The 71624-nt window shown below is 40.8% G+C and overlaps 2 protein-coding genes and 1 long non-coding RNA gene across 4 annotated transcripts in view; 2 read left to right on the forward strand and 1 right to left on the reverse strand.

The window, feature by feature from the left end:
• Nucleotides 1–16947: 16947 nt before the first annotated feature.
• LOC118839997 lies at nt 16948–24794 on the forward strand. Its single transcript, XR_005009648.1, has 3 exons — nt 16948–17104; nt 22761–22858; nt 24651–24794. It is a non-coding gene; the product is annotated as an uncharacterized LOC118839997 (long non-coding RNA).
• A 1311-nt stretch (nt 24795–26105) lies between these two features.
• On the forward strand, nt 26106–46849 carry ACOT9 (acyl-CoA thioesterase 9). Its single transcript, XM_036747511.1, has 13 exons — nt 26106–26161; nt 28712–28882; nt 28983–29020; nt 31501–31584; nt 34154–34257; nt 37467–37540; nt 39895–39962; nt 41064–41175; nt 43950–44040; nt 44240–44325; nt 45077–45164; nt 45340–45490; nt 46421–46849. Exons 2-13 carry the CDS (start codon nt 28728–28730, stop codon nt 46501–46503), a joined length of 1134 nt encoding a protein of 377 aa, XP_036603406.1. The 5' UTR covers nt 26106–26161; nt 28712–28727; the 3' UTR covers nt 46504–46849.
• A 15635-nt stretch (nt 46850–62484) lies between these two features.
• Nucleotides 62485–71624, reverse strand: part of PRDX4 (peroxiredoxin 4) — a 14064-nt gene continuing 4924 nt past the window's right edge. Inside the window, exons 3-8 of one of the 2 annotated variants that reach the window (XM_036746233.1) lie at nt 70435–70551; nt 68668–68790; nt 66206–66336; nt 65100–65134; nt 63610–63656; nt 62485–62599 (exon numbers count right to left, since the gene is read on the reverse strand). In XM_036746233.1, coding sequence (XP_036602128.1) covers nt 62596–62599; nt 63610–63656; nt 65100–65134; nt 66206–66336; nt 68668–68790; nt 70435–70551 — 457 coding nt within the window. In that variant the 3' untranslated portion in view covers nt 62485–62595. The remainder of the gene's footprint in view (nt 62600–63609; nt 63657–65099; nt 65135–66205; nt 66337–68667; nt 68791–70434; nt 70552–71624) is intronic. The other variant, XM_036746232.1, reaches the window with a different exon arrangement.

Below are 71624 nucleotides of genomic sequence, written 5' to 3' on the forward strand. Positions count from 1 at the left end.
ATACTTGTGCTTAGGAATTAGTCTCTTTCTGTGTCACTAATAGTGATGAATTTAAATGATTGTATTTTAAAGTGAGGGCAAAGTCGGAGGGAAAGAAATCTGAAGAGCTCTGCCAGAGGCAAGAATTATTTAACACTTGCTTTTTCTCTAGAGCCAAGAAAAGTAGGGATGAGGAAAGGCATAGGAAGTGATAAAAATCAAAGCTTCTCATAAATCAGCTTCCCTTTGATGTTACCTACTGGAAAAATTATATAACGTCTTGCTCTATCATATCCATCTATATGTTTATATACAAACAAACGTGCATATATGTGCTAATGTGTCCATGTGTATATTCTTCCTAGATTTTTGAAAGACACAGAATAATATTTTTCCAAATGTTTACTGGCTTGTTCAGCACTTATTCACAAAAGTTTCCAAATGTCAGGAATTTATTGCTATTGAAAGGCAATCTACTGTAGATCCACGGGAGCTGTAGAATTTTTGTTTCCATCTGGAACCATCTGCAACAATTGACCCTTCACCTTTCTAATTGGTTACATAATATCCATAATCCGAGAAAGAGACGAATTAAAAAAAAGACTTCTCTTTTCTACTGTTAATAGAGCACATAGTGATTTGCTTTTAAATTGATGAAAGGGTTTTTCAAGTACATTTTCTATACAAATTGGGCATTTGGATAGAAACATTCCAATACTGGACCACCACATACAGTCCAACAGCACAAAAAAAGGGGGTTGCCAGATATTGGCTCATTTAGTGTTATCAGGCTACTTAATGTAATGACGTTTCTAATTGCTTATGCATCTGATTGGGCATATTAATTTTAATTATGTATTGGATACCATCTCTGTTACTATGATAATGTTACTATGGAGCTAATGGACTAGAACAAAAACCAGAAAGGTGTGGTAGAGAATTTACTCCTTACAGTAGTACTTCCTAAAATGCCGGAATTGCCATGTAGTATATAATTTACCCAACATTTCCTTCTGTTCCTGGCCATCTTTGTCTCTCTCCCCACAAGTGCCACGTAGCTTGTATATTTTTAAAGTTATGTTTTGCTTCTTTTATATACTTTTATAAATGTTATTTCCTTATCTGTCTGATGTCGAATACAAAGAAAAAGTTAAGCAAAAATGATTTGTTCAGTGTGCACAACATTTCATACCCATAGTGCCTCATCTTTATATTAAGAGGAGGAAAATCTCTTCCATCCTCAGTTCTCAGGGAGCAAGACTATTCATTTCAATAAATCTGACTTGAGGTGTCTTTCATTCTTCTTTTCATGTTGTTACTTTAGTCATTGCATAGATCAATTTCCTGGTTCTACTTACTTCAATCTGTGTCAGTTCATGCAAACCTTCCCAGGTTTCTCAAAATTCCTCATATTCCTTATTTCTTAAGGTAAAATAGTAAATTAGATTAATAGTCATAACTCGTTTCACCATTTCTTAGCCCATAAGTACCCACATTGTTTTCCAGCTTTTGGGTTAGTGCACATCTAATTTAATGTATAAAGACATTTAATGAACATATTTTGCAGCATAAAAACAGTGATCATTTCTTCTCTTCCTGCCAAAGAAAAAGGTCACAAAATATGAGAAAAGGATTTATTTTTATATTCTAGCTTGTGGGAAGCACATTCCCATTTTTTTATACCATACAGCAATTTATTTCATACTATTCAGCTATAGTATAGGTTACTTAGAATGATTTTTTGTTTAGTACCAGCAATAACTACTCTTTGTGAATACCTGGGAAGAAATCAAGATAGTTTGAGACATAAAGGGTTTGCATGAAATAGCCTCTCCAAGTAAAGTGCTTAGTACAGTGCCTGAAAATAGTAGATGCTATGTAAATATTAGTTATTATTATCATTATTGCTAATATGTACTCTTGAAACACTGCATCCCTATCCCTGGAATGTCCTGCCTCTTTATTTCTACCTCGTGGCTTCCTTCAAGTGCCAGCTAAAATCCCAACTTCTAGCAAAAATCTTTTCCATTTCCCTTTAATTCTAGCGCCTTCCCTCTATCGATTATCTTCAATGTATCCTGAATACTTGTGGTTTCTCCACAGCTGTTTGAAGGTTTTCTTCTGTGCTAGCATGTAAGCTCCTGGAGAACAGGGCTTGTCTTTTGCCTTTCTCTGTATCCTCAGGGTATACACAGTGCTTGGCACATAGCAGGCCTTTCATAAATGCTTCGTGTTTGACTCTTTGGATATCCTTTTGGGGATCATTAATTCCCAACCTATCAAAAAGATGCACAACTTGTTTTAAGAGAAGAACTTAAAATCAGGCTCCTTGAATAGCTCTTTATATCCATATTACTTATTTTGTGAACTCTGATTCAAGACCATAGAATGTAGAAAATATAGAAGAGACGGTCTCTGTGTTAAGAACAAATAGTCTTAGGTTGTACAAACTGAATGTCCCCCAAAATAAATATACTGGGAATAGTTTGGCTGGCCTTCTTTAAGGGTTTTCTTTTAATCTTCAGTGGGACAAATTTAGTGGCAAATAAATATGTAGGGAACTAAGACGAGATGAATAAAAGAAGATCAGAGAGTAACACTAATGTCACATTGATTAGAACTAGTCCAAAGACTTAAAGTTTGCAATAAAAGAGCTCAGCCTTAAAATAAAACTGTACACATGCATATTATATAGCATGCATATGTGTATGTCATATAGTATACAATTTTCTGTTATATAACATGCATTTTAAAAGCTAAAGTGAACTAAGGATTTCAGAATTATGTAAAGCATATTGGGGGAAACCCCCCAAAACTAACAAACCCGGGAGTCAAGAAGCCTGGAAGCTAGTCCCAACTTTACTGCTAACTCCCTACATGACCTCGGGCCAGTCACTGTGCCTCAGCTTCCCCATCTGTAAAAAAGAGGGGTGAACTAAGATGTTAAAGATTCCTTCCAACTCTGTAATTCCACAAATCTATCTGACAACTTATTTTTCCTTTCTATGTAGACAGTAGGTAGAATAAAAATGAAAAGAAAATAAAGTTATTCCTTGAGAACAGCAGCATGATGCAGTAGACAGATTGGACTGAGAATCAGGTGACTCGGGCTCCAGTATCAGTTCGGACACTTCTCTGGCCCCTGAGTCCTTGCTTTCTTGTACAATGAGGGGATTGGGACAAATGATCACAAAATCATAGGATCTCAGTTGGAAGGACCCAAAAAGTCATCTATTCCAATGAATCTCCAATCTTTTTTGACCACAAATTTCCATCAGCAAAAAAAAAAAAATAAAAAAAAATTCAGTGCATACCTTCAATATGTGAACATTAACTTATTTATAATTTTTTTTTACAATTTTTAAAGGGGGGAAGGCTGGACAATTGGGGTTAAGTGACTTGCCCAAGGTCACACAGCTAGTAAGTGTGTCAAGTGTCTGAGATCACATTTGAACTCAGGTCCTCCTGACTCCAGGGCTGGTGCTCTACTCACTGCGCCACCTAGCTGCCCCCAACTTATTTATAAATTACAATATATGAGAAAGAGGGGGACTGGATCTGTGATATAGGAAACTCCCAGATAAGAAGACTCCCTCTATCAATTTAGGCTGCCATCTGCTTAACAACTTATAGTGTTAGTGTTGTCTAGAGCACAGAGAAGATTTTAGTGATTTTCCTAGCAACAGCTTGTCAATATACGAACCCAGATCTTCCTGGTTCTGAGGCCATGATGCCGCACTGCCTTCATATAATAAATATAACATAGAACTATTACTAATAGTTATATGTGCATTATACAACTCTAAAATGTAGAAATTAAGAAAGGATGACGCGAAGTTGAAATAATATTTTATCTTAGAATATTGACAGTGTCAGACCTGTACTTTAGGAAAGTCATTTGGGCAGCTGTGTGGAAGATGGATTGGGAGAGACTTGAGGCAGGGAGACCTCCAGGCTAGAGGTGCTGAGGGTCTGAAATAGGGTGGTGACAGAGTGAGTGGAGAGGAGTCAGATGGGAGAGTGTAGTAGCAATTAGATTTGAAGATCTTTCCCACCTGTTAATAGACCATGTGACCTGCTTATGTCACAGGAAGCCTAAGTTACATGGTGGGAGGAGCTTCCTGACAGGAAAACCAAGTTATGACACAGAAAATGCTGAGAGAGAGGGAAGGAGGGAGGGAGGGAGGGAAGGAGGGAGAGAGAGAGAGAGAGAGAGAGAGAGAGAGAGAGAGAGAGAGAGAGAGAGAGATGTTATGGCTGCTAATGGCCACCCTTGTGATAGTTAGAGCTGAACAGACTGTGACTCAGCTGTACTGTGAGTTTGTTTTGGAGAAGACCCCAGCAGGGGGTCAGAGGGGTTTTGGGATGGTGAGGCTCCATGTTGTGATATTGTGTGTGGAATGCTTCTCTGCTGTGATAGATTGGATAAATGGCTTGTGGGATCTGGTTCTCTGGTGTCTGAATAAATGGTTTACTTCTACCTTCTATGTGGAGAGTCTCGTATACTTTGTGATACAGAACTTTTTTTTTTGACAATTATCATCTACATTGTGTTTATTGCCTTACTGTTTCAGAGAGATATCATGGAAGTAGAAAAGACAAGATTTGGCGTCTGAATGGATATATGGGGTAAGAATTAGAAACAGAAGGTGAACCTGAGGTTGTGACCCTAGGTGATGGTGGGGGCTTCAACAGAAACAGGGAATTTCAGAAGAAAGGTGGATTTTAGAGGGAAGATAATGGAATGAGATTTGAGATGTGCATCATCATCCATCCATTTCTGCTCATCCTGTGAGATTCACTTAGTTCTTTCCAAAATGAAAAAGGGAGTAGGGCTTTGTAGCCAGAATGGACTTTGTTTTATTTGAATGACTCAGCTTGCCTCGTTGAGCTTCCCTGGAAGCTGGGGCTTGCTCTTCTGGGGCAGGACCAGAGCTTCCTGTGTGATGAGTCGTGGCGCTGGCTGAGGGGAGGTGTGTTAACGTGGTCTATGCTGGGGGAGGGGCCAAGTCAAGAACCAATCGGCCTGGTCGTTCAGGCGGTGCTTGATGATGTCAAAAATTCTATAAGAGGGGAGAGGACAGCTTGAAGATCCTCCTTTCCTTTTCCGGTTGGAGCCAGAGACACCTACAGCCGAAGCTGAGCTGCCGGTAGCAGAGCTGACTAGAGGCTAGTGGGTAATCTTCTTACCGTAGAGGGGAAGCATGTATACGATTTTGCCTTATACCATCTCGCTTCTCTGTGGCCTTCTGATTACCCTTGTAAGGCGGACTTATTGGGCCTGGAAGCTTTTGATGAAAATATCAAAATGGGGACGCTGGTTTGTGGGCTTGTTATTGTGGAGTGTGAATACATGCTTTAGTTCTCCTGCCTTCTGCCTAGAGAATTCCTTATATCCTGTGGTTCCGGACCTTTTAGGCACATACGAGATTCTCTTTGAAATCATAAATTCTGCCTTCCTAATATAGGCTTTTACTCACCAGTCACTGCCCTGGATCACAGAAGACAGCCACCCTCCACGAATAGTAGATGTCATTTTCTGAGGGGTGTCTGCTATAATAATGAAGTAATTTGGAGTATAGAAGGTGGGTAAATAGGAGTAAGCATCTGCTTAACTGCTACTTTGGGTACTCTGGTGGGTTATGATTATGATTAGATTATGATTGCCTAAGGGACCAAATTCTTACGAGTTGTAAGCATGTACAGGGGAGGGATAGGACAGGAAAAAGGAACGTTGAGGGGAAAGGGTGGGTGTGATTGTGTTAGAGATAGGCTCCATAATTAGCTTTCATGGGAAGGGTGGGATGCAACTCATTCTTTCCATTCTCTGACTGGTTAATAACATACTTGTTGGGGTCAGGCCAAGGCTCCCCAGAAGTCCCCATCCCCAACTTTATAGACTGCTTATCTAGTCCAACCCATACCACCAGAGGGATCTTCTCTGCCATGTCCCTGACAAGTGGTCATTCAACCCCCATTTGAAACCCTCCAGTGATTGGGAGCCCATTACCTACTGAAGAAGTCCTTTCTACTTTAGGATAGCTGTAATTACAGGCTAGAAATCTACTTTTCCTCCACTCCCACTCATTGCTCCCAGTTCTGCCTTCTCAGGCTAAGCAGGACAAGTTTAATTCGTCTTTTCATAGGACAGCTCTTCAAGTACTCAAAGATAGCAATCATATTCTTGCTAAGTCTTCTCCCTAGGCTAAAGGTCCCCATTTTTCTACTAATTTTCATATGACACAGTTTCTAGGCTCCTTCTCTATATGTGCTTCAGATTTTCAATGATTTTCCTAAGGGGCACCCACAACTGAATACAATACTCCCTTTGTGGTCTGTCCAGGACACAGTACAGTGGGACTGTCACTTTCTTTATTCTGAACATTAGTCTTTTATTAGGGCAGCTAGGTAGCAGAGTGGATAGAGTGCCACCAGGCCTAGGGTCAGGGTGACATCTTCCTGAGTTCAAATCTGACCTCAGACACTTACTAGGGTGACCCTGGGCCACTTGCTTAACCCTGTTTGCCTCAGTTTCCTCATCTGCAAAATGAACTAGAAAAGGAAATGGCAAAGCCCTCCAGTATTTCTGCCAAGAAAATCCCAAATGGGGTCATGAAGAGTTGAACATGACTGAAAAATGAATGAACAATAATTTATTAATGCAGTTTTGAGATCATATTAGGAGTCCTAGTTTTTCTTATGTGACCTATTTGGAGTTTTCTTGGCAAAGATACTGGAGTGGTTTGCCGTTTTCCTCTCTGGTGGATTAAGGCAAACAGAGGTTAAGTGACTTGTCTAGGGTCTCAAAGCTAGTAACTATCTAAAGTTGAATTTGAAGTCAGGTCTTCCTGATTCTAGGCCCAATACTCCTTCCACCAATCCCCCTAGCTGCCCCACAGTCTTAATAGCTTCATAAAAAAAAAGGAAATGAAGTTAACTTTTGCTTTGCTTTTTCTTGATGAATCTATGCTAGCTCCTAGTGATCACTTTTCTTCTTTCTGTGTACTCATCTACCATACCTATGATAATTCATTTGAGAATCTTGCCAGAGGCCAATGTCAAATTCCTTGATCTGTATTTTGAGCAATCTGCCTTCTCTTTTTTTTTGAAAATTTTGTCCACTATTTGTCTATCTCTAGTCCTGTGGCACATTTCTTATTTTTCTTTAATGTTTCAAGAATCTATACAGGAAGCCCAATGAACACATTGGCTCATTTAGTATCTTGGTATGTATTTTCTTTTTTCAAATTTTTATTTTTCTAATTTTTAATTTATGAAATAAAACAAGCATTTCTACAATATAGCAGAAAAATAAAAAGGTGATTGCACATGAAACTGCAAATCTATTAAGTACAACTTACTGTTTGCTTTTTTGTTTGTCCTTTCTTTTCTTTTTTTCTTTTGAAAAATTTTATTTGTTTTCAGTTTTCAACATTCACTTCTATAAGATTTTGAGTTCTAAATTTTCTTCCCCTCCCTCCGCTTCTCCTTTCCAAGACAGCATGCAATCTAATATAGGCTATACATTTACAATCATATCAAACATATGTCCACGTTAGTCATGTTAGAAAGAAGAGTTAGAACCAAAAGGAAAAACCCTGACTCTAGGCCTGGTGGCACTCTATCCACTCTGCCACCTAGCTGCCCTAATAAAAGACTAATTTGTATTCAGACTCCATAGTTCTTTCTCTGGATGTGGATAGCATTTTCTATCATGAGTCTTTTGGAATTGCCTTAGCTCCTTTTATTGCAGAGAAGAGTTAAGTCTATCAAAGTTGGTCATTGCACAATGTTGCTGTTACTGTGTACAATGTTCTCCTTGTTCTGCTCACTTCACTCAGCATCAGCTCATGTGAGTCTTTCCGGGTTTTTCTTTTTTTTCTTAAGATTTTTTATTTTTTAGTTTACAACACTCAGTTCCACATGTTTTTGAACTCCAGATTTTCTTCCCCTCCTTCCCCTCTTCCCTCCCCTCTTCCTTCCCCCTCAAGATGGCATGAAATCTGATATAACTCCTACATATAGCTTCACATTAAACTTATTTACACAATAAAGAAGAATTATGACCAATGGAATGAATCATGAGAAAGAAGAAACAAAACCAAAATAAAAGAGAAAAAAAAGAGAGCAAATAGTTTGCCTCAATCTGCATTCAGACTCCATAGTTCTTTCTCTGGATGTAGCTAGCTGTCTCCATCACGAGTCCTTTGGAGTTGTCTTTGAACCTTATATTGCTAAAAAGAGCCAAGTCTATCAAAGTTAGTCATCACAGAATCAATATGTCTGTGGTTACATACAGTGTTTTCCTGATTCTGCTCTGCTCACTCAGCATCAGATCATGTAGATCTTTCCAGGTTATTATGAAGTCTGTATCTTCCCCATTTCTTATAGCACAATAGTATTCCATTACATTCATATACCACAACTTGTTTAGCCATTCCCCAATTGAAGGTCATCGCCTTGATTTCCAATTCTTTGGTACCACAAAAAGAGCTGCTATAAATATTTTTGTACATACTTGTCCATTTCCCACTTGTGATCTCTTTGGGATACAGCCCCAGAAGTGGTATTGCTGGGTCAAAGGGTATGAACATTTTTATAGCTCTTTGGGCATAATTCCAAATTGCTCTCCAGAAAGACTGGATCAGTTCAAAACTCCGCCAACAATGTAACAGTGTTCCAATTTTCCCACATCCTCTCCAGCATTCATCATTTTCCTGTTTTGTCATGTTAGCCAATCTGACAGGAGAGATGCGGTACCTAAGAGTTGTTTTGATTAGCATTTCTCTAATCAGTAGTGATTTTGAGCATTTTTTCATATGCCTATAGATATTTTTAATCTCTTCCTCTGAAAACTGCCTGTTCATATCCTTTGACCATTTCTCACTTGGGGAATGACTTGTATTCCTAGAAATTTGGCTCAGTTCCCTGTATATTTTAGAAATGAGGCCTTTATCAGAGACACCAGTTGTAAAGATTTTCTCCCAATTTTCTGCTTCCTTCCTAATCTTCATTGCATTGGCTTTTTTTACACAAAACTTTTCAACTTAACATAATCAAAATTATCCATTTTGCATTTTGTAATGCTCTCTATCTCTTGTTGAGTCATGAATTCTTTCTTTTCTCATAAATCTGGCAGGTAAACTATTCCTTGCTCTCCCAAATTGCTTATAGTATCAGCCTTTATTCCTAAATCATGAACCCATTTTGAGTTCATTTTGGTATATAGTGTAAGATATTGGTCTATGCCCAGTTTCTGCCCTACCATTTTCCAATTTTCCCAGCAGTTTTTGTGAATTAGTGAATTCTTAGCCCAGAAGCTGGCCTCTTTGGGTTTATCAAAGAGCAGATTGCTATAGTCATTGACTTCTCCATCTTGTGTACCTAACCTATTCCACCGATCCACCACTCTGCTTCTCAGCCAGTACCAAGTAGTTGGGATGACTGCTGCTTTATAGTACAGTTTAATATCTGGTATGGCTAGGCCACCTTCTCCAGTATTTCTTTTCATTAATTCCCTAGATATTCTGGACCTCTTGTTCTTCCAGATGAATTTTGTTATTATTTTATCCAGCTCTGTTTTCCAGATTTTTCTGAAGTCTGCCTGCTCATCATTTCTTATGTAACAATAGTATTCCATTACATTCCTATACCACAACTTTTTTAGCCATTCTCCAATTGATGGGCATCCCCTTAATTTCCAATTCTTGGCTACCACAAAAAGAGCTGCTATAAATATTTTTGTACATGTGGGTACTTTCCCCATTTTGTAACAACAATGCTACTTGCCACTACTGTGGTAAGGCCAATAACATCAGCACAGAGGAGGGCTGCTAGCACAACTTCTTTGATCTGCTTTTCTAAGTAAAGCAACTTTAAGGGGTTTACAATCTCACTTTAATTAAACATACATATATCATTCACTTAATTCAAGAGAAGTCAGCATCCTGAACTTCAGAGAAAACACAAACAGAAATTACAAGCAGAAATTATATAAACAGAGCAAATAACACAAATCAGCAGACAGGGCTTCTAATTGTCTGTCCATAGCAATACATACACAGCAACCAGAGAGAAAAACAACAACATCTGGGTTTTCAAAATGGGGGTGGGGGAAGGGCCTTAACAGCTATCCAGAGCCCCATCTGGTCAAATCATATGACATTCTTCCATTGAGTGAGCCCCCAAAGCAAAACCTCTCCTCCCACAGTTCTGAGAATTCTAGCTTAAGGGCTACCCTCAGAGTATATATACCCTTTTTCAGAGCCCAAGGGCTTCATATTTCTTGAGGACCTCTTGTGATTTAATTAGCAAAAGAATGTGGGCCTTCCTACAAACAAAGGCAAGACTTAATCAAAGGCACTTGATTGCCTTAGTGCTGACAAGCACTCCAAAAGAAAAAACAGTAAAAAGTCCCACTTTGTTTGCCTTTACGCATTTTTATGATCTTTTTGGGATACAGACCTAGAAGTGGTATTGCTGGGTCAAAGGACATGGACAGTTTTATAGCCTTTTGGGCATAGTTCTTGGTATGTATTTTCATTCAGGCTGGTTAACTTGAACTCACTGAGGACAATGAGGTGCTTTCTTATCTCCTTAGTTACCTCGGGATTCGATGAACTATTAATCATTTTTGCTTTATTTTTTCCCAGCCCCAAAATAGTTTTCTTTGGCAAAGGAATTGAAAGCAAAATAAGAATGAAGGATTTCTGCCTTCTACCTCTCATTGATGGTCATTATTCTGTGTTCCCAGAATAGTGGCTCTATCCCTTCTTTAATCTTTCACTTAATCCCAAACCGCAGTGAAAAGAGAAGTTTTTGTTACTCTTGGTGCGGTGAAATTGCATCTTGTTATGGTCCCCCACAAATACTGCGTGTATTAACAATCCAGCTAGCAGCTTCTGTGGGGGTGTAAGATCCCCCCACAGCCGGCACCCAGGAGGCTGCCGGGCACGCCAGAAAAGCACAGGTTCTTTTTAATTGCTTAAACAAGGAAAGCACGGTGAAGGGGTTGACCAGCTTTCTTTAATCCAGCATTCAGTTAGCATACAGACAACATTCATCTAGTTCAGGGGAAAACGCCAGCATTCAGTTAGCATTCAATTAGTTCAGGGGAGCAAAGAGACAAGCATCAACAGACAGGCCAAATACAGATTACAGTTAGCTAGTTCAGGGGAACAAACAACCACTACCCCGAACTTCAGAACTAAATACAAACAAATTACAAATATCAACAGACAGACCCAATACAATTCGTAGTTACCAACATCTGGGCTCAGCCCGAGAGCAAGGGCTGGCCCAGAGTCACGCTCCCCACCACTGATGCGCTAACCAGAAAAGGAAAGAGAACTCTTCAAGCTGTCCTCTCCCCTCTTATAGAGTTTTTGACATCATCAAGCGCTGCCTGAATGACCAGGGCGATTGGTTCTTGAGTTGGCCTCTCCTCCTAGTGTAGACTAGGTTAACACCCAATAGGGCATGGCTCTAGAGTCAACACCTCCCCTCAGCCAGCCCCATGACTCATCACACAGGAAGTTCTCTGCTTCCAGGCATGGCCCAGCAATGCTCAATGAGATAAACCGAGTCACTGAAAGAAAACAAGGCCACTCTGGCTACACTGTGTCACTTAGTATAGTAGGTAGGCATAAAAGTAGCCAGTATAAGGCAATAATAAATAGGAAATAGGAAGGAAGAGTGTAAAGGTATGAGCCAAACTGCCTCCTAAATCAATTAAGGTTAAGTTCAGAGACTACTGCTAAATTAAGAGGAACCAGTTAGACCCCAGCAAATGGCCCTTGGTCTGCAAACTGCAGATAAGCTCCAGATATATGCAGTAAAAACAGAAAAACATGATGCTAATAAGGGAACCCCAATCCCCTAGCCTTAATAACTTTGAGATGATATTGTTATGCTAATGATAACCACTCAGAACCTTATAAGAAAGGGACCCTAAAACATTGTCCCTTGATTACTTCTTCAACTGTTAAGGCTCCATACTGCCTGATTGCTCTTAATTTCAATCAGCAATTATGTGACTTGTGCCCTCCTCCCTACTCTATCTCTTTCCCTCACTGTCTACCTCTCTGTCCCACCCCTCCTCATGCAGTCCCCCAAATCTGCTTCTGTACTCTCTGTACCTTTTTTTTTCTGTACCTTATTAAAGTGACTGATGCATTTGTTCTCTGCTTGCTGCTATCACGATCTCTCCTTGGGAATGTCTAAAGAACCAGACTTGTTTACCCTGACCCAACTGGGGACCCCTTCTGGTCCTATTCTTTAAGGCATAAACCGGGTACCAGGGCTAGGACTTAATTTTTCTACAGCCACAGGTAACATGGGTAAGCTGGGAGATGTGAATCTACTGGTGGAAAGCAAGGACAGACAAAGGAACCCTGTGCCCCCTCCAGGTAGGGACCTCCCCTTAGACTTGGGCTTAATGGAACACTGTTTTTGTTCATTGGTGATCTCAGTTCATTTTTAAGCTTTAGTGGTTCTGACATGCTTATAGGGCTATGACCATAGCCAGATGAGTGGATCACTCCATCAAGGTATGAAGGACAAGAAGTCACCATAAAAAGATGGAAATTGAGGAAATAGATTGAGCCAGGCAAACAATCCTAAAACTTCCTGTATCTTGCTTCTTAACCTGGTACTCACCTCCTGGACTGAATTTTTGCTCCTACAATCAGTTTTCCCACTCGTCCTAAACTCCTAGATTTGGGGACTCTGGAGAGAGATCCTAACACCAACCCAGCTGGGTCTTTTGGTTTATACTTGTGCATTTCTTATATGAGACCTCACTGTTACAATCCCAAATAAGGAATCCCCTTCCTTTACCTTGGTGGACACCTATTTCCAGCATCTTTTGGTTTTTCCCCCAGTGATATTTAACAGTATTACTGATTTTCTAAAGCAGACAAGATGGCCGGTGGCCCACATCAGTTGCCAGTTGCTAGCTATTTGGCAAGTCAGCCAGCAGGGGGCTTCTGAGACCATCGAGCTTCAGTGACAGTCATCTAAGACCTCTGAGGGAAGCAAACTCTTGGCTTGGGCATTAGAGTCAATAGTCTTGGCCCCAGACAGTACCTGGAACTCTGCCAGATTCTTTTGCCAGTTGGGTATAGGATTTCCCAGGGTTCCTGGACCAATTCCAGTTGTGGCTGGATTTCCAGCTTCAGAGATTCCTCACAGAGTTGACCAAAGTGCTGTTTCGTGGTGTCTGGCCTTAGAGATGGGGTTCTCCCTGCCTCACTGAAAATAGCCCTCTATTGGACAGTGTAGCTTCTTTTGGAAACTCAAGGAGTTTTCTGATGCTCATTTTGGGGCTGAGATTGCTAATGGGCAAATTTATCAACTCGAGAAAGGGCAGTAGATCATCGAGGAATATGTCAGCATGAAAGTCTGGACCCTCAAGTCAAAAGCTACTATAAAATAACTTTCCTTGTTCTGGTAAATTTCTGGAAAATTTGGTCATGGCTATCCATCATGAATTAACCCTGGTAGATATGGCTACTAATGTATTCCCAACAAGATCGAGATAAATAGAAAGTATGTCTGACCTTGTTGAGATATTCAAGTTTCATTACTTTTTTTGATTAACAAAGTGCCTGGCACATAGTAGGCAATTAATAAACAACTGACTTAGCTTCAGGGTTGAAGCATATGACAAATGCATTAGCAGATGTGGGATTCTTAACAAGTTTGCTAGTAAGCACCAGTTGTTTGGTGGTGTCAGTCAACAAACATTTATTAAATGCCTACTATGTGCTAGATACTATGCTAAGCCCTGGGTATATCAGGTTAGGGGAGGAAATCACTCACCTCTCTTTTTCTACCAATATCACTGGCTGAATGATTAACCAGGCAGCTTTAACTGGCTATTATACAAGGTTATGCTAATTACTTAACTGACAAGAACAAAAGCAGGTCTTGAATTTGGGGACTCTGGAGAGAGATCCTAACACCAGTCAGTCTTCTGACTCCAAATCTAGTGTTCTTTTATTACATCACATTGAAGTTAAAAAAAGAAGCATGAGGGGCAGCTAGGTGGTGCAGTGAGTAGAGCACCAGCCTTGGAGTCAGGGGGACTGAGTCAGACATTTGACACATTTACTAGCTGTGTGACCTTGGGCAAGTCACCTAACCCCAATCCTGCCTTCCCTCATCCAAAAAAAGAAAAAAAAGAAAAGAGAAAAAAAAAAGAAGCATGAACCTTAATCTGTGTTATCTGAGGACACAAATCAGATAAGTCAGAGTTGACATTAACGTGTATTAACATCCGAATAGTCTAGATTTAAAGAAAGTTTGTACAAAATCCAAGAAGCTTTGTAGAGCTTTCACACTAAATACTCAAAACCCTTAGTCCAATCAACTACTTATCTCTTATTAACTATTAACTAGTTAACCCTTTATTGCCCAGAAAACAAAGAAAATCCCTTAGGTAGCCCATTTGTGGAGCTGCTAAGATGATTCTTTCTAAGTGTACTCTGGAGAAGGACCCTTTCTAGTCAAATGCTTTACTGATTCTTTCTTAAGGTAAAACCAAAAAGGTAAAAGCACCTCATGCTATGTTCTGTTTGGATCGATGAATTCTGGGAAGATCCCAACTCCACCGTGGGAGCATGTAGGATCAACTCTTCAGCCACTATGCTTACCCCAAATTATTTTGATCTGCATTAATGTCCAATCATATACTCTGCTAATATATGAGCACATTCCCCCCAAATTGGTTATAAATTCATCGTTTACTTGATTGCACAAAACTGCAAACTGTTTCAAGCCACTGTCCTCATGTAGTTAATGATAGCTCAACTTTAAATAGAACTTTATGGTTTACAAAGTGCTATCTTCACAATAACACTCTGAGGTAACATGTTATAGATGAGGAAACAGAGGCTCACAGAGGTTCTATGGCTGCATTTGGCTCTGTAATTTTTCTTTTGGAGGGGAGAAGGCAAGGCAATTGGGGTTAAGTGACTTGTCCAAGGTCACACAGCTAGTAAGTGTCAGTTGTCTGAGGCCAGATTTGAACTCAGGTGCTGCTGACTCCAGAGCCAGTGCTCTACTCCCTGCCACCTAGCTGCCCCTAGGGCCGCGTTTGGACACAGGGATATCTGGTATTGATAAGCAGTCATTTAGTGGCTTGAGACTCAGTTTCCTCATTTATAATGTGGGGATAATACAGGCTTGTTGTGACACTCCAATGAGACATGTTAAATCCTTTGCAAACTTCAAATGCTATGTTAATATTAGTATCATTATTGCTTGTGCTAGTACAAATTGTATCTAAGCCAGACTTCTGACTCCAAGTTCAAGGCTCACTCTAGTACATGGTTTCACATTACACCAACCTTTTCCTTTCCAAATTCATTCTCCCCAGAATCTCCCTAGGTTCAACACAAAAGTTAAGCCACAAAGAAAACCAAAATCAATCACAAGGCATTTGAGATCAAGGCCCTGTGTTAGCTGCCACGGAGAGATACAATGATACAAGTGTGTCAACAAGTGATACACTATTAACCATCAAACAAGTGAGCTTTGGAGATATTTCTAAGTGGGAGTAGGACGTCTAGGAAGATTTTAGTCAGCTAGTCAGGTAACAAGCACTTGTTACACATTTCCTTAATGTTTACTATGTTCCAGGACTGTGCTTTCAATGGGGATACAAAGAAAGGCAAAAACCAGGGTTCTTACCTTAGGGGCTTATATTGTAATGGGGGAGATCGTGAGCAAATAATTGTAGGAACAAGATATATACAGTGTAAATGGAAGGTAATCTCAGCTAAGGCTTGAAGAATGTAGGATTTAGTTGGGCTTTAAAAGATGGGGTAGGATTTGGACTGATGGTGGTGAAAAAGGAAGGCAAAGACTTGGCCTTAACCCCTCTTCCGGCAACCCAAATAAGGAGGGGCCAATTGAATCAATATCATTTATGCTGTGTTTTACTACTTAACTAGCCCTCTGCTCTTGGTGGCGGTGGTAAGCACATGATCAGATCCCTGTCCCCTAGGTGCTTACCATCTTTTGGAAGGGCAAGGACACACATTAAAGAATCATACAGCAGAAAGTACAATAAGGAGATAAACTGAATATAATCAGATTTCATAATAACTAATGCATAATTTCCTGTGTGTCTGGCAGCTGGATTGTGGAAAGGCAGTTTGGGGAAGGAAAGGATGGTACCTTAATTCTGTCCATGCTGGGTTCAGATTTTGCATTTGGTGGTATTGGTGTCGGGAGGCGAATAGTTGCGAACGAATCAATGTGCCAACTCCCCCCCCCCCCCAAAAAAAAAGCCAGACCAAAAACCAAATCCCAAAACCCACTGTTGGTTATCTCTAACATCCGGGATACATTGCTTTTATTTAGTTGTTGCTCTTCCGTTAGACTGGGAGCGCCTTGAGATCAAAGCCTGGTCTCTTTCCTTCCTTCCTTCCCTCCCTCCCCTCTCCCTCTTGTCTTTCTTTGCATCCCCGGCGCTTTGCCCATTGCCTGACCGATAGTAACTTAATGAGTGCTTGTGGACCAGAAGTCAAACAGAAGTTGCAAAGAAGTACGAGAACATCACTGTGACTACAGCGATGCATCCTGCATCGCAAGGCTTCTTAACCTTTGCTGTGGCCAGGACCCCTTTGCCATTCTAACCTGTGGACCACTTCCCAAGACTGCAGTTTTTAAATGCATAAAATGAAATGCGCTGGGTTACAAAGGAAATTGACCATAGTGAGTTACCGAAGTATACCAGGAACAAGGTCACTGAGCCCAAGTTAAGAAGCCGGTGCCTCAGCTGACACGGAAGGCCTACGAAAGCAGGGTCAGCATCTCTAATGCCACACAGAACCAGGGCACCGGTGGCGGCTGCAGTGACAGCTCCCCCCCCCCACTCCCCTCCCGCGCCAAGGTCCCGCCTACCTCGTCCCTGCCCCAGGCCCGCCCCGCGTCAGGGGGCGAGGGACCAACCGTAGAGGGCGCTCCTGGAAGAGGAGCTTGGCTCTGGGAGGTTTGAGGCGTTCTCCCTCCCCCGGCAGCACGGGGCTGGGCCGGCAGGGCCGCGTAGTCGCGTTTCTCTGGCAGCCGCTGTAGGGAGGCTGCGGGCGGGCGGCACGATGTGGCGGGCAGCGAGGCGGTAAGGCGCGCCCCCCTCCCCGGAGCATTAGAGAGCTGGGCTGGCATGGGGCTCCCGGCGAGGGTGGGAGGCCGGGGGGGCTCCTGATCTCTCCCCCGCCCTCCCCGTCCTCTCCCCTCTCCCAATTTCCTCCTCCTTTCTCCCTTCTGCTCCCCAACTTCTCTACCCCCACTATCCTCTTGTTTCTCTCCCCAATCCCCCCTCATTTTCTCCCCCCATCCTCTTGCCTCCCTCTCCCCACCCTCTTCTATCATTCTCCCCATCCACTTTCTCAATCTTCCCATCCTCTCCTGTCATCCTCCACTTCTCTTTTTTCATCCCCCCATCCTCTTCCTCCCCCCATCCTCCTCCTCCCTCCCATCCTGTTCTCCCCCATCTCCTCTTTGCACAGACTCTTTAAGTCCCGCCCCACCCCCACCCTCTCCTTGCCAATGCTCCACGTGTGCCCTTCCAAGTTGGTAAAGGTGATGGATTGGGGGGCTTTGCCCCTTTCCTGCGGGGGGGAGAGGAAGAGGAGGGTATTATCGCTGGTGGGCAGCGCCTGCCCAAGCCGCCTGTGTTTGCTTTCTGTTCCTGTTACTGAGCGGGGCCCGCATCGACAGACAGCTGGGCGAAGTCTTCACAGGCTTCCGGGCCTCCCGGGGCTCCGTTCCGTGGGCCCCCGGGGTGGGGGAGAGCTGTGACCCCGCCCCACCCAGGCTGGCATGCCGCTGGTGACTAATGCCTTGGCTATTTGTGCCACGCCCTCGCTTCTTCCCGGTGTTTTTGGAGCGGAGGGGAGCTGGAGGCCGGCAGATTGTGTCTCCCTGGGTGTGGTCTCGGTGGTAGTTTCTGCCCCCAGTAAGAAAACAGTGGCACGAGGCATGGGAATTTGATGATTAAAAACCAGAACGCCCTTTGAAGGGAGGAGGGCATTTCTTGGAATGGTTTTATCCTTGGGCACGGGGTGTGACTGGAAACTCTGTTGTAAACCTTTCTCAAAAAGTAAGGATTTGGGTTTGTGTTGTCCAAACAAAAGGCCTTTGTTGGGCTTTGGGGAACTTGCCAGGTGTCACACTAATTTGGGCTGAGCCTTATTCTTGGTACTGTAATCTAGTGAATGGCTCTAAAGTGCCAAGAGGAAACAGCTCAGCGTAATTGGAACACTTTTATGGAGAAGATTGATGACTAATATCTGACAGCTGTGGCTTTGTGTATATAAATACATGCAAGTGTGTGTGACCAAATTAAATTTTAAGGAGGGTTTTGCTTCCTGCTACAACTCTGAAAAGACTAATGACTGCCACTCACTGGAGCAGGGGGGCATCTCCGGTGGTCCTGATCTGTATCTCACCATTGGACCCAGATAGCTCTGGAGGAGAAAGTGAGGCTGGTGACTTTGCACAGTCCTCCCTCACTTCAATCCCATCCTCTTGCAAGTTGTGGCATGGCCTTCCTGATGTCATGGTCATCTTGGAGAATGAAGGACAAATGACAACAAAAAACAATGGTCACTCACCACCTCTGTACTCTAGCTCAATACCTCAGATTTGGACAATTTACTTTCCTTTTCTGGGTCTCAGTTTCCTCTCTTATTATTGAAAGTTGAACTAGGTTAGCTATAAGATTCCTTTAAGCTCTTCGATCCTGTGGATCCTGTGAGCAGACACAAATAGCTCCCTACCTATCTAGTCTTCTTACACTTTATTTCCTTCTACACTCGGAATGATCTTGTAAGTCTGACCTGGACACTCCTCCTTCCCTCTATCTCTATGCCTAGGTTGTCTTGTATGCCTGGAAAGCTATGTCCTCTCCCTTGTTCTTGTATCTTCTTTCAAGACTCAATTCAAATCTCACCTTTTGTATGCGACCTGTCTCTGTCTCCCCAGCTGCCAATGGCCTTCCTCTTTCTTTCAGATTACTTTCCGTCTGCTTTGTAAGGATCTTGTATGTACATAGTTACTGTAGTTTTCTCATCCTTCGAATTAAATTCCTCTAGACTAGAGCAAGGACTGGTTTTTGGTCTTTTCTTTGTCTTTCTTTGTATCCTCAGCTTTATTGCAGTGCCTGGCACATAGTAAGCACTTAATAAATGCTTGTTGACTGACATTCTGTAGATTACAATATTGCAATAAAAAGTTAACTTCAGGTGACAGGATGGTTGAATATTCTGTTCACCACTGAAAGACTTCATTTAAGTAAGATATTTAATTTATGCAGATCTTTTAAAAGGTATCACATAGATATAATTACCCACTCATTGATTCCATACCAGTTTCCTTTAGAATATTTGGAGGCTAAAATTGTGAGGCACTGTGGTATAGTGGAGGGATGCCTAGTTCTGGAATACATTAACCTGGGTTCAGATCCTGCTTCTGACACTTAATCTCTGTTTTAGGCAAGTCATTTAGCTCTCTCTAATGTAAAAGTAAGGAGGTTGGATTAGCTGGCCTCAGAGGGCCCTTTACGCTCTAGATTTATGACTACAGGAGTGGCATGAGTTTCCACCATTTTCTGAATAATTCAGGCAAAAGTTGTTTTATTACAGAAATAAAACATACATATATGTAGGACTTTAAGGCTTAAAAGACCCTTTTCCTCACAAGAACCCCTAAGTGTTATCATCATCCTCGTTTTACAAAATCGGAAAACAAGCTCAGATAGTTTAAGAGATTTGTCCATGTTTGGACGGCTATTAAATAATCCAGTTTGGGATTAGAACCCATATCCTTACTCTGAATTCACCATTCTTTATGGTGTACCAAGGTGCCTAGTCCAGTGTCTGCTATAGCATCTGATTTGTTTGTACTAAAGACGTGACAAAGGGGTAAGAAAAGTCTTTGGAAGTTGTCTAGTCTAATCCCTTTGTTTTACAGAAGAGGAAATTAAGGCCTAAGTGATTTGCTCAAGGTCACATAACTGGTTTAGTGTCAGAGCCAATACTTGCACCTAGGTCTCTGACAAAATCCACCCCTTTCCCCCCCAAGACTATGTTAGTAACATATTGTGGAAAGGAATATAATAACCTTTCTTAGCTGCTATCTATTAATAGATAGTTATCTCCCCTAACATGCTACTCTGATGACTCGCTTTGTCATAGAGAGGATCTTGGATTTTCATAGGATTTAGAGCCAGAAGGAGAACAATCCCAGTATTTTACACATGGGGAAAGTGAGAGCCAGGGATATTGTGTGATTTTTTTTTTTCTCTCAAGGTCATCCAGGTAGTTCTATACTACCTGAGCTTTAAGGAGATCATACCAAGCTAGAAAGGTGTAGACCAAGCCAGCCAAATTCAGAGAGGTTTTTCACCAGAGTGGTGGCCACGTTAATTCCTGCAGCCCATCTGCTAAGACATGGTGGGGTTGTATGATGGGTGTTGGTGGTAATATGGTAGGCATGTTGGTAAAAATCACAGATCTTTATAATAACAATTAACAGTAAGCTCAGTTTACTTAGTCTAAAAGTTAATTATTTATTGAGAGTGCTAGGAATCTTTCTGAAGCTGTTGACGTTTTTGGGGGGCAATTATGATGCCATTCAATAAATGATTGCTTCACTTAATTCCTTTGACCTGAAAGGGGTGATGTCACATAGAAACTTTGCCACTCCCCTCTCCCCCAACTGGATTTGAAGTCAGAAAACCTGGCTTCAAATCCAAGTTCTGCTATACTACGGGTGTATGACCCTAGGCAAGTCACTCAACCAGCATCACTGTGACTCTGCATCCTTCCTTACCTTCCAGACGTCTCCATCCATCATCTTTGACTTACTGCATCTTTCAGATATGCCTTTCTTTTTAATCTTTTCCCCCCTTTTAGAAATTTATTTTTAGTTTTCAAAATTCACTTTTATAAGATTTTGACCTCCAAAATTTCCCCCCCCCTTCTCTCCCTTCCTTCCCAAGACAGCAAGCAATCTGATAAAGGTTATACATGTATGATCATATTAAACATATTTCCACATTAGTTATGTTGTGAAAGAAGAATCAGAATGAAAGGGAAAAACCACGAGAAAGAGAAAACAGCAATGAAAGAGAATAGTGTGCTTGGACCTGTATTCAGACTCTGCAGTTCTTTCTTTGGATGTGGGCAGTATTTTCCATTGTGAGTCTTTCAGAATTGTGTTAGATCATCATATTGCTGAGAAGAGCTAAGCCTATCAAAGTCGATCCTGGCCCAATGTTGCTGTTGCCGTGTACAATGTTTTCCTGGTTCTGCTCACTTCACTCCACATCTGATGTACCTTTTGAGGGAGTGCTTAAATACTGGGAAGATGTGGTCCAATAGTAAAGGAAAATTAGCTTATCTGCTAAGACCATCTCATCTAATGTGATCTAAACTGGACCAAATAGATTCACGGTTCCTGGAACTGAGAAACTAGAAAAGGCAAGGCCAAATATACAACCATTTATACGACAGGTCACAATTCTCATTCATTCAACAAACACAGTATTGTTAATTGTGGAAGATCTAGCTTCTGCCCTCTTTAGACGGGTTCTTAACCTGAAATTTGTGAACTAGCTCTTAAAAAAAAGTTTCGATAACTGTATTTCAATGTAATCGGTTTCTTTTGTAATCCTTTGGGGCAGCTAGTGGCCAAGTGGATAAATATCTGGTGCAAAGTCAGGAAAATGGATCTTCCTGGGTTCAAATCTGGCCTCAGACACTTATTACCTCTGTTACACTGGGCGAGTCACTTAACCCTGTTTGTCTCAGTTTCCTCATCTGTCAACAGATCTGGAGAAGTGATGAGATTAGGGAACCATAGGTTTTTAGGGGTACCTGAGACCCCCAAATCCTGCCAAATGAATTTGACTCAAGCCTTCTCACAGCCAAAGAAAAACAAAGTTTATTAAAGATTAGCCATATTGGGTATGGCTAATTAGGGAGCCTGAGCATTTGTGACGCTAATGCCAGGGGGCCAGATTATTCTGAGTTGAGCTAAATTGAATCTGAGCACCTTCATGGAGGCAAAATGGAGTTTATATACAGAAAAATTGTGGGAGGGATCTAGGGGTGGTCAGGTAGACGTGGGGTTTAGGGAGAGTCTTGAGGAGGAGTCTAAGGAGGATCTAGTCACTGGAATGACTAGAGGTCAGACTCCCGGAGTGAGATTAAGGGTGGGAAATAGCTGGAGGCCACCTGGAGATAACAGACTATACAGGCCTAGGCTAGTTTTAGGGTAACTAAGATTTGGGCCTAGAGATAAGGGAAGGTTTATGGCCTCAAGGGAAGGGCAGATCAAGTGGGAAGATTGAAGGAGAGTTCAGGGGGGTTCCCAGAGATTGTACCCCATCAGAATGAAATGGCAAACCACTCCAGTACCTTTGCCAAGAAAACCCCAAATGGGGTCACAAAGAGTCAGACATGACTGAAAGACAACTGAACAACTTGTAATCCTACAGATTTTATTTTGTACATTTAGAAACATCATCCTGAGAAGGGGTCCACAGGTTTCACCTAACTGCCAAAAGGGTCTATGGCATACAAAATATTAAGAGTTCAAAGTCTGGGAACTTATGGTCAAGCTGGGAAGCTGAGACCACAGAACAATACAAGGTGGTGCATGTGCAGACAAGTACTGGGATAGGAAGAAAAGATTCCTGTTCTCTAATGGGGAAAGGGCTTCCCTGCATTTTAAACTTAATTCTGAATTCAGTTTATTTTCCCTTGCAGATTTTGTGCATTACAAAAGGGACGGGCAATTCTTGGCAGGTCACCTGGCCAAGGGACATTTAATAATAGAACCAAGGCAACTCTCGATATGGAAGGAGGTGAGTGGTACTGGATGGACCTTTGGCAATGATTTGCCTAAAATGTCACTTCTCTCTCTGATATGTCTCAGTTATCTGAGTTAGAATTCGGTCGTATATCACTTGGCTTGTCAAACATTTGTGTGAGTATGTTAAAGACATCTTCAGTCAGTAAGAATTTACTAAGTGCCCACTGTGTGCCAGGCATAAACTACTAGTGGCTTGACCTGGGTAGAGATGTAGCTACCCTGAGGGAAAGCTTCATTTGGGGTGTGAGGAATGCTGTCCTTCAGACTCTTTGGAGCACTTTACTTGAGTGACGTCCCCCTCCCATATTCTCCTGTTAGATATGTGGGAACCGAAGGGGATGCCTTAGAAAAAAGGTACGGACTTGTGGCCAAGAGGCTGGCCTGTAAGCTGTCTCAACAAAATGGCACTGATGCGCTAAGCTGTGGCAGAATTCACATGTAATTGATCAAACTTAAATGAATAATTTCAAAGCATCTTCAGACTATGGATTGACTTTACCTGTACAGGTTTGTTCATTATAGTTTAAGGTATTGTCTTTGAGAATGGACTAAATGGGAGATTTTAAGACATGAATCCATAAAAGGTGTCCCAAAAGTCCTCCTGCAATTTTAAGGTACTAAAGGAAAGCTATTATAAAGCTAGTTAGGCCATTAAAAAGAACAAAACAAAACTTAAAACTACATTAAGATTTTTTGGGACACCTCATATATTGAAATTAAAGTATATTATCTGTGTGTGTTTGTATATTATGTATTTATGCATTATATTATATGTATGTACGTATATGGGCAGCTAGGTGGCGCTGGAGTTGAGAAGACTCCTCTTCCTGAGTTCAAATCTGGCCTCAGACACTTACTAGCTGTGTGACCCTGGGCAAGTCACTTAACCCCGTTTGCCTCAGTTTCCTCATCTGTAAAATGAGCTGGAGAAGGAAATAGCAAATCCCTCCAGTATCTCTGTCGAGAAATCCCACATGGGGTCAGAAAGAGTCCGCCATGGCTGAGACGGCTGGACAACTACAAATGTATGTATATGTTGTGTGTACACACACATACGCACAAGGAACTCAGTATTTTTTAAACCAACTTTGTTCACCGAGTAACGTCTTAGTAGTGAACGTTTGTTGGCTCTTTGCTTCTTTACTTGTGGGCCTGTGGCTCAACAGATGAAGATGGGCTGTGGTGTGATGTGCAAAGAGCCTTGGACCCTGGTTCAGGTTATGGCTACGTCTCTCTAGTTCTGAGACGGGTCACTTAATTTCTCCATGACTCACTTTAATAATCTGTCCATTAGGATAATCACCTTGTACTTTGGGCAGAAAATGTTTTGTAAACTCTGAAGGAACAATGCGAACGCTTATTATCATTTCGTGCTCGGACTGTAGTGGTTATTTAATTGTAGCCTTTTTCTGGGCTGCTGTTTCTTCACATTTTTCTCTTATTCATTAGGATGAATTAGACTGAGTTTTAGAGATCAGCATTGTTTGAAATTCCTTGTGACATTAATTGGTGGTACCCCCTGAAATGTCCATGAAGTCTTTGGGTACAATAATCACCTGTGTTTTGCACAAAAGTGAAAATTCACATTAATCCCTGCACACCTGTCTTCAACCAAGTGAAAGTGAGGGAGCAAGGAAGTTCTGCTTCACTGCACTGACCTGTAAAGTGTGAAGTACCATTGGAAAGATAAATGACAAATCAATGCATTGTTTGAAACTGTATAATTTTGTTTTCTGCTTCTACTGGTACTGGTTATCTAACATACTTTTCCTCCATTCCTATAGCAGGCCCGCCTATTCATATGACTGATGGTATGTGAATCTGTGTGAATGCTTTTTTCTTCACTTTCAGTTTTTAGCATTAATACTTCCTTGCTTTTTATGATGGAGGTGGGGGAGAATACTGAAATAAAATAATTTTTAAAAAAATTACCTTGCCTTGCTTGAATTCTTTGGCTTTCTTGCTTAAACTTGTTCAACAGCTGAGGGAGGCACTCGCTAGAGCCTTGTTGTAAATCAGCTTGTTACTATACAGATTTGAATATTTTCATGAATCAGAACCTGTGATTTCCCTGGGGTGTGTACTACCTTCAGCAACACGAATTACAACCCTTCAGTAGCTTCGTGGACAGCCTTCATGAACTGATGTGGCTGAAGAGTCCATTACCCTTTAGAGACCTTGGTGACGAGGCCTCTCTGAACTTGGCTAGGCTGGAGCTTGGATAAAAAAAGAGAAAAAAAGAGAAACTGGTGCTGGGCATGTATTTAAAGCCTTCCTTAGGGCGGCAGGACCAGTTAAAACAGGTAGACAGGCTTCAAACAGGTGTGTCCTTTATGCCACAGAGGGGCCCTGGAGTGAACTGTGAAGTTGGAAAAACACAGGCCACTCAAATTTTGCCTTTGCTGTGGGTGTTAGCGCCGTCAGTAGCAGTCCGATTGCAAGAGTTCCCACCCTACAAAGGTATGCTAGTTGGATCATCTAAATTGAGCGGTTAGGATTGTGCTGTTATTAGAGGCAGCTAGGTTGTGCAGAGATGGAACACTGGACCTGGAGTCAGGAAGACCCAAGGGGTCTTCCTGGGGATCTCGGGCAAGTCACTTCACCTCTGTTTGCCTCAGTTTTCCTGTCTGTAAAATGGGGATTAAACCTTCCCCCCCACCCCCGGGTTGTTGTGAGGATGAAATGAGACAGTGCCTGGCACATAGTAGGCCCAATATAAATGTCATCTGTCACTGGGTTGGGAGTCAGGAAGACCTAGACTCGGATCTGGCCTCCAGTTCTTCGGAGCTAGATGACCTTGAGCAATCACTTAACCTTTCTTTGCCTACGTTTTCTCACCTGTAAAATGAGGATACTAACGGCATCTGACTTGGAAGGGTGTTGTGAAGAGCCAATGAAATCATATTTGTAAAGTGCTTGGCATACAGTAAGTGCTGCATAAATGCTTATTTCCCTTCCCTGGTCTGCCCTATCACATTTGTTTGTATACGGCCTAATGATTAACACACACACATTCTTTTGGATAATTCAGTTCTTGGGGGGTGTTGAGGATTCTAGATTCATTGTTTGACTTTAAATGGTCGCCCTAAAGTTCATCTTAATTCTTACTGATTTGGATCTCTGTCTTTACCGTCTGCTACGTGCATGAGTCTTTTCTTCGCAAGCTTCAGCTTGATGGCCTAACGCTTTCCTATTCTCCTAATTTACTTTTGTGAGTTTCACCAGCTGCTCTTTCTTTATTTCTTTCAGTTCGGCACAAACTTCGGGAGATAGTAGGAATATCCACACGCTGGAGGTATGTTGGTGTTATCGATGCGTCGCTTGGGTGGGTTCCTGGTGGCATCTGTGAACCTGGTTGGAAGAGGCGGAGGAGGGTGTTTGTGGCTTTTTTTTTTCTCTAGAAAGAGTTAGTGGGTTCAGGAGAGGCAGCCTGCAGTGCTGTAGTCCGTGTGTTGTGCTGAGAGTCAGGAGAGGCCTACATTGAAATCCCATCTCTGACATAGTCTTATTGTGTCGGTCAGCCATCAAGCATTCATGAAGTATTTACAGTATGCCAAGCATAGTGCTGGGCACTGGGGATACAAAGAAATGGCGGATACAGCTCAGGGAGCTCCCATTCTAACAGGGGAGACAACATGCAAATAGCCGTATTGTGTTAAAGGAGAGGTGATCTCTGAGGGAAGGCACTAGGAAGGGAAAGGCTTTCGGCAGAACAGAGGCTTGGAGCTGATGCCTGAAGACAGTCAGAGAAACCTGGAGGCAGAGGTGAAAAAGGAGAGTGTTCCAGGCATGGGGGACGGGCCGTGAAAAGTTGGGAAATTGAGGGTTGTGTTTGAGGAGCAGCAAGAAGGCATGTCACTGGATCGCAGAGTGGAGTGAAGTGTGAAAAGACTGGAGATGTAGGAAGGGCCTTAAAACCCCAGTACAGTATTTTATATTTGATCTTAGACGTGATAGCAAATCACTGGAATTTAGTGAGTAGGAGGGAAGTAATACTAATCAAGAAATATTTACTAAGCATCTACTGTGTTGAGGCGATTGGTTTGCTCAGTGGATAGAGCCCGTGGCCTAGAGTCAGGAAGACCTAAGTTCAAATCTGGCCTCGAGACACTCACTAGCTGTGTGACCCTGGGCAAGTCACTTGTTCACTCTGCTTACCTTCGTTTACTGGAGAAGGAAATGGTAAACTACTTCAGTATCTTTGCCAAGAAAACTTCATGGACAGCAGTGGTGTGCTGTGGTCCATGGCATCATGAAGAGTCAGATATGCCTGAACAACTGAAGAACCATGTGTGCCAGGCACTAGGCTAAGCCCTGGGGATACAAAGAAAGGCAAAAATCAGTTCCTGTCCTTAAGGAGCTTACAGTCTAATGGGGGAGACAAGATGGAAACAGATATTTACAAAGCAAGCTGTATTCAAGATAAATAGGAGATATTTGACAGAAGGCCTTGAACTTAAGAGGGGTTGGGGTAGCTGAATGGAGGATGGCCTGGAGTGAGGAGGGAGACGGAGCAGGAGGTGACCCTTGGGAGTCAAATCTCTGTAAAATGAGGATGATTATACCTATAGTATTATTATCAAAGAGTTAGCATGGCCTAGTGGCTCGAGGGCTGACATTGGAGTCAGGAAGGCCAAGGTTTAAGTCCTGTCTCTGATGCAAACTAGCATGTGACAAACTTGCAAGTGTCTTCACCTCTCAGTGCCCCCGATAAGATTATGAGTTACTGATATACGACAGTGGAGAGAATGTCTGTACCCTGTGTGTGTGACAGGGTATGATTAGGACTAAAAAAGTACTCCTACTCCCCACATCACAAGGTTGTGGCAAGACTGTGCACTGTGGTACAGCAGAAAGACCCTGGAGGACCTGACCTCTTGCTACCTGTGTGACCCTGAACAGATTCTTTGGGCCTGCGGTCAGCTCGCTTGTCAGGTGGAGTGGTTGAGCCAGATCACCTCTGAGGTTCCCGACAGCTCCAGTTTTATGATCCTATGTAGATCTTAAAGTGCTCTGTAAATGCTGTGTTCTTACTGGGAAACTGACTCCTTACTTATTCATTGATAATTAATCTTGTTAGTTCACATTCCAGTTGGTCCATTTCTGTGACCTTTGCCCTCTCACTGATATGTTTTCCTACATGTAAAATGAATATCATTATACTTGCCCTTCCTGACTTTGAGGCTAACATGCAAAAATACTCTGGGTTTCCTTATCTGTAAAATGGGCCAGTACCACCTGCCCTACCATCTTGTTGGAAGGATCAAATAGACAAACCATAAAGTGCTGTGGAAATAGCACCCGCTCTTATTACGATTGTTCTGACGGTGATCCATACATACTAGATTCAAGACTGTGGGGCAAGTCACTCAACCTTTCTGAGCCTCATTTTCTCACCTGTAAAATGGGGATAATCATCCCCTTCATGCCTTTCTTTATGGGTGAGAGGTGAGGAGCTGAGTAAAGCACTTTGTAAACCTTAAAGTGCTAATTCATGTCAGATATTATTCATGGCTACAGTGTCTGTCTAGTTAGCCCATTTGTGTGAAATGGTTTCCCTTATCTCCCTTTTTTTAAAAAGCACTTTTAAGATATTTTAGAATACTTTAAGGTAAAGTATTACTTTTAACCAGTTGTCCTTGGAGCTTTTCCTAGAGTAGCTGTATTTTTCTCCTCACAGGGTGGGATGGTAGGGGCTGGTGGAGGAGGGAAGACCAGGAAGGGAGGGGACCCAAGAAGTGGAGGAGCTTAGTACAGAGAGGAGAATGGGGACCCTGGTTTGCAGAGGTGTGTTGACAGTAGTCCTGATTCTATGTTATGCGCAGCTTGCTTCCTTTCTTCCCAGTGACCATGTGAAAGTTATGGAGGAGAGAAAGTTACTTCATAGTCTGTTGCCCAAGAGCCAGAAGGAGCTGCCTCCAAGGAGGATGAAGGACAGTTATATCGAAGCCGTTTTGCCTTTAGGATCTCAACCCATGTTACGGGAGAAATATTTGACCGTACACAATAGTGTAAGGTAACAGGGTTGGTTTTTTTTATCTATGATTTGAATATTAAAAGGAAATGAATGCCCTGTGGTTTCCACTTGTTAAATCCCACTTTCCTTTGTTTCACAGATTTGGCAGGATTTTTGAAGATCTCGACAGCTTAGGAGGTACTAAAGCATGCCAACATTTCTGTGTAGTTGTAATTATCACTGTTTACCTAGAATCAGAGAACCCTGTGGATGAAAGGAACCAGCAGAAGTTATTTAATACTTTTCCCTTCCTGCATGTGATTCAGCCTGTGTAGATGACTATACTGGGTGAGGAGAGACTTGAGGAAGGGAGACCATCGATGAGTTTACAGCCCACTGTATTGAAAAGTTTGTTCTTAAACCTTCCTCCCTACTTTAGACTTCCACAGTTGAGCATTCAGTTCCTCCAATATTAAGTCTGGGAACAGGCATTGTGCTGAGGCCTGAGAGAGGAATAGAGTAAATAAGACACATTCCTTAGCTTCAAGAAGCTTAGGGTCTAGTTGTAATATAGAGGGTATTCCAAAAGCTGCTATCATTGTTATTAGTAGTAATGATAATAAAAGTAAATTGTCATTTTAAGCTATTGAGGCATAAAACTGCACCAAGATTTGAATGGACACCCTTTGAGAATTTGAAAACCATTTTTGATGTAGCCCCAGGCTTCCTTTCCTTAAACCAAACCATCCAGTTTCTTTTTAGTCTTTCTTCATTGGCATTATGGTTCTTATACATCTGACTTCTTTCAAAGGTCTAGAGCAAGGGTATTCTGTAAAATTTGTATTCAGTCAAAAGGTGACACTTAAGGTTCTAGAAGCCCACGTATGACCTCAAGGTCTAGAGATTAGCATCTTGGCAGTTCCATTTAAGTTAATTGAGTTCTTTGAAATCAGTAATTTGTGTTTTATGTATTTGATTTTAAAAATAGTGTTTGTTGTGCCTTGGGAAAGTGTCTGTAAGATGAGCATCCTGGGCTAATAATGTTTATCAGCTTTCTTTAAATTAGTAGATTTTGCCTGTATTGATGCTTCTGTTTTTAAACCAAACATTTCTTGAACTGGTATCTGCTTATCTTTGTTAGGGGCTCTTAGCATGCAAAAACAGTATTTGGGCCTCACAAAGTGATGCTTTGTGCTTCTGCCCACCCTTTCGTTGCCAAGGCTGATTTAAACACACATATATATATATATATATATTCTAGTACCAGCAGATGTTGGTACAACTTCTTAGGAGGACATCAGCAGTTAACTAAATCAACCAGTTTGTTAAGGTGAAAATAGAATATTAACACAATCTACTGGGTGGCCGATCAGTGGTTGGGATTACGTACAGGCTGAAGGGTTGGATGGGAACTAAGCACCTCTATTTGATATTTTGCATAGAGTAGGTGCTTGACAAATATTGGCTGAATGAACTAAGAATGAAATATGAAATGCTGAAAGAACAAAGGAGAATGTATTAGAAGAGCTAAGGCTAAAGAAAAGTTTAAAAAAGATGAAAATTTTGAGCTTATTTTTTATAAAGTCATGAATCAGAGTTGAGAGGCACTTTAAAAGTCAGTAAAATTTAAAAATGATGAAAAACGGGAGAGATGCCACAGGATTGGCGAGAGGCACCAATGAGGTTAATTTGGTGGACTTCAAACTGCTTGAAGCATGGGATTCAAAGAGTAGTAACTAATGTCTTAATATCATTCTAGATGAAGGCTCTAATGGAATAGCAAAGGGCTCTGTTTGGCCCTATTCATAGGATTTAGAACTGGCTGGGGGTGGGGGGGCAGGAGGGTTAGAGGATCTCCCAATGGAAGCTTCAAGATCACTTGTCAGGAATATTGTTTGAGGATACACTAAAAAAAAAAATGAAAAACAGTCTGTAACTTCAGGGTGCTTGTCGATAGTCTGCTAGGGAATACAACACGTATGTATTTACTGGCCTTAGCTGTGAGTGGTAGGAAAGAAAATAGTTGCTTAAAAGGCAGGGTTTTTTATTTGTTTGATTTTTTTAGAAGGTGGAAAGTCTGTTCCTGTTTAAAGGAAGGTGAGAATCAGATGATTCAAGGTATGGGTTGTAGAGGTAGGGGGTTGCCCAAGTGAGTGGGCCAAAGTATTATTGTACCAGCATGAGTGAGAGGGCCTAGGGTGGGGAAGATCTTAGAGAACAAGAGACAATCTTGATCAGGTAAATGCTTCATGGTTAAGCCTGAGAATGAGGAGTTAAAAGAGGTGTCTCAGCTTGAAAACTTCAGCTCCTTTAATTTTCAGAACTTCATAAAATAACAGCAACATATAAGGGTGGAAAGAAGCTTGGACTAGACATCATGGGTCCATGGTTCAAGGATTTTGCTACTACTCAAATATGTGACTTGGGACAAGTCCCTTCCCATCTCAGAGCCTTTCTTTACTTATTGCTAAAACAAGATAGTTGAACTGACTTCTTTCCGTCAAAATAGCCTGTGATTCTAAGATGAGATCAGCACCTTCCATAAAGTGGTGCCCAGTGAGGGCCCAGAACTTCACAGGGCGTTACCTGGTATGTCTATGTTGTGAATGAGGGAGCTGAGTATTGAGAAATACTTCTACTCTTCCCTATCACTGACCAATTCTCTCATTTCTCCTTAGTTCTTATTTGCTATACTCACACCAAAATGGATTCCAGCAAGATGTCCCCTTTCTCCATCGTGACGGCCTTGGTTGACAAAATTGGTAAGTGTTGTTGTCAGTCTGTGCTTCAATTGAATTCAATGCAATTTCAGTATTCAATCAAATGTCGAGATATTCAATAGGTGTTGCTTGATCTGAACAAAAATAATTTCCTTTCATATGGAATGTTATTATACTTTAGTTTATTTCTTCCAAACTTATTAGCAGACCTTTTCCGAGATAGGATTAACTCTTCATGTTTGGCAGTTTGGAGCTGACTTCAGATTTTCTTGTGTCAGTTTTCTAGAAGTTAGCACCTCAGTCTGTCTTTGCAGAGCCACCTGGCCTCGATGTGGCACCAAGGTGAGACCAGGTAAAAAGGACAGTAGCAAAGCAAAGCTTCTCTAGTTGCCTTCTTCATCAGTTAGTTGCCTGAGTTACATAGGAACTCTCCTAAGTGATACATTTTTTTAAAAAATGAAATTTTTTGTGAAAAATCTGATCATAAAAAGCATAGTCTTAGGTTTGGAGGACTTTAGAGGTCACCTAGTTCAGCCTTTTGCTCCACACAGGAATCCCTGCTATACCATCTATGATGAATGGCTGCCTTTTTTGTGCTTGCACACACTCGGTGAAGGCAGGCTTACTACCTAGCGAGGCAGTACACTCCATTTGTACATAGGAGGCACCTATGGATAGAGTGCCGGACCTGGCTTCAGGAAGACCTTCGTTCAAATCCTGCCAGGCACTTACTAACTGTGTGACCCTGGGCAAGTCACTTAACCTCTGTCAGCCTCAGTTTCCTCGTCAGTAAAACAAGGATAATAACAGTACCTATCTTCCAGGGATGTGGAGGATAAAATGAGATACTGTTTGTAAAGCACTTTACAAATCTTAAGGCGTGATGTAAATGCTAGCTATTACTATTCATATATTATTTGTTAAAAAAAAAAAGATTTTCCTTAGCTTGGTTAGTGGAAAGAAAGGAAACCCAGATTCAAACCAGGGCCCTGACACTTACTAGCTGCGTGACTTTTGGCCGGTCGCATCCTTCCTCCTGATTCCTCATCTGTAATAATACTTGCACCACCCCTTCCCAGGGCTGTTGAGATGAAAGCGTTCTATAAACCTTAAGGCATTACGTGAGCGGTTAGAGATTCTTTTCATACCATGATGGTTCGGTGATTTCATAGCTACTTAACTGGTCCAGACTGTAAAACCCATCCATGCCTTCTCATCTTGAATGACTCTTGTCTGTGTCATAATGTAATAATATATTATTATACTGAGTCAAATGCTGCCTCTCCCTGGTGTAATATTCCCTATAAAATATTTAGAGCTCTTGAGGAAATAGACCTCTCACATAAATGAGGGCAATTAACTTAAATTCAAAACAAATATAAACTAGGAGAAGTAGAAATGGGATCTTTTAAACACATATGCTTCTGCATTTTTCAGCTTTATTAGAGTAGAGATTCTTAAACAGGGGATTAACAGGATTTCAGGGAAATCCATGAATAGGATGAGGAAAAAAGTGGTATCTTTATTGTCGCTAACCTTTGGTTTCATAATCCTTTGTATTTTATTTTGTGCATCTAAAACCATCAGTCTAAGAAGGGGTCCTTAAAGGGGTATCATCAAGGGGTCCCATGGTAAAAGAGTTGCAAGGGGAAAGCCTTGTTGCTAGAAAGATGACTTATCCTTCCCAGTTCCTAGACTTGAGTGTGTAGCATGCTTTCTCTGGAGACATTGCCCAGGCTCCTTTCTCCTCCAAGGATAAGCCAGATAGGAGGATAGCTGTTTAGCCTCTGTTCAATTCCCTTTGTACCAAGTATTTGTTAGGCACTTATAGGTCTAAATTTAACCTTACTTTGCTGCCTTCTTCACTTTATTCCCTAGACATTCTATCTGGCTGTGGCGATAATGTGAGTGAAGATCTTTCCCACCCATTCAGTAGGCCTCAGGTGGGGCCAGTTAAGGGAGGCAGGCCCATACCTTTGTGATGCCAATCATTGATTAAAGATATTTTCCACACTCTTTTGCCTATTGGGCCCTAAAAAGAACATATACACCCAGAAGGTAGCTATTGAGAATCGAGAATTCAGAAGTCAGAAGAGGAGCCAGACTTCAGAATTCAGCACAAGGAGAAGGAATAAGAACTCCCAAGTCCACAGAGCTGCAGAGGAGAGTGGAAACCAGAGAGCTGCAGACCAGAGGACTGAGGGGGGAGAGGACACAGGCAAGCAAACGGTTAGGATTCATGAGTGCTAAGGCCCTAGCAGAGAGGGAAGTTACAGGATGACTTGGCTCTTTGCTGTGATACTGTGTTTTAATCTCCTTGTTACTACATTGACGTGGGCTTACTGGTTTTGGAATACAATTACTGCTATATCGAATTGGAATTACTGGTTCTGGGATCTGATTCTTTGGTGCCTAAATAAATGTTCTACTTCCTCTGCCTTCTACCTAGAGAGTTTTTCATACTTTGCGATTCTGAACCATGCAGGCATGTTCATGGTCATCCTCCAGGTCATGAATCTCGCCTTACTGATATGCTGGCAATCCAACTTCAGAGTAGGGAAAAGAGGGCTGGGACCTATTCTGTCAAATTTCTCTGTATTTTTTTTTTCAGATTTCTCTAAGAAGATCATAAGTCCGGAAAATGATTTTAAGTTCATTGGACATGTGAGTTGGGTTGGAAAGACATCTATGGAAGTCAAGATGTGCCTGTGTCAGGTGAGTAGCTGCTTTGTTTCTGAATGCCTGGTTTATGTGAATCCTGTAAAAGGAGAGGGATGTATGACCTCTGAGGTTGCTTCTGTCTTCAGCTTCTGTGAACCTATGATCCTATATTTGCTCCTCTTCCTTTATGAAAGGCCAGTAAGTTCCCCCCTTCCCCCCCCCCCCCGAGGTAATTGGAGTTAAGTGACTTGCCCAGGGTCACACAGCTAGTAAGCGTCAAGTTTCTGAGACACGCTAGCTGTTGACAGGAGGGAATAAGTGGGGACAAAAATGATTCTCACCCGTACTAGGAAAAACATTTAAAAATGTACTCTTGGGGGAGCAATAACATCCCCTTTACCTATGTAGGAGCCTGCATTGTTTAGTGCCTTTTACCCTTTTGAAATCATGGGCAGCAGCTTCTTGTTAAGGCATTTGCAGTTTTGCTTGAAGAATTATGCAAAACAGAAATATGTGAAGAATAAATAGAAATAGCTATGTGCAGAGTAATAATTCTAGCTGCCATGTATGTAGTGTGTTAAGGTTGACGAAGCGCTTTGCCTACGCTGCCTCATCTGGTCCTGCCATAGCCCCCAGGCTCACCTCCCCAACTTCATTTGATCCTAAATGTGAGTACCAGCATGGTGTAGCGGAGAGAATATTGAGTATAGAGTGTAGACTCAGAATGTAGCCTGGAGGCAAGTTTTCTGTTAGCCTTGGCTTCCTTGTCTGTTAAATGGGGACGTTGTAGTGCCTCGTCATTATAGTGCCTACTTCGTGGAGTTGTTGTGATGAATGGGATTTGTGAACTGTATAGCACTATATAAACGTTAGTGGTTGTTGTTTTATTGTAGTAATTGGGAACCATGGTTTTTCTGATTAGTTATTGGAAAGAGAGGAAGCGATTTGATAGTAAGAAGTACCCCGTAGGGCGTAGCTTTCATGTCTTCATTGCAAAACTTAGATATTTTAGAGAATCCGCAGATTATCTGTGAACTAGTACCTCGGTGTATCTGTGATCTCACTGGTGTGGTTTATGATAGGACCAGCATTTTCCTTCTTTCCTCCCACCCACAGCACAGAGAAGCTCTACCTAAATGAAGATAAAGCTGCTCTGATTGTCCCGCATGATTGGCCCTGGATTCTCTGATGAAATGAGATACTTGTAAAGGTCTTAACCCAGTGCCTGGCATGTAGTAGTTGCTTAATAAATACGTATTCCCTCCTTCCTGGTCATCTAAGGGCATAAAAAGTCTCAGCCATGTGGAATCTAGACCCCTTGGACTTGGTGGATCTCTGAAGCCCATTCGAGTAACCCCATTTGCCCTGCCCTGCTGACCACATGGGTCTGCATATGGAGACCGGAGGACTGTTTCCAAAAAAGCTAAGTTCCCCCGTATTCTTGTACATATTCTTTCCATATTAGGGCAAAGACAACCTCCTTGTATTAAATGGTCAATGACTTTCAGGTATCTCACTGTGTCCCAACCTTGAACCAGATCTAAGAGACGGCTGGTGCTAGAGTTGCTCCCACGCATGGGTGTTCCCTTATCAGTGATGGAGCAGGCAATTTTTTTTAATGAATTTATTTTGTATTTTTAGTTTATAACACTCAGTTCCACAAGTTTTGGGGTTCCAAATTTTTTCTCCTTCTCCTCCCCCACCCCAAGATAGCATGTAATCCAATATAGGTTCTCCATATACCTTCACATTGCAATTATTTACATGATAGTCCATTTGTGAAGAAGAATTATAACCAAGGTAATGAATCATGAGAAAGGAGAAACGGAACCAAAAAAGAAGGAAAAAAAGAGCAAAAAGTTTGCCTCGATCTGCATTCAGACTCTGTAATTCTTTCTCTGGATGTGGATCACTTTTTCCATCATGAGTCTTTTGGAGCTGTCTTTGAACTTTGTATTGCTGAGAAGAGCCAAGTCTATCGAAGTTAGTCATCACAGATACCGTGTGTCTGTACTCATGTATAATGATCTCCTGGTTCTGCTCCCCTCACTCAGCATCAGCTCATACAGGTCATTCCAGGTTGGAGCAGACAATTTTTAAAACACCTTTTACAGTAGTTTCCCCCATTTCATCATTGTATATTCCTTCCAGTTTCTTCCTTAAGTGCTCTGGGGATGATCTCATTCACTTGGGTTCTGACCCAGCATTCTACAAACTTGTTTTGTAGGCAGTATCACATGCACATGATTGCCCACTATCTTCCTTTCTAAGATTAAAAAAAAAAAGATGTTCTTTTTAAAATTGGTGTTGCTCTGGTCTACTGTTTCTCTCTACTTGGCAAAGTGCTGAAGCGTTTGGTGACTGATGTGGATTCTTAGGCTTTTTTTAGTTTCTTCATTTTGGCAATTTAGCAATTTTTGGTTTGCAAAGCACTGTGAATGTGTTATCTCTTTCAGTATAATTGATTTACATAAGTTAAACTTCCTTAGGAGCTGGTAAAGGAGTATAAGATCATAGATTTAGAGTTGGAAGACATTTCTGAAGCCATTGGGTCCAAATCCGTTATTTTATAGATGAAGAAGCTTAGGCCTAGAAAGGTTAAGTGAGTTGTTTAGGTCACGTAGTTAAGGCAGATGGGTTCTTCTTGACTTTGAGCCTGGTACTTTATACATTGTACCACCTAACTGGGGATAGTTTGTGTCAGTATCTGTTCTTTTATCTTTTCCATTTTTCAGTGTCACCAACTTGTTTAGATAGGTTTCAATATAGATAGTAAAAGATTCAACTTCATAAGGTTTATCTGGCCACAGGCCTGTGGGAGTTCGTTGGTGAGATTAATTTAACATTCATGAATAATTTTGAAGTGTTGTATGTGAGAGGGTTGGTTTTTTTTTTTTTGGATGGAACCTGTGATTTTGTTGGTATAGAGAACTGCTAGCAAGGAAACTCCCTTCACCGATGCAGATTAATGCCTGGTGTATCATGTATAATCTCAGAGAGTTGCCTGGTACACTGAAAGGTTAAAGGGCAGTATGTGCCACAGGCAGGATTTGAATTCAGGTCTTTCAGACTCCAGGGCTCTCCATCCACTGTCCCATGTTGCCTGCCAGCATGTCAGGGTCAGATGACTAAATAAGGATGATGTAGATGTTCATAGTTACTCTCACATGATTATTCCTTAAAGCCGTAATACTGGTTTAGAACTGCGGCATTATTTTTAGTCAGTATCTGTTCTATCTGAAGTCTTTCCTTTTTTATTTTAGTTACAGGATACGGTTTACCATCCGGTCTTGGATGCAACATTTGTGATGGTGGCTCGTGATCCTGAAAACAAAGGGTAATTATTAGTCTAGAACTCTGGAACTGTGCAATATGTCACCAGTATTGTTTTTTATTATTTTTATTCCACAGTCAATTGACTTAGTTATTTCTAAGTTAATGTATTTGGTTAAGAAAATGCTAGATTCTATAGTTTCCTTACTTATACACTCTTCCTGTTCCTTTCCCCTTAAATTCACTTTAAACATATTTTGGCTAGTCTCAAATTCACGTTTGAGAATATTTGTTACCAGTGTTTTATTCACAGCAGTAGAGTGAACCACAAATCAAACTTAAGTTCTATCTTGACATCCTTTAGCTGTGTACTAGCTTTGAACAAAATCAAATTCTTAAAAAATTATTGTTGACTGGAGACATAAACACCAAATACCACGTGGCTAAGTTAAAGCAGAATTAATCTGTATATATTCAAGGATGTGTACTTCCTGTACCAGACGTTTCCAGGGTTTTGTATTTAATTCAAAGGCAGTGTGGTCTAGTGTAGCGGTTCTCAAACTTTTCGGTCTCAGGTCCCCTTTACAAGACTTAAACATAGTTGAAGATCCCAAAGTTGTTCAGTCATTTTTCAGTCCTGTCTGACTCTTCATGACCCCATTTGGGGTTTTCTTGGCACAGATACCGGAGTGGTTTGCCATTGCCTTCTCTAACCCATTTTATAGATGGAGAAACTGAGGCAGACACAGTGAAGTGACTTGCCCAGGATCACACAGCTAGTAAGTGTCTGAGGTCAAATTTGAACTCACATCTTCCTGACTCCAGGTCCCGTGCTCTTTCTAGTGCACAGCTTAGCTGCCCCTGAGGACCCCAGAGAGCTTGTCGTTTATGTGTATTTATGTGTGTGTGTGTATGTATATGTATGTATGTATATATGCACACACACACACACATATATATGTATACATTGGTATTTGCCATATTAGAATTTAAGCTGATAAATAATTAAAATATTTATTAATTCATCAAAAATGATGATAAGCCTATTACATGTTAACATAAATCACACAGTCTTATGAAAAATAGCTCTTATTTTCCGGAACAAAAATTAGTGAGAAGAGTACCTTGTTTTACGTATTTTTGCAATTGCTTTTATACTTGGCTTCCTAGAAGACAGCTCGGTTCTCCTATATGCTTCTGTATCCAGTCTATTGTGCTTTGTTGTTTTTTGTTGAAGTATATGAAGAAAATCTGGCTACACACCTATGTGATTGGAAAAGGCATTCAGACTTCATTAATAAGGAAATGACATTTTAGTACTATTATGAAAATGGTTTTGTCTTTGAGGACCAGCTCTGAAAGGATCTCAGTGATCCTCAGAGATCTGAAGACCACACTTTGAGAAGTGCTGGCCTCATGGACAGAGACATGGAGACACGGGGTCAAGCTCTGGCCCTGACCTGTGTAGTAAACGGGCAAGTCACTTCTAACCTCCCAGTACTCTAGGCAACTTTCTTAGCGTATAAATGACAGAAAATTGGTAGGAGTTTCTTCACCTGTTATTTCATTGTACTTGTGAGAGCCCAAGTTTAGTTCCTGTCCCTGTCCATATTTGATTGCCTCTAAGTGACCCCTTCCAGGCCAAACTCATCTTTTCCTCAGTCCTCGTTTCCATTTTGGCAGAGGGAGATCTAGATTCGAATTCTGCCTCTGGCTACTTTTGGGGTCACAAGGAAGTCATGTGACTCTGACAGTTCTTTAAGACTACAAGAAAGAGGTAAGTTGGAAATCTGAATCAGTGGAGAGAATTTCTGTGGCGGAGCAGTTCTGCATACTGTTGAAATCACATACCGGACCAGAAGAAGGGTTGGGGGTTATAAGACGTCATCAAATTGCTTGTTAGTCAGTGTTGATATTTGGATTTTTGATAAGATTGTCAAAATATATAATATTGCTTATATAATTGACTAAATGTATGATAAATATGTATAAATATTTAAAACATATAAATAAATACATTAAAATGCCCTTAATTTCTTCAGAGAGAGAACTTACCTTAATTCCATTTTTAACATCTTTTAGCTTCCTTTTGCCTAGGTGCTTGTGCCTTTGACAAAATGTCAAATTGTTTTGTAATATGAATAAATATACCTCAAGATACAGCTAACACCTGTATCATAAGACCTTCAAAAGTTTGTACCATATCGGCCACACAGAGAAAAAGATGGAAGATTTGGAAAAGTGGAAGGCCAATTATACAGCCTCAACTTGACTAAATAAAACCATATCCTGACATGCATATGTACATATGCCCACATATAAGTTAAGGCATACATATATTTATTATATATGTGAGTATATATATTATATGCATATATATCTACATATAAGTATGTATTTTTTTTCTCCCCTCTTCAGGCCAGCTTTTATAAATCCACTAGTCCCTGAAGGTCCAAAGGAAGAGGAACTCTTCAAGCAAGGAGAATGTATGCCATTTTGTGTATAATAGCCTGAACATACTAGAACATTAAATAGAATCCTGGGGAGATTTTAAGGTTGTTCACTGAATGTGCTAATCAAATGTTCTCTTCATGTGGGATATTGCTCATTTTTCAGGCTTGCTTTTTAGAAACCTCACCCACTCTGACCAGGGACTTGGACTGAACTGTAAACCCTAAACCGGAATGAACATTATTAATTTGCCGAATCTCAAATTCAAACACTAATATGTTTTTACTGATTTATAAACTGAGCCAAAGTCTTTCCCCCCAGGGACTATTTAATGTGTTCTAATGAATTCATCAGACTTATTGAATGACTTCTGAGCTGTGAGGCACTAAGGGCAACCGAATATGAGTATAACACACAAGCCTTGCCTTCTAGGAGACTGCAGCAGAATGGGTGGGGGCAGGGTAGAGGTTGGGAGACAGGACGAGGACAAGAATGATGCAAACAACACAAAATAAAATGTGACCGTGTATGAGAGGTACTAAGGGCTGTAAGAGGAGAAGCTGAGAAGGCTACTTAGAAGAGGCGGTACTTGAGCTGGGCCCTTTTGGCATGAAATTACCTATGTAGAGCTTTATAGATGAAGCACTACTGTAAGTCATGTGAAAGTGTACTTTGGTGGCGAGAAGATAATTTGATTTCTTTTACTATAAAGAATAAATAAAGGGTAGCTAGGTGGTGATAGAGCACTGGCCCAAGAGTCAGGAGGACCTGAGTTCAAATCTGGCCTCAGACGTTTACTGGCTGTGTGATTGGGCAAGTCACTTAACCCTGATAGCCTCCTTAAAAAAAAAGAGAATGGACAAATCAGCTTTTCAAATGAGCTCTATCCTCTTTGCTTCCTTAAACTCCCAGTCTAGAACGTAACAGAAATATCAATGCTGCCGAACCTGTGTTTCATTTGGATCCAGCCATTACTCTCAACACTACATAATGCTGTAAGGCTGTAGACATTTAGAGAGACAAGATTATATTAGTTGCAATTGATTGAAAGAGTGTAGTATAAACTTCGCAGACACTGCTTGCTCCTCTCTCTAACTGTAGTGCATTGTGACCTTTTTGGATTTCCCATTTTCTAGTGAATAAGGGGAAGAGGATTGCCTCCTCCACTACGTCCTTATTGAAGATGGCTCCCACTGCAGAAGAAAGGCATGCAATTCACAACATGTTCCTTAACACGCTGGACCCAAGGCAAGTTGGGGCAGACACCTTGGAGAGAGAGAGAGTATCTGTTGAACGTGAACCTTTTGATGAGCTCAGTTTAATGCATTTCAAATTGGCATACACATTTTCAAAAGATAATAATTAGCATTGAGTCATTATCCAATGCCTTATGGTGTCATGGAGGTGACCATGGGATCTTAAAGATTAGGTCAGTGGAACACAAACATTGGCAGGAACAGTTTCTTTCTAGGAACTGGGATGTCAGTATATGTGTGATCCAAGAATCACTGTGTTTAGGTTGGAAGAATCCCATCACCAGAAGGTTGGCCACCAGGGGATGAATTTTTTCATCCATAGCTACTCATGAAACTTTCTGTATGGGTTTGCATTGGTGGAAGTGGCACCTTCACTTTTGAAATCTGAGGTCCTTGAAGAATTGGAGTGTCTAGGAAGCTACATATTTTCCACTTTGTGTAGCAAAAATACAACTGTGTGAACTTGGAGTACCCTGGACCTGGTTCAAATTGTTTTGATAAAAGAACACACTGACATTAGGTTCACAGATAAGATAATGTTTCCTTACCTCTCTCCGTCATCTCAAGCAGAGAAAGTTTTTAGACCCTATTAATATATTGGAAGAGATCTCAAGAGTTTATCTCTCTGCCTTCAGGAGAGGAGTGTGATTTTTTTCCACACTTATTTCATAAGCTCTAATCTTAATGTTCTTCTGTAAGTCTGAGATTAGTTTTAATGTTCGTAGTTGCTTTTCTAAGGGCTTGGTTCTGAAATGAAAAGGATGCTGTAGGAGGGTGTTATAGGAGATGGCTTAGGGCTCACTGCATTTCCTTAGCTATTCCAAGTTGTGAAGCTCTGCCTACACTTTTCAGAAAATATTTATTAAATATCTGCTGTGTGCCCAGTACTGTGCTAGGCACTGAGAATATAGGGACGAACCAAAATAATCCTTGCCCTAAAGCAATGGTTCTCAAACTTTTTGATCTCAAGTACTCTTTACACTCTTAAAATTTTTTCAAGACCTCAAAGAGTTTTTATTTATGTGGATTATATCTATCAGTATTTATTTACTACATTAAAAATTAAAACTGATAACATTTTAAGATATTTATTGATTCATTTCAAAAGAACAATAATAACTTTTATGAAAATAATTATTTTTACAAATAAAAATTTGGTGAGGAGTGTTGTTTTACATATTTTCTTCAAATCTCTTTAATGTCTGGTTTAATGGAAAATATCTGGGTTCTCCTCTCTAGTAGACCTCATAATAGGAGTTGGGACCTGAACTGAGCTTTGAAGGAAGCCCAGTATTCTGGGAAGTAGAGGAAAGGAAGGAGGGAAATCCTGGCAGGGAAGTGGGATTAATACCAACAGCTTCCAGAGACGTCCAGCTTGTCCAACAGCCAAGGGCCCTAATTCCCTTCTTTTTCTGACTCGACTCGACCCTGTCTTCACATCACACTTCACCATTCATACCTTCTCTTTGCTAGGTATCATTGCACATCTTGTAACAATCTGTACCTATTCTTGCACCAGGCACTTTTATAAATTTGGTAATTTACCTTAACTTTTCAGAAAAGTAAACAGTGAGGAAGAGGAGGCAATGATTAATTGCACTGAGAGCAAAGAGGTAGGATAGATTGTGTGAGAACTCATGGGAGAAGGACATGAAAAGTACAGGATATGTTTGATTGCAAGGGAGCATGTTTGTGTTTTGTGTAGCACCAAAGGACAACAGCCAAAACAAAAGAACCCAGCAGGATGTGATGGACTCTGGCTTTGGCCTCATTAGTGGCTGAGCTATATGACTTTGGGGAATTCATTCTCTGGTCTCAGTTTGCTGCTGTTGCTCAGTCATTCGGTCCTGTCTAGTTCTTTGTGACCTCATTTAGGGGTTTTCTTGGCAAAATGCTGGAATGGTTTGCCATTTCCTTCTCTAACTCATTTTACAGATGAGGAAACTGAGGCAAACAGGGTGAAGTGACTTGCCCAGGGTCATACAGCTAGTACATGCCTGAGACCAGATTTGAACTCAGGTCTTCCTGATCCCAGGCCTGGTACTCTCTCCACTGTGCCACTTAGCTGCTGGTCTCAGTTTTTTAATTTGTTAAAATGAGAGACTACATGATTGCAAAAATTCCTTCCAGCCCTAAAATTCAGTGAGTCTGATTTATTTTAGGGCCTGAATGTTTACAAATAAGGCTTGTCACATAAATGTACATGATACTGTGATAGTCTCTGTCCTTTTATTATTTCCTATTGATAAAATGTCAGTTATTCACAGTCGTCTTCATTTCTGTAGCACCACCATATCCAAAGGTTTTCTGGTCTTTTTGCTTTTCCCTTTGCGGTATTTTCTGCTCATGTCACTGTTTTCCCACTCACCTGGCCCCCACTCTAGCTCAGGCACTTGTCACTCCTCCCTTGGACTCTTACTTGGGGGTTTTTTTTTTTGTTCTGTTTTCCCATTTGTTAACCTTAAAACGAAGTGATTTATTGTATTAATCTAAGGCTGCTTCCTTAAAGTGAGTTCTCTTTGAAGGGAAAAATTAACCCTATCAAGGCACGTGTCAAAAAGTAACACTTGGGTTTTATGTTTTATATACCACAGGTAGATTTCATATAAGGCAGAGTTTGTAACAAAACAAAACAAAAACCCAATGCAACCTGTATTCGGAACAATATGGCAATTTTCTGATTCTTTGATTGTCTCTTGAAGATGTTTGTATCTTATTAATAACATTCTCGTACTGAAATAATTGAACAAACCTTAATTTGTACAGGACTATAAGTTTTCAAAGTCGAGTTTTACCTCCAGATTCAGTGTGGATGGAAGATACAAAATTGAAGAGCCTGCAGATATGCCATCCTGAGGTACTGTACTTGTTTTGTTCTGTGCTTGTATATTAGCGGGGAAGAAAAATGGTAAACAAATAGAATGCCTGCAGGTGAGTCATTCACACACACCTGTGACTGTTCTGAGAGTCCTTCAGGCTTGATTTCTCCCATTTCCTTGGTGGAGTTCTTTCTTTGATGTGTGTGTTACATAAAAGTTTGTGTATTTTAAACACAGGAACGGAACATTTTCAATAGAATCTTTGGAGGTTTCCTTATGAGAAAAGCATTTGAACTTGGTTGGGCTACTGCTTGTAATTTTGCGTAAGTTCTGATACATACATTGATAGTAATTCTAAATATTTTGCTGAGGTCTAGGTGTGCTTTTCCTGAAAATAAAGGCTACCAGTTTACATGCTTGCATTGAGTTTTCATTTGAGAAGAGTATCTCTGTTAATTCTCCTATGTTAGACTTGCTGAGAGGAGGGAGGGGGCTTGTTGACACCGGTCTGGTGTCAGAGTGGCTCCTCTTGTCTTTCCAACATGATGATGATTTTTTTAAATTGATTTTTGTTTAATATTGAGTCTGCCTGGCATAAGGAAGAACGAATGAAAAAGCATTTATTAAATGCCTACTGTGTACTAGGCATTGTGCTAAGCTCTGGAAATACAAATACAAAAGCAAAGACAGCCTTTGACTTGAAAGGGCTTACATTCTAATAGGCAAACCAACACTCATAGGAAAGTTGTGGCCCTAGGTGGGGCACTTTGGTCCTAAAAGCTATGGGGGTGGTGAAGGAGGGCCTTATGGGAGTAGAATAATGGAAAAGTTAATTTTGATCATGATTGTAGAATTAGTAGGGAAGGTTGGGTTGGAAGGGGTACACTTTAGGATGCAAGTTAGTTGGCGATGGCGTTAAGGAGTGGAGTGAAGCATTTATTAGGGTTTTCGTGAAATAATGGGTCTGGAAAGGTCACCACAATCAAGACAGTGGGGTCCCAGGGCTAAAGAGAAATAGAAATAATCTTTACTCTGTGTAGACCTTTGAAGCACAATTCTCTTTTCCATCCATAGTGGTTCCAGGCCTTTTCTAGTTGCTGTAGATGACATCATATTTCAGAGCCCTGTTGAAATTGGATCACTGCTATTCTTTTCTTCCCAGGTAGGTGTGAAATGAGAAATTAAATATTACCTCCTTTGTTTTTGTAGTAAAGGAAGGAAGAGGAGATATGTTTCTGTATCTTAGGGTTATTTTTTCTCTTTGAACTACCTTTTTTTCTCATTCTTAGTAATATGGTTGACCAGGTTACTCTTTCCTTTTAAAAATACTCTCTTAGGTTTGTTTTACTGAAAAGAATCACATTCAAGTTAGAGTACACAGCGAAGTATCTTTCCCTGGTACTAAAGAGCACAAGACTACCAATATCTTCCATTTCACATTTTTTGTTGAAAAAGAAGTGCCGTCGGTGATTCCCAGAACCTATGGAGGTAAGCAGCAATGGTGGATGTTTTTAAGGAAGGGGAAAACATTGTCAGAATTTTGTGTCTTTGTTACTTGTTATATTTAAACACACACATTCACATAGCTCTCTCTCTTCTGATTCCTGGACACAGTACTTTGTATAGTAAATTCTTAGGATCCCTGCTTTTCAGCTCTCAGCTTGGGCTTGAGAGCCCCTGCCAAAGAAGCCAGGTGGGCCATTTGCATTAGCACGTGTCCTTTCCTGCTGTTGTTTTTCACTTTTGTTTTTATATCATCACCATTTTCCTTTCCCTCGCCACTTCCCAGTGAGTCATCTTTTCTAACACAGAAGAAAGTAAAATAAAAATGGTTTCTGAAGTTAACCAATGCATGAAAGCAAATCTGGTGGTATCTGTAGTTTTTCATTTTATATAAATATATATGTAAATATATATATATAGTGTCCCATTTCTGCAAAGAAAGGGAAGGAGGTAGATTGCCTACTGCCTGTGAATAGCCTCTGCAGCGCATGAGGACCCACCGGAGACACTCATTCCTACTGTTAGTTGATTGGTGGTAGCAACCAGAGCCTGCTCCACAGTCAACGCCTCCAGCCTGTGAGCAGAAGAGGGGGGATCTTCTCATAGAACTTTTCAAAGTCTCCTAACCTTCCATCTGGTAAATGATGCAGGAGCTTCCGTTTGGTCAGGGGAATAGAACATATTTCTATTATCAGCTATTGTTATATTCTTATCTTCCCCTTCATCTTCTACCTTATGAATTGGGTGACAGATTGGAGCTAGGGGATACTCCAGGTCGTCTTCTGTCTAGCAGATGATTGTCAGAGAAGCCTCTTAGAAGGTTCCGTGGCACATCATTGTCACCAGTTGCACTTGTTCTCATTATCTGCTAATGTCCTGATTTGCTGAGATGTGGCAATCTTTCTTTTGTTTCAGATTCCATGTTATATTTAGATGGTCAGCGACATTTCATGGGTGCAATGCATCAAAAAACCAATGGGACTGTTATTATCCAGTGACGCCCTTTTGGAAACTGAGGATGACAGAGCATATAGTGTTTGAGGAGGGCAGGAAAAGGTTTGTGGGGACTAAGAAAGTGTCCTCATCTTCACGGAGAAGGATCACACCCATCAGAATTGCCAGAAAGGGGATTTTTTGATTAAAAAAAAAAAACCAAACACCAAACTCCCAAGATGATCTGAATTGTTTGTAACCTCATTTAGTACTATATTGCTTCCATTTTCTTCTCTGCCAAAGAAGCAGGACAAGCTGATTTTTCTAAACACTCGTGACACATTATTTTGCTGCACGTGTAGTGCATGTCAACATTAAAGGTTCACTCTGACCATTTTACCATTTGCTAAACCTTTGTTGCATTGTCCCTGTTTTTTTATCTAAAAGTCTGGTGGGAGTGTGTTCTTCTTCAGTGTTTCTTCTGCTCTCACCCCAGGCAGCTTGAACTTCGAGTTAGGATCGAGTTCAAATCTTGCCTCAGACATTTATCAGCTGTGTGACTCTGGGCAGGCTCTGTGGCTCAGTTTCCTCGTCTGTAAAATGGTGATAATAAGAGTACCTGCCCCAGGGTGGTTGTTCGATCAAATGAGATAATACACGTACAGTGCTTTGCAGATCTTTGTTTCTCGGTCGACAAGTGTTTATTTAGCGCACGCCATGTGCCAAGTGTTAGAGGCAGACAGAAATGGGCTCTGCCTCCAAGGATCTTATATTCTAATGAGAGAGACAGGATGTACCATATGAACAGAGTGTAGCAGCCCCAGGGCTCTTCCCGCTGCTCCACACTGCCTCGCTGTTGAGTCTGGTGGAGCAAATTTAGATTCGACCTGATGGTGAATCTCAAGACAGGAACCTGTGTAAGCCACAAAGCCTAAGCTGAGGCAGGAGGAACTGAGGGCGGGGTAACGGAGCAGAAATCGTACTTCGACTGAGGCGAGTTGCAGCTAGAGAGGATGCACCCAGGACGGAGTCAGTGAACTAAGCAGCACAGTTACTCCTTTGGGGGTAAAGAAGGGTATAGGCTGATTTCTGAATTTCAGAGAAATGCAGTGAAAAAAGTGGAAAGGGGAGAAAAGTCTGTGAAGTTCATTGGAGTCGGATTGTGAAGGAGAGGACAGAGTAGATGGGGAGAGCCGAGACCCAAGAGAGGGAAGGTGTTGGGGGCCGAAGGAGACAAAGGGAAGAATAGAAACAGCCTTGGATGGCATTTGATAATTTGGTTCCAAGGAATACATTGCCATTTTTATTTCTTAATGCCCCCCTTAACCTACTGTGTGATCTATTCTTGTTGGATTTGCTGTACATGTTAAAAGGTGTTGCATTCAGTCGTTCATCCAATCCAAGTTGTGAAATGTCTCCTCTTGCTGAGAGGGTTGGCCTCAAAGTGAGGACATTGGTGGAAGTAAAGTGACTTCTCTGAGGCTGAATGGGCCATTAGCGTCAGAGGCAGGATCAGAGGTCACACGTATTGGCCATCTGAATCAGGGCAGCTCACCTAAACTCCCAGCCAGGTAGAGAAGTTAAGCCCCTAAATGACAGAACGGTTGCTCATCTGCACGGGTTAAGGGAGCTCCCTGGACAAATGAAATCAGGTCTAGATTAGAAAAGAAAGCCAGACGCCATGTCTAAGTTTGGGGGATACAAAGACAAAATAGAAAGCAGTCTCTGCCCTCAAGGAGGAAAGGAAGGAGCGTTTATGAAGTTCCTACTATGTCAGGCACTATGCTAAATACTTTGCAAATATCTCATTTGATCCTCATAAAAACCTGTCAGTGAGACACTCAATAAACATTTATTGAGTACCTACTATGTGCCAGGCACTGTGCTAAGTGCTGTGAGGTATTATTATCACCTCCATTTTACAGTTGCTGAAGGTGAGGCAGAAAGAGGTTGAGTGACTTGCCCACGGTCACACAGTACATCTCTGAGTGCAAATTTGAACTCAAGTCCTGACTCCAGGCCCAGTGTCTATTCACTGCACCACCTAACTCTCACATATATGTACACAGAATAGGTGGCGGTGGGGGGTGAGGTTGGATCAGAGGAGAACCTGATCAGATTGAGGAGTTCCGATGTGAGCCATTATTAGTTTCTGATTAAAGAGCCTCTCCCCTGTTCTCTCAACCCCCAAACAATCTGAGGAACACAGAGAGCCCCTAGTGCTTTGGCTTCTCCTCGAGGCATATAAAAGCAAGCTGATTATCGTCTTGAGGGCTTACACTTTTCCTTTATTCTTGCTGCTATTTCCAAAATGCAGTAAGGTAGGGGGAGGGGGTTGGGCCCCTCTCTGACTCAGTAAGAAGCCGTGGAAGTAACTTGGAATGAAAGCAGATGGCAGAAACGATAAGTCCAGAAGTGCCCCAAAAGAGTGGAGGTGAAGGACTGCTCCTTAACCCCAGCCTCTTGCATTTGGGGGTGGGGGCAGAGCTCGAATTTCCCAGGATCGCCATCTCAGAGTTTAACCTTGGTAGCAGAGAAAGGAGATTTCTGGGGCTGCTCCTGCTTTGAGAGTTGCCTCATGGGTAATTCCAAGGTCAGAAGTTCCCGTGTTGAGTTTGGGCATCGGCACGTTCTGGAGAGGAAAGATTTCCTGATGCATCCTACACTTTTGGAGAAATATGCTATTTACTTTCTGGTGGGAGTCTGAACCACAGAGTGGTCTGACAAGTCTGGGGAAGGCCTATGCCTTAGGTTCCCAGCTCTTGGGAGCACTGTAATGTCTTCTGCATTTTTTGTGGGGTGAAATAAAGGTTGTACCATTTGTATGGAGAGTGCCTGTATAGGATGTAGCAGGCACTGTGGTTCAGTGGAGAGAACACTGCCTCTGGGTTCAAATCCTACTTCTGATACTTAGGACCAGTGCAACTTTGGGTAAATTGCTTCATCTTCCAGAGCCTATTTTCTCCCATGTCAGAGGAAGTGGTTGGACTGGACAGCCTGAGGGCCCTTTCAGATCTGCATCTATGAACCTATGACCCTGTCACTTATGTTTGAGCGCCCCCTAGACGTAAGCTATAGCTAAGTCTTTGAGACTTAATTGGATTAATCCAGGAGGAGGGAAATTAGCCAAAGGAAGAGGGAGTGACATGTCAGGGATCAGACTGCCAGGACTGGGCCCAGGTAAGGGGAGTCCAAAGTCCTTGGTTGGGGGGGGGTGGTGGGGAGGGGTGCAGGTGGTCGGGGGAGGGAGAAGCGGGGGAGGTCTGGGGCCATGAGCCATCTAAGTAAATAATAATCGTTCCAATTCATACAGCGTTTTTGGTAACTATTGCCTTGTTTGATCCCCATATCATCCCTGAGGTGGGCGCTCTTATGATCCCCATTTTGCAGACGAAGAAGCTGAGCGACAGTGAGGTTAAGTGATTTACCCAGAGTCACACTGCTAGTGTCTGATACTGAAATGGAGCTCTCTTCTTCCTGACTTCAAGTCCAAAGTTCTATCTGTTGTGCCACCTAGCTGCCTATAAATACAAAGTAAACTTTTGGAGAAAAGAGGGAATGAGCACTCGGAAGGTCACTACGCCAGGGTCTAGTGTGAGAGTTGGCACTTGGACCGAATCTTGAAGGAAGCCAGGAATTCTGTAAAGGTGAGGGGAGACAGGAGTGCAGTCCAGGCATGGAGAACAGTAGATGGATTGCCCAGTTTTGGCTTCTTTCTTCAAATTATGGTTCCTTCTACTTAAAAGGCCCTGCTTTTCCATCCTGCCGAGTTCCGCCTATTCAACCTTTTACTCTTCTAAAAGGCTCTGCCTCTTTCCTGAAACCTTCCCTGACACATGCTCCTCTCCCACACTCGAGAAACAATCTCTCCTTCCAGTGAACTAACATAGCAAGCCCTTTATACTTGTTTTTATCCTCACATATTTTTTTAAAATCATTATTTATTTATTTATTTAATATTTTTAGTTTTCAGCATTACTTTTCACAAGAGTTTGAATTACAAATTTTCTCCCCATTTCTACCCTCCCCCCCACTCCAAGATGGCATATATTTTGATTGCCCCATTCCCCAGTCAACCCTCCCTTCTGTTACCCCACTCCCCCCCATCCCGTTTTCCCTTACATTCTTGTAGGGCAAGATAGATTTTTATGCCCCATTGCCTGTATATCTTATTTCCTAGTTGCATACAAAAACATTTTTTATGAACATCTGCTTTTAAAACTTTGAGTTCCAAATTCTCTCCCCTCTTCCCTCCCCACCCACCCTCCCTAAGAAGGCAAGCAATTCAACATAGGCCACATGTGTATCATTATGTAAAACCCTTCCACGATACTCATGTTGTGAAACAGTAACTCTATTTTGCTCCTTCCTATCCTATCCCCCTTTATTGAATTTTCTCCCTTAACCATGTCCCCTTTCGAAAGTGTTTGTTTTTGATTACCTCCACCCCCATTTGCCCTCCCTTCTATCGTCCTCCCTTTTTATCTCCTTCCTCCTTCTTTCCTGTGGGTAAGATACCCAACTGAGTGTGTATGGTATTCCCTCCTCAGGTCAAATTGGATGAGAGCAAGATTCACTCATTCCCCCTCACCTGCCCCCTCTTCCCTCCCAACAGAACCGCTTTTTCTTGCCACTTTTATGTGAGATAATTTACCCCATTCTATCTCTCCCTTTCTCCTTCTGTCAATATATTCCTCTCTCATCCCTTAATTTGATTTTATTTTTATAGATATCATCCCTTCATATTCAACTCATCCTGTGCCCTCTGTCTATATACATATATGCATATTCCCTTCAGCTACCCTAATACTGAGGTCTTATGAATTACACACATCATCTTTCCTTGTAGGAATGTAAACAAAACAGTTCAACTTTAGTAAGTCCCTTATGATTTCTCTTTCTTGATTACCTTTTTGTGCTTCTCTTGATTCTTGTGTTTGAAAGTCAAATTTTCTATTCAACTCTGGTCTTTTCACTGAGAAAGCCTCAAAGTCCTCTATTTTATTGAAAGTCCATATTTTGCCTTGGAGCATGATACTCAGTTTTGCTGGGTAGGTTGGTCAGAATTCTCAAGCCTCTTTGTTATTGTATAGATTGTTCTCCAGATAGCTCTGCCTCAGTTCACAGAGGTCTTTCTCAGCTTCTTCTGAAATTTTCAATTTCATCATTTCTAGTGGCACAATGTTCCGTGCCATTCATATGCCACAAGTTGTTTAGCCATTCCCTGATAGGACAGACTCTTAGTTTCTAATTTTTGGCTACCACTAAAAGAGCAGTTCTAATGCTTCTGTTCACATTTTCCGTCTTTCCTTGCTTTCTTTGGGTAGAGACTTAGGAGTGGTCTAGTGGGTCAAAGGCCATGTGCAGTTTGGTAACTTTTGAAACACAGAGATATTTGTAAAAAAAAGCATCTAGTTCCTGGCATGTAGTTTGTGCTACATAAATGCTTATTCCCACCCCCTTTCCCATAGTTCCAGATTGCTTTCCAGAATGGCAGGACCAAGTGATACCTCCACCAAGAGTGTACCTGTTTCCCCACAGCCCTTCCAACACCTGTCTTTTTCTTCTAAAAACAACTTTGATAGGTATATTAAGCAGGGGGAGAAGAGGAAAAGATGCTAACCCTAGGAAGAAGAGGTGGAAAATGAAGTGGATGAAAAGAGTAGTCACCAGGACAGATTGAGGAGGTGATCTTGACTTGAAGGTTCTGGAGGTGTGTGGAACTAGATGTCATCTGAATGAAAGCAACTGAACATACAAACACTTCCTATATTCTTACAGGTCTCTGGACATGAAGCGGGCAACCCAGTTGCCGGTGGTAGTTCTTGGTGCAGATCCTAGCCAGCTACAGCACCACTACAAGAAACTGCAGTGAATTATAATTCTAGTCTTTGCTCTTTCTAGCTATGTGACCGTGACAAGGCCCCTACCTTTCTGGGCCTTTGTTTCCCCACTGGCGTCACTCAATCCTCAGCTGTAGTCTCGAGAGTGGATCTCAAGTATTTGAAATTCCTGGTATATACAGGATGTCCCCCCCCCCAAAAAAAAAAACTTAAAGTGACAGTAAGACTTTTGGGACACCTTGTATATGAATTTTAGCAAGGCATTGCCACATGTTTCTCATGAAAGATTTGTAGACAAGACGGAAAGGTGTTTATTAGATGATAGTATAGGTTCTGTGATTGAAATTGAATGGCTTGAGCTTTGCTTCCCTTTTCTTGGCCCTGCTACTTTCTTGTAGCGAGAGATGCACAAAGGGCGATAAATTGACCACTGTGTATATAGTAGCAAGAGGTCTGGCAAGTCCACAAACTATGTTGTTAGCCCAAGTGTGTTGCGGCCCAAGGATGCCCCATCCTTACTCTGGCGTATCTATTACTGTTACCATCTGGGGACTTCTGGGCCTCACTGAAAAGATTCCCTCCCCTTCAGTTCCTTGTCATAGGTATCCATGACATGAAAAGACATTTTTCCAGTGGCTCGTCTTCAGGGATATATGTATACCTTTTGTATGTTCTGCACATACCTTTGTAATGGTGTATTAGGAGGGCAGAGTTTATAATCTCAAAGAGGATCATAAACATGTCTGAAAGGTTCGGAACCGCCGGATATAAGAAACTCTCAAAGTAGAAGGTAGAAGAATCAAAACATATATTTAGGCTCCACAGTAACCAGCCCATGAACCAGCAACCCCATTTTGATATATTGATCAAAAGCTTCCAGGCCCAATAAGTACGCCTTGAAAGAGTAACCAGGAGGCTACAGAGAAGCATCATTGCGTAAAGCAAAATCATGCTTCCCCCTCTATGGTAAAAAGATTACCCACTGGCCTGAAGTCTTTGTTCAGCTTCCTCCCGTAGGTCAGCTCTGCTACTGGCAGCTCCTGCTTCAGCTGTGGCTGCGGCTGTGGCTGTGACTGTGGCTATAGCTGTAGCAGCCTCTGGCTCCAACGGGAGCTGCTTTTAACCATCCAGCTTCTGCGGGGGTGTAAGGTACGCCGGGGAAAGCACAGGTTCTTTCAATCTGCTTAAGCAAGGTGAAGGGGTTGACCGGGAAAGCACAGGTTCTTTCCATCAGCTTAAGCAAGGGAAGCAAGGTGAAGGGGCCGACAAGCTTACTCCAGTCCAACATACAAACAGCATTCGGTTCAGGGCAAAAAGCCAAACTAGTCAAGGGCACTTGTTGACTAAGTGCTAAGGAGCCCATTTTTGGTTGCCAATACAAATGGACACATTGTTTCCTCCATTAGAATGTAAGCTCTGCGAGGACAGACTTTCACTGTCATCTCCGTATCCCTAGCACTTAGCACGGTGCCTGGCACTTGTGTGGATTTCTGGTACTACTTAGAAATTGATGAAAAAATATTCACAAGCCTCTTATTTTTCAGACTTGAGTTCAAGGTTATCCGAAATGTACACAAGGTCATAGGTCAGAGAAGTCATGTTTCCATAGGGTCACAGGCTCATGTTTAGAATTTGAAGGGACCTTAGAGGTCATCTCATCCAATCCCCTTATTTTACAGATGAGAAGAATTAAGGCTCAGGAAGGTTAAGTGACTTGCCTCAGGGAGCTGAGAGGTGCAGTAAATAAAGGGACACCTGAGTTCAAATCTGACCTTGGACACTGTGTGACCTCTCTGAGGGGATTTCCTCACCTTTAAATGAGGATAACAGTACCCCCAGGGTGGCTGTGAGGATAAGCGGATCTTTGTAAAGTGCTTTTCAAATGCTAAAGCACCATGTATTGTGATTTGTGTGGTTGCTCAGAGTCATATAGTTAAGGTTCTTAAGTGGGATTCAATCCTAGGCCTTCATGATGTCAAGTCCTCTATCCATTCTGCCACACGGCCTCTAGGATCTCTGATTTTTACTTTGATTTTGAGATGTGGTCTTCAAACGTTTGAAATGTCTGGGTGTAAATCAACACAGAAGGAAATTTTGAAGGGTTTATTATTCTTTGAAAGAAGCTTTGTGCACCAGAGGGAAATTCAGAACAGAGGTTACAAGGCCTCTGTGTATATATAGTTCAGTCCTTTGGATTTGAATGGACCCTCTTAGTTTTATCCAGAGGTGGTAAGAGGCGACCAAATGAACATGAGTCTCTGCTGTAATGTGGGTATCCTGGGAAAGGTGGGAACAGAGAAGCAGCGACGGATTTTAACCATTTCCTCTCGTAGTGCGTGAGAACACTCTTCCAGGTCTGTTAGTTCGGATGTGTGTCAAGAGAAGTAAAGTGGCAGGCCTTACTTATTCTTTCAGATGTCGAAATTGGGCAAATTGTAACGAATCTGGTTAGAGTTGACAGATGGGGGGGAATAATGGAGATGAGCGCTTACTTTCCCAGTTACCGGAGTTCTGACCTTGCAAAAAAATTTACCTCTTAAAAAAATCATAGGGGCAGCTAGGGGACGCAGTAGAGCACCAGCCCTGGAGAGTTCAAATGTGATCTCAGACACTTGACAAACTTATTAGCTGCGTGACCTTGGGCAAGTCACTTAACCCCAATTGCCCCGGCTTCCCCCCTCCAAAAAAAGAAAAATCATATCTCTGGAAGTATGACTTCTCTGACTCACCCATTCATAGAGGTCAGCTTCTTTCTTGTTAGGCTTATTCAGTAGTTTATTTGCCCTTCCTACCTCGAGCCTCTCTTTGCTGCAGTCAATACTGCACATAGCCCCAAAGTAGTTTTCCTGTAGCATAGTGGTGATCATGTCATCTAACTTCCCCGTAACACTGCCCTGCCGCCCTCCTCCCCTCCCTCCCCCCCACCAAAATAAACTCCCAGTGGTTTTCCTCTGTCATTTAAATCTCTTCCCAGCCTGGCTCCTTGCTCACCTTTCCAGATCTTTTTTCCCCATTTTTAAATTTTGCCAGTTACATGTAAAGGTAGTATAGAGCATTTATTTTTATAAGATTTTGAATTCTAAATTTTCCTCCCTCTCTCCCCTCTCCCTAAGACAGCAAGCAATCTGATATGGATTATGCATGTACAATCATGTTAAACATATTTCCACATTAGTTATGTTGTAAAAGAAGAATCAGAACAAAATGGAAAAATCACAAGAAAGAAAAAACAAGAAAACAAAAAAGCAATGAAAATAGTCTGCTCTGCACTCAGACTCCATAGCTCTTTCTCTGGATGTGGTTGGCAGTTTCCATCATGAGTCTTTTGGAATTGTCTTGGATCATCGTATTGCTGAGAAGAGCTAAGACTATCAAAGTTGGTCATTGTACAATGTTGCTGTTACTGTGTACGGCGTTCTCCTGGTTCTACTCGCTTCCCTCAGCATCAGTTCATGTAAGTTTTTCCAGGTTTTTTCTGAAATCTGCCTGCTTATCATTTCTTAAAGAACAACAGTATTTTATTACATTCATATACCACAACTTGTTTAGCCATTCCCCAAATGATGGGCATCCCTTCAATTTCCAGTTCTTTGCCACCACAAAAAGAGCTGCTACGAATATTTTTGTGCATGTGGGTCCTTTTCCTATTTGTATTATCTTTGGGATACAGACCTAGTAGTGGTATTTCTGAATCAAAGGGTACGCACAATTTTATGGCCCTTTGGGCGTAGTTCCAAATTGCTCTCCAAAATGGTTGATCAGTTTACAACTCTACAAACAATGTATCAGTGTTCTAATTTTCTTACATCTTCTCCAATATTTATCATTTTCCTTTTCTGTTATGTTAGTCAATCCGATAAGTGTGATGTGGTACCTCAAGAATTGTTTAATTTGTACTTCTTTATCAGTAGTGAGCTAATACAGTGATTTAGAGCATTTTTTCCCATATAACTATAAAAAGCTTTAATTTCTTAATCTGAAAACTGCCTGTTCATCTCCTTTGACCATTTATCACTTGTGGAATGACTTGTATTCTTATAAATTTGTCTCAGTTCTTGATATATTTGAGAAATGAGGCCTTTATCAGAGACACTGGATGTAAAAATTATTTCCCAGCTTTCTACTTTCCTTCTAATCTTGGTTGCATTGGTTTTATTTTTGCAAACCCTTTTTAATTTAATGTAATCAGAATTATCTGTTTTACATTTCAGGATGTTCTCTATCTCATTTGGGCATAAATTCTTCCCTTCTCCATAGATCTGACAGGTAAACTATTCCTTGCTATCCTAATTTGCTTATGGTATCACCCTTTATGTCTAAGTCGTGTACTCATTTTGGCCTTACCTTGGTATGTGGTGTGAGATGTTGGTCTGTGTCTAGTTTTTGCCATGCTATTTTCCAGTTTTCCCAGCAATTTTTGTCAAATAGTGATTTCTTATCCCAGAAGCTGGAGTCCTTGGGTTTATCAAACAGTAGATTACTGTTACACTATTGTGTCTTGCATACCTAACCTATTCCACTGATCCACCATTCTGTTTCTTAGCCAGTACCAAATAGTTATGATGATTGCTACTTTATAATATAGTTTTAGATGTGGTATGGCTAGGCCACCTTCCTTTGCATTTTTTCCCCATTAATTCCCTCGATAGTCTTGACCTTTTGTTCTTCCAGATGAATTTTGATAATTTTTCCTAGCTCTATTGAATATTTTTTTGGTAGTTTGATTGTTATGGCCCTGAATAAGTAAATTAATTTAGGTAGAATTGTCATTTTTATTATATTAGCTTGGCCTACCTACGAGCAATTAATATTTTTTCAGTTGTTTAGAGCAGACTTTATTTGTTTAAAAAGTGTTATGTAATTATGTTCATATAGTTCCTAGGCTTGTCTTGACAGGTAGACTCCCAAATATTTTAAATTGTCTACAGTTATTTTAAATGGAATTTCTCTATCTCTTGCTGCTTGTCTTTGTTGGTAATATATAGAAATGCTGATGATTTATGTGGGTTTATTTTATAATCCTGCAACTTTGCTAAAATTGTTGATTATTTCAAGTAGTTTTTTAGTTAATTCTCTAGGATTCTCTAAGTATACCATCATATCATCTGCAGAGTGATAGTTTTTTTCCTCATTGCCTATTTTGATTCTTTCAATTCTTTTTCTTCTTTTGTTGCTAAAGCTAACATTTCTGGTGCAACATTAAATAATAGTGGTGATGATGGGCAGCCTTGTTTCACTCCTGATCTTATTGGGAAAGCTTCTGGTTTGTCCCCATTACATAGAATCCTTGCCATTGATTTTAGATAGATGCTACTTATCATTTTAAGGAAAACTCCATTTATTCCTGTGCTCTCTAGTGTTTTTAATTGGAGTGGGTGCTGTATTTTGTCAAAAACCTTTTTTTCATCTATTGAGATAATAATATGATTTGTTAGTTTTGTTATTGATATGGTCAATTATGGTGATCAGTTTTCCTAATATTGAACCAGCCCTGCATTCCTGGTATAAATCCTACCTGGTTATAGTGTATTATCCAGATGATAAATTGCTGTAATCTCTTGCCTAATATTTAATTTTTTTCATCAATACTCATTAGGGAAATTGATCTATCATTTTCTTTCTCTGTTTTGCATTTCTCGGGTTAGCTATCAGCACCATATCTGTATCATAAAAATAATTTAGTAGGACTCCACCTATTTTCCCAAATAGTTTATATAATATTGGAATTAATTGTTCTTTGAATGTTTGGTAGAATTCACTTGTAAATCCATCTGGTCCTGGAGTCTTTCTTAGAAAGTTCATTGATGGCTAAGTATTTTTTTCTTTTTCTGTTAACTTAGGCAATTTATATTTTTCTAAACATTCATCTATTTCACTTAGATTGTCAGATTTATTGGGGTACATCTGGGTAAAATAACTCCTAATTATTGCTTTAATTTCCTCTTCATTGGTGAATTCATCCTTTTCATTTTTGATACTGATAATATGTTTTTTTTAAAAAGCAAATTAACCAAAGGTTTATCTGTTTTATAGGTTTTTCCCCCCATAAAACCAGCTCTTAGTTTATTTATTAGTTCAATAGTTGTGTTACTTTCAATTTCATCAGTCTCTCCTTTGATTTACAGAATTTCTAATTTGATATTTAATTAGAGATTTTTAATTTGTTCTTTTTCTGGCTTTTTTGGTTGTATGCCCAATTAAGGATATAAAAGTTTCCCTAATAATTGCTTTGGCTATGTCCCAAAAATTTCAGTGTTTTGTCTCATTATTGTTCTTTGTTTAAATTATTGTTTCTATCATTTGTTGTTTGACCCACTCATTCTTTAGGATTTGATTACTTAGTTTCCAATTTGTAATCTGTCTTTCCATGGCCCTTTATTACACATAATTTTTTATTGTATCATGATTTGAAAAAGATGCATTTAATATTTTCTGCCTTTGTTTTTATGCCCTAATACATGGCCAATTTTTGTGTAGGTGCCATTTATCATTGAGAAAAAGGTATATTTCTTTCTATCCCCATTAAGTTTTCTCCAGAGGTTTATCTTACCTAATTTTTCTAAAATTCTATTCACTTCCTTAACTACTTAATTGTTTATTTTGTGGTTAGATTTATCTAACCACAGAGGGGGAGGTTGAGGTCCTCCACTAAAATAGTTCTGCTATTTCTTCCTGTAACTCATTTAACTTCTCTTCTAAGAATTTGGATGCTATACCACTTGGTGCATATATGTTCAGTACTGATATTACTTCATTGTCTGTGGTATCTTTTAGCAAGATGTAGTTTCCTTCCTTAACTCTTTTAATTAGATCAATTTTTTTCTTTAGCTTTGTCTGAGATCAGAATTGCCACCCCTGCTTTTTTTTTTTTAACTTCAGCTGAAGCATATGTTCTGCTCCAGCCTTTTACCTTTCCTCTGTATCTCTCTGCTTCAAATATGTTTCTTTTTATATATATATAATTTTTTTTTGAGGGAGGAAGGTAGGGCAATTGGGGTTAAGTGACTTGTCCAAGGTCTCACAGCTAGTGTGTCAAGTGTCTGAGGCTGGATTTGAACTCAGGTCCTCCTGACTCCAGGGCCAGTGCGCTACTCACTGTGCCACCTAGCTGCCCCTCAGATGTGTTTCTTGCAAACATATTTGTAGGATTCAGGTTTTTAATCCACTCTGCTATCTGCTTCTGTTTTATGGGACGGTTCATCTCATTCACATTCAGTTATGATTACTGTGTATTTCCCTCTATCCTATTTTCCCTGCTGTTGACACTTTTCTCTCCTTTCACCCTGTCCCTCCTCACCAGCGTTTTGCTTCTGACCGCCACCTCCCTCAATCTGCCTTCCCTTTTGTCAGCCCCCCCCTCTTCTTTCCCCTTCTGAGTCCTTATAGGGTAAGATAAATTTTTATACCTGAGTGTGTACATTACTCCTTCTTTGAGCCAAATCTCAAAGTTCAAACAATGCTCACCCCTTCCTTTCTTTCCCTCTACTGTAACAGATCTTTTGTGCTTCTTTACGTATTGCAATTTACCCTGTTCTGCCTCCCCCTTTCCTCTTCCAGTACAATAATTTTTTCACCCTTTAATTCTTTTCAAATCATCAAAGTCAACTTTTACTCACCCCTCTATGTATGCTCCTTCTAACTGCCCTAATAGAGATACAGTTCTCAAGAGTATCATCTTCCCATGTAGGGATGTAAACAGTTTAACCTTACTGAATAACATTTTTCAAAATCCTGTTTACCTTTTTATGTTTCTCTTGAGTATTGTATTTGAAGATAGTTTTCTGTTCAGCTCTGGTCTTTTCATCAGGAAAGTTTAAAAGTCCTCTATTTCACTGAATGTCCATCTTCTCCTCTGAAAGATTATGCGCAATTTTGCTGGGTAGTTTCTTGGTTGTAATGCAATTTCCTTTGCCTTCTGTAACACCATTCACATTCCAAGCCCTCTGATTCTTTAATTTTGAAGCTGCCATGTCACTGTGTAATCCTGAATATGGCTCCTCGATATCTGAATTATTTCTTTCTGACCTGGTAATTCTGGAATTTTGCTACAATATTTCTTGGAGTTTTCATTTTGGGATCTCTTTCAGGTAGTGATTGGTGGATTCTTTCAATGACTATTTTACCCTCAGGTTCTAGGATATCAGGGCAATTTTCCTTGATAATTTCTTGTAAGATACTGTCCAGGCTCTTTTTTTGGATCATGACTTTCAGGTAACCCAATAATTCTTAGATTATCTCTCTTGAATCTTTTTTCCAGGTCAGTTGTTTTTCCAATGAGTTATTTTAAGTTTTCTTCTATTTTTTCATTCTTTTGATTTTGTTTGACTGATTCTTGATGGTCTCATAAAGTCATTAGTTTCCACTTGCCCAATTCTAATTTTTAAGAAATTATTTCTTCAGTTAGCTTTTGGCTAATTCTAATATTTAAGGAGTTTTCTTCGGTGGATTTTACCCCCATTTGACCAATTTTTTTTTCAATCAGTTTTTCTCCTTCCTTTTCCTGTTGACTGTCCCTTGCATAACTCTCATTTCTTTTCCCACGTTTTCTTCTACCCCTCTTATTTGATTTTTAAAATCCCTTTTGATATCTTCCAAGAAAGCTTTTTTTGGCCTTGATTCCAATTCATCTTTTTGAGGCTTCCCATGTAGGCATTTTTGTCCTTTTCTGAGTTTGTGTTTTGATCTTCCTTGTTACCACAGTAACTGTGGTCAGGGCTCTTTTCTGTTTTTTACTCATTTTTAAGCAATTTCATGACTTTTAAAGTTGAGCTCTGCTCCTGGGACACAGGAGGCACTGTATCAGCTTCTTGCACTGGGGGCCAGGGGCCTGGGTCATGGGCTTTCTGGGCTGGGGTGGCCTGGCTTAGTTGCGCCTGTTGTATTGGGGGTTCCTGGGTTGGCAGTTTGCCTGCTGGCTTGCCTGGACACTGTGCTGGACTGCACTCCCTTTTTACCCATGAGACAGACCTTTCCTGAAGTCGTCCTAAGTTATCTTAAGCTGGAAAATTGCTTCACTCCGTCTTTTTGTAGGTTCTGTCACTCCAGAATCTGTTTAGAGGCTTGATTTAACATTGTTTCTGAGGATAACTAGGGAGAGCTCAGGCAGCTTCCTGGCTTTTCTCTGCTGTCACCTTTCCCAATCTTATTGCTCTGGTTCACATACGTTATGATCTGGCCGTATTGGCCTACTGACTTCCAGGCTTGTCCTTCCATCTACTACACGTGCCTTTGCACGGTCTGTCCCCCAAGCCGGGAATGAACTCCCTCATCTCTGCCTTCAGAAACCTCTTCGAGACTCTGCTCAAGAGCCAACTTGCCTACGAAGTCTCTTGTGGTCCCTCTGGCTGAGCCGATGCACTTGGCCTCCCACAACACCTTGGATTCACTTTGTATGTGTTCTGTAGATGCCTTTGCATATACACGTGTGTATTTTTTTTTCATTAGAATGGAAACTCCTGGAAGGCAGACTATTTGGGTTCTATCTTTGCATCTCTAGCACCTAACATGGTGCCTGGCACATAGTCAGTACTTTAATAAATATCTGTTGATAGATTCGTGATACTTGAAGTATGAAGAAATATCTTAGGGCATGTAAAAGAGGGCTCAATGGGCACTGCATTTAGTAACTTGTGACCCTGAGAGTAGATATGGGAACTGAAAGAATTTATGGGTATAGATATATATTCAAAGATTATGGATAGTTAAATATTTAAGGGCTGTTATGTACACTAGTAACTTTTTGAAGTGCATGTAATACAATACAAGAATACAATACAATACAAGCAGGTTAGCTCATTTGAATTTTATTTGCATATGCCAAACAGACTCTACCAGAATTCCTGTCAAACCACCGTACCGCATTTCCACAGCTTCAGCATTACAGTGCCTTTTGATGATGACAAAGACCTTTTTTTAAAAGCAGACTATCTTTGCCTGCCTCTTCTCAGCAGGGTCTGAAGACCTGAGTACTCATCCCTTTAGGGTTCCCAATGAAAAATAAAAGAATTCTCAGTAGGTTCTCCTTCCTTGTCATGAATCCTCCAAGATATATTACTGTCTACTTTGAGCTTTCATTGAACCATGTATAATTCATCAAGAAATAGATGCCTCTGGGCTATGGGGAACAGTGTTTCCTGGTTGTAATGTCTTGTCCCCTTCTTTTTCCTCCTACTAAGGTGCACCCCAATCACTACAAACACAAAGTAGTATCAAAACCACGAAAATTTTATTTGTGACTTTTGAACTAGACACGACCTGAGCAAACATTTCAATTTTGTTTATCGAAATACTTCAGTTTTCCAGCTGGATCTGGAATTATCTGTGTAAGAAAGAAGAAAGTCATTAATTTATCAGAAGGTACATTATTATGTCCAAAGTACAGACATTCTCACTTCACCTAAGGGTACCATTCTGCAGACATCTATGTAAAGCAATTTTTACTCAATTTGAATTTCCCTGTACATGGGGAAAGGAGGGAGAGAGGCAGGAAGGGGGACCTTGAGCCACTGGAGGGAGGGGGCCAGCACAAGGCTTAAAGACATGTGGGTGCTGAGGGGACAGACACGTGGGACAGAGGAGTGAGTACAGAAGAAGAAACACGAAGAACTGGGGAAAGACACATCAGGGGATAGCCAGAACTGAGAGGAAGAACACATGGGGGCCAAATATGTGAGGACTAGACACAGACATGTAGGCAGACAGAAGAGAGATACATGGGGGCAGGTGGGCAGAGTGGAGCAAAGGTCTCAAGCCAAGCCCCCATCCTAGAGTGGTGGTGGCAATCTCTCTGCCGTTCTGCTTTCACTGGCAGGACTTTTGGGCTTTTTGGTTGGAGGAGGTGGTGTGTGGGAGGCTGTGGATTGTGGAGCTGAGGGGCAGGAGCAGAGACAGGGAGAGCATAGTACTGTAAAGTTAACACATGTGGTTTTTTGCATAATGTGAATTTATGTAAGCAAGAATTGTCTGTATATTTATGTTGTCACATCTGAAACCCACCTGACTGAACAGCTGCCCTTCACTTGTCTGTAGAAAATGCTTATTCCTATGACTTAAACTGTATTTTCATATATGATCAAAGGATCATAGGCCTTGAGCTGGGAGGGACTTGAGAGGCAAACTCTGTCATTTTACTGATGAAGAAACAGACCCAGGGAGGTGAAGGGGCTTGCCCAAGGTCACGGAGACACTATCATCAGCAGATGGGTACATTTACCATAGAATGAGTAAAACTAATTTCTTTATATCCATCCATTTGAAATGCTCCAGTGACGAATTTATAATTCATTTAACAAATTAACATCTGTATACAAATCCCCTCAATATACTTACAACTCTTCTTTTGGCCACCAGGCTTTCATAGCTTCTTCAGGTTTGATCTAATTAAGTCAAGCACATTGAAAGAGCATGTCTACAGATGTTAATGTATTTTTAAAAGTAATTTCCTCTCAGACAAAATTTTGGGTTAAGTGATCTAAGCTATCTCAATTTTAATGGGAGCATCAGAGTTCTTCTAATTTATAATTTTGGGGGTAAGAAGGGTCAGTTATTCTTAAAATCTGAAACCAATGCCAAACTAAAAACCATAACACCTAGCAGGATACCGAGGACACAGCTGCTGTCCTGTAAATAAATACTTGTTAAAATATATTCAAGAATAAGAAAGTATTGTGAGTCCATTGATACCTGGCTAAGTAGCTAAAAACCCAGAGGCTTCTGAAACAATGTTACACCTCACAATAGCATTCTCACAAGTGGCTTGCAAAGTGAACAATTAAATTTAAAATCTCCTATTAAAAAAATACCAACACATCATAAAATCTCCCTTAATACATGTAACTTTCTATCCATAATCAAGCTGGTCAAATTCAAGTCTGTGTCATGAGTTTTGCACTTTAAAGCACACACTAAAATATGCTTTTTGCATTTCATTAGCAATTTTTGCTGACCCCATAGGGGAATTTGGTGTAATGGAAACTGGCCTCCCATGGTTCTGTTAAGAAGTACTTTGTGCATTGTAAAGACTTGTATAAATGTGAACGTTGACTAGTGACACAGACTAGGTGTCAGGAGACTGATTTGTAGTCCCGGCTCGGTAACTAACTAGCTGTGCCACCTCAGCAAGATGGCATTTTCTATAATAAACAAGCATGATGAGTTCTATTCCATAGGGAAATGATACAGGATGTAAACAGGCTCTAAGATATTGTCAAAATTTAACAACAAAATGGTGGAACTGGCTCAAAGTAGCTATTCTCAACTTTTTTCTTTCCTTTTGTCAAAGACTTATCCTAAAAACCTAAAGCTGGCCTGTCTCTGGTTCCACTCAGTCCTTCCTTAAAAGGTGACAAAAGAACAAGGCCACAAAGCTTTAGCTTAGGTGTAACTTAAGCCAGGTTTACTCAAACATTTTTTTTCATTTTTGGAACTGTTATGACTATTTATTGTTTTGGACTACAAGAAAGCAATTTCACTAAGTGTTCAATCTAATAAGTTAAGGGTCTACATTTGAACCCTGAGGGATTATCTAACCTATCCCAATATCTCCATAATTTTCTTCCCTTCTCAAAAGCACATTTCTCCTAACACTTGTTTTTTAAATTTACCACATCAAAACTGGCTGTTTCCTCCAGCTCCAACTACCCTGCCTAGAGGCCTAAGAAGTTTTACCCTCTGACATTTCTGCCCATCAATGGAGGCTTATTTGCTCTATTAACAAAATCAAGATGGTGCTACCATGGGAAACAACATTCTAAGCTTAGCTGGTTTTTGCCTCCCCATCTACCTTGCTTTCAATCCCAAGCCAAATCAGTTGAACTTACCGTTTCACTGCCAGGTTTCCAACCAGCAGGGCAGACTAACAGGGGAAGGAACAAACAAACATAAGTTTTAAAAAAACTGAGTCCTTTAAAAAAACTGTGTCTTTTTAATTACTAGAACTAAATGCTACTGCTACGAAATTACAGAAGAATTCTTCTAGGGGGCTGAGCATTCTATTTTTTATGTGAGATTGTTCTCCCTTAGTAAGGAATTTAAAATGCTGAAAATTAGCCTACTTTCACCACTGCCAATTTATGTTTAGTTAAATTTAACAATGAAAAAATGGACTGAATTAAGTGCTTCTCAAATATTAGTTAGAAAGTTTGTTCGAATAAAAATCTGAAGGGACTTGAATTTAGCTATTTATAGAATTCTTACCAAAATGCAAACCACATAAAAGTTAGCACTTTGTACCCAACGGCACAGTTCACTCACTAGTCCATCAAGAAGAATATTTGAAAGACAAACCAAAAGGAACTTCCCCTGTAACCAAAGTGCATATTGACCCAGACACTGAGCTGTACTTTTAAGGAAATTGTGGTCAATACTACAAGCTGTACAATCTGAAATTTTAATTTAGTTTGGTCACCATTAAAACTCCCTAGAGAAAAAGGACTTAACAATAGGCATCCACTAAGTATCACAACAAGGAGACTCAATGGAGTGGAACAGGCAAATACAAATGAGTGTTGCATTAGAACAGGAAGAATCTGTCCAACTTTAATACAGAAACCTAATCTGAAAAAGCAATACACTGTCACAAATGTGTGACTACTTTCAGCAAATCTTGAGAGCAACACAATTTGAAATTGTGTGGGATTGAAGTTGGATTCTTCCCTTTTTGTAACATTTTTTGATGTGGTTTATTGTTCCCCTGATACGGTATGTAAGAATGTATTAGTAACAATCTGTTAAAATGAATTTTATAAACCAATTCAATTTGTCTTCAAATAGCAGAAATGAGTTAGCTCTCAATTGGAGCTACAGCTTAATCACAAGACTGGAGAATTTCAACACAAGAAAGGAAGCTGCATTGCTCCTTTTCAGACTAATAAGACAAAAGGCCTGTGATAGCTGCTAACTAAAGCAGGAAAGAAAAGAAGGCTACCTTCTCCATGTTTGTCAGTGTACTGGAATGCCTGGACTAAACGAAGAGTTTCATCAACTGATCTGCCAACAGGAAGGTCGTTCATTGTAATCTGCCGTAGGATCCCTTTATCGTCAATGATGAAAAGGCCTCTGAAAAGGGAAGAAGAATTAAGAGAAATGAAATTCCTTTTCAGTGAAGGCAATGTTACTCTACTCTCTCTGGTGTCCAGGATGTGAGTCTAACATAAAATCTGAAACTGTCCCTTGGGACTTCCTTCTCTAACTGTACACAAATACCCTGCCATTTTTTAGTCTCTCTGCTAAGCACTTAAATCAATAAGCTTCTGTCATGCATCGATTATGTGTTGAGGGCTGCCAAGAACAAGGACAAAAATCAAACATTTTCTGGCCTTGTGGAGCTTCGTTTATAGGAGGGGATGATGAGTAGTCATATATACGCCGGGGGAAGAAAAGTAAATGAAAATAAACACTGTCACCCGACAACTTTTATCACCTGTTCTACTTAATTACACAGTAAGACTCTGAAAACAACATTTACTCTGGAGTGACTCAAGACCGTCTCAGTCTTCTCAGCCTCTGACCGGGCCGTCCTTCTCCCCATCTCTTCCTGCTTCTTCAGCAGCTTTCCTTATCTACTCCGTCTCTCCCCACTCCCTTCAAACAATGTCTTTCCAACCTCCACTAGACCCTCCCATTCCTGTTCCTTTGAGCTATGGTCTCATTTCTCTCTTTTTCTCAGCCAAACTCCTAGAAAATCTGTCTACTCATTGCCCCAGCTTCCTTCTCTCACTTAGCAATCAACCCTTTGCAATCTCGCCTCCCACTTAATTTCTCAATTGAAACTGCTCTCTTTAAAGTCCACAACAATCTCAGAATGAGCAAATCTGATAGTCTTTTCTCAGTCCTCCTCTAATATGGTCTTTCTGGAGCACTTGGCAGTGATGACTACTCTCTCTCTCTCTCTCTCTTCCTGGATACTCTATGCTAGCTAGGCTTTTATAACAATATTCTCTCTTGGTTCTCTTCCTACCTGTTTGGTCCCTCTCCATCTTTGTCTAACTGTGGGTGTTCCCAAAGACTTTTGTCCTGGGCCACCTTTCTCTTTATACTCTCAGTGGCCTCAGCAACTTGTGTATATTTAATTATTATCTCTATGCAAATCGGTTATTAATCATCAAAACATTTATAAAGCATGTAACTATGCGTCAGGCCCTAGGCTATAAGCACTGGGGATACAAAGCAAGGCCAAGACAGCGGTCCCTGCTTTCTAATAGGGGACAAAGCATGCATAAAAACAGGATCTAAATAATATATAAGATATATACAGAGCAGAAGAAAGTTTAGGGAGAAAGACTCAATTTGAACTGAGTCTTGAAGGGAGTCAGAGATATCAAGAGTGAGTGCAGGGGGCAGCTAGGTGGCACAGTGAATAGAGCACTGGCCCTGGAGTAAGGAGGACCTGAGTTCAAATCTGGCCTGAGACACTTGACACACTTACTAGCTGTGTGACCTTGGGCAAGTCACTGAACCCCAACTGCCCTGCCTTCCCACCTCCAAAAAATTAAATAATAATAAAAAAAAGAAAGTGCACTCCAGCCATGGGGAACAGTCAATGCAAAGTCCCGGAGACTGCAGTAGAACCACGTACCACATGAAGTTAAAAATGGGTTCTAGCCATTACTCCATTTTCTTAATCTGCCTGATTAATATTTTTCTTTCTATTTAGTTTATTACTAATTTTGATTCTTCAAGGATATGAAATTTTATCAGTAAAGGTTTTCCTTCCAATGAAGCAGAATTTCAACTCCTCTGTAACTCAGCAGAGTGTTTAGGCGTTGCTACGGCTAAAATATTCAATACCACATGCCTGACTTAGCCAGGATAATCCTCAGACAGACATCCAGGCCACCGGTGGGCCTGCATTCAAAGCCTTTCCTGCAGAATCTTGACTCTCTGTGACGGTTTTGGGGAACCCGGGGTACCCTCCACACCAGGATAGGGCATTCAAACAGGAATGAAGATGTATCATTAGTTATGATGATATAACAAGGGCTAGAATTTATAAAGCATTTAAAGCTTTGCAAACATCAATCTCGTTTTATTCTTACAACAACCCTGGCAAGTAGGTGCTACGGAGGTTATGTGGCTTATTAAATTAACATCTATTGAAATTGGAGTTTCCCTCCAGTGTTCTCCATACTTGTGTCTTTGGACAGAAGATAGTACTAATAAGGACAAGGTCATGTGATCAACACTGGTACAGTAAAGACTGAAGTTAGAATCTATCACTTTTATTATTCATACTATGTCATTATTTATCAATATTACATTCATCTAACATGAGCATTTACAGCAGGCTTACAGATCTGATTGTTTTTTGAACAAACTTTGTTATCTACTAAACCAAAGAAAATTCATTTTAATAAAAGGAGAGTGGGAAATAGATTTGGAAGGAAGTACCTAAGAGTGTGGCCTGAGTCCTCCAGATAAACTCCATAATCCTTTGAAATCTGGTGTGTCAAATCTGAAAGAAGCGGAATCTTCATTGGCCCAAGGCCTCCTTGCTTCCGAGGGGTATTAATCCTTCAAGAAAATCAAGTGTACATTTCTTAGAGACTGTGATTCTTATTAGCTAAAAACAGTTAAACCTACACAGCATTTGTGAGTTTGGAATCATCTCCATTTTATATACAACAAAGCAGAAAGCAACAAGTAAAAGACTGACTGAACTTGATCACCCTCATTTCTCATGTCTTTACTGTCAAAACTGAAGCCTGACACTTGAAGATTTAGCAGAATAACACCTTCTGCTCACCTCGAATGGAAAACCACAGCTGCATCCCTGTATCTTGACCTACCTGATGTCTCCTAGCAAATCCAGCTCCTTTGTGTGGTGGCTTTAGTTTACAAAAGTACTTTTCTAACAAACACCCGGCAGGGCAGGTAACTCAAGTGCTGTTGCCATTTTCAGGTAAAGATTAACAGGCCTAGAGAAGGGAAATGACTTTCCCAATTAAAGCCAGGTTTCCTCCCTGGCACTTTTAGTCTTCAGTCTTGGTGTCTATGGGCCTTGCTTAGACACACAGATGCACTGAGGGCTAAACAGATTACAGATCCCTAGTCTCTTCTTTTATAAAACTGAAGTGGAAGTAGGGAGTGTGATGGCTTAAACAAGAGTAAGTATTTTAAAGGTGAGGATGTTTTTGCCCAACACCATGCTGCTTCTACTAGATGAGGGCTGTCCAACCTTAGGTTTTTATTGAAACAACAGACGATATATTTTGATTTGCCATTTTAGTGAGAACCTCGCTTTATTTACTAAAGCATTTATGTAAATTTCTATGGTTGTAGGCGGCCGTATAAATCACACTAGGGGCAGCATGCAGAGCATTTTGGACAGCCCTGTACTAGATAATCACAGGGCCATCTAGAGGTGAAAGGGATGAGGAGGTCTTTTAGTCTAACCATTTCATTTTAGCAATGAGGGACCTGAGGTCTCGAGAGGTCAAGTGATTTGCCCAGCTCACAAAGGAGGAGCTAGGGTACTCATTCTATGAGACCCCAAGTTCAGCATTTTCAACTGTACCATGATGCCTTCCTAAAAAAGTGTGCCAATAAATTTCAAAGATTTTACTTTCAGCTCAAGGTCACAAATCAAGTATAGGCACAACTTAAAAACTCCAGTTCCTCTGCTCCCCCATCACATTTTTCCTTTTTAAAAAATTCAGTTTAGTTGAACAATTTTCTTTTCCTCCCATCTCTCCCCACTTCTACTTAAAAAAAAAGGCCATGTAATATACATGCACAGTTAAGCAAAACAGAAGTCATTTCTGTTGCACTTGTATCATGCTTTTTGTCCTTTCCTGTTCCCTAAGCATTCTCCCCTGGCAATGGCTCTGTTATGAGTGACTTTCCCCTCCCTTTCCCCTCCCCTTAGGAAGAGTTTGACCCACCCCACATTGGCCACATCTAAAAAAAAAATTTCATCTTTTCATAGCTTTTGCATTTAATGCACCTTTGCCTCAATTTAAGAAGTCAACAGTCTTCTTAAGCATTCATATTTTAATTTGATTGGACCAATAGTTCATTTTCTATTTTATAAATCTATTACTGAATATTCGGATATAGAACTGTAAGTACATTTTTACTGTCATAAAGGGAATCAACCTGTAATATGTCCTTTTTTTTTTTTTTTAGTAAAAAACCACATAAAGGTAAGTCACATACCATGCTAAATGAGTAAACTGTGAATCAACAGAGCACGCAACCACTTCAGTATTTATAGCCTTGAATTCTTCAATTCTGTCACTAAAAGCGATAATTTCAGTAGGACACACAAAAGTGCTGGAAGAAAAAAAGGAAAAAGCAATTCCGTTTTCTTAGAAGAGTTAATCATATTTATTTAGTACCAACATAATTTCTATTTTCTCCAAAACAATCTTTAGATTCTAATAGGTGTAAGACACATTAAAATAGCAGTTTTATATATGAAACTATGATGCAATAATCAATTCAGAAGATATTTTTGATCAAATGTAGTTTAATAATAGATGATTCCCAGCTGTATTGCAAACTTTTATGTACTAGAACATATCAAAGATCACCAATTGATCTGTTTCTTTCAAAAATCCTAGAATTCATTTTAATATCTTTTACTGTGTGCTGTTCTCCCTCATTGCTCTATGATCCAGTGAAGACACTAGTTTCCTTACTGTTCTTTGAACAACACTCCATATCCTGACTGGGGATTGTCATCAGCTGTCGCCATGCATGGAATGCTCTCCCTCCTCAACTCTGTGTCCTTCAAGTTCCAGCTAAAATCCCACCTTTGACAGGAAGCCTTTCTCAATCCCTCTTAATGCCGATCCTTTTCTGTTCATTATTCCCCAGTTTATCTTATATATAGCTTGTCTGTACACAGTAATTTGCAAACCATGTCCCCTGTTAGATTAGCAGCTTCTGGAGAGAAGGAACTGTCTTTTACTTTTCTTTTTATCTCCAATGATTACAATTAGTGCTTGGACCTAGATGTTCACTGACTATTGCAAGGAACTTACCCAACTTCCAGGTAATTAACAATTTTTATACCCGTGTCTTCCCCAAAAACTATTTCTTCCCAACCTGGGAGAAATACTGGGTATATTGAGGGGCAGGAAGTGGGGGGATGAGGAGGGGGAAATGATGTAGTATTGTTTCCTTTGCTTAATTTCAGTTCTCCAACACTTCAATTTCTCAATTTTTCTCAACTGCTTTAGTGGAGGATAAATAAAAATAGTGGCAGAAAAAAGCCTGTATCAGCTGTTCTGTTCTTGGTGGATTGCTGGGTGCCCTGAGGTTTCATCCCTTTGTTTAAAGGCATGTTGGGACAGAATCTCAGGAACTAGATATGTACCCAGGACAGGAGGACCCCGACAGTG

This window comes from Trichosurus vulpecula, chromosome 2, assembly GCF_011100635.1.
Source record: "Trichosurus vulpecula isolate mTriVul1 chromosome 2, mTriVul1.pri, whole genome shotgun sequence".
Taxonomy (NCBI): domain Eukaryota; kingdom Metazoa; phylum Chordata; class Mammalia; order Diprotodontia; family Phalangeridae; genus Trichosurus; species Trichosurus vulpecula.

Bases quoted from the DNA above. Each gene is read 5' to 3' on its own strand.
- ACOT9 (XM_036747511.1), top strand. From the start codon at position 28,728: ATGGAGGAGAGAAAGTTACTTCATAGTCTGTTGCCCAAGAGCCAGAAG. The intron at 34,258-37,466 runs GTGAGTAGCTGC...TTTTTATTTTAG, and splicing joins TCAAGATGTGCCTGTGTCAG to TTACAGGATACGGTTTACCA. The intron at 45,491-46,420 runs GTAAGCAGCAAT...CTTTTGTTTCAG, and splicing joins GATTCCCAGAACCTATGGAG to ATTCCATGTTATATTTAGAT.